The following is a 60,948-nucleotide window of genomic DNA, read 5'->3' as shown; positions in this document are numbered from 1 at the left end:
GTTAAGATATAATATCTGCATACCTCGATTCTAATTACCAAGCCGTGCTTACAAGGGACACTGGTTTTAAGTTATATATTATTTCTAAATGCTCTGACTTGGACTTCTGAATTTCTATTATTTATCGGTTTGTTTTTATGTTTTTCATATGAAAGAACTACGTTAATAAACCCCTTTTATCTGATTGTGTAGTTTCTAAACACATCACCCGCTTTGCCCGTCTTTGACAATGTCTTGTTTTGTAGATTATGTTGTACATAATAAATGCATGTGTTGGGAGAGCTCATACCTTCTCACAGTGGAATTGTAATGAGGATGTACCTCTCCTCCCTGTCGTGAGCAGCATGCATACCTGGGGAACTGTGGTGACAAGACAAGCTCATATTGTCAAATAATACCTTCCTTTGTCACAGCTCTATCTTATTACCCTACCAAATGGGCATGTTGACTTCAGGAGGTGGATACACTTATAGTGGGGGTGGTGGGGGATCTACTGTCTCATCTGTCTTCATTAAAGTCACAGCAGCAGTGGGAGAAATGGAAAATCAACATAGACAGTGCTGCTAATTTATGTATTCATCACTTTTGCTACATGGGATGCTTTGTTTGTCGATGTGAAGCCGTAGCTGAATAACTTCCAGGATTCACTGGAGCCTGCTTCTTTATTGGAAATGGTTTTATTTAAATATAAATATGTGTACAAAGGTACAAGCAACAATAGCTCATTTCTAGCAAATAAAATTCTTAATACATTAATATAAGAATGAACAAAGAAATGGCAATTAGTTGTGTTCAAATGAAAGAAAATGAGCATTTCAACTGCATTCGATGATTGAACAACTCCGACGTGAAATTCTGTGATAACCACAAAAAAAACAAAAAAAAAACAACAAAAGACAGATTACATATGTATATAAAGATACTTTACAATAGAGCAGCTCACAAGCTGTACTTTAAGGCTTATATAAAATATAAAAATAAAAGACAAGCGATGATGTTGGCCTCCTCTCTTTCAGCGACATTTTGTTCTCTCGTCAGGCTGCCCTGGCACTAGCTCGCATAGACAAATGGCAGTACGGAAAACATCCAGGTTGTGAGACGCAATGGGATTGGGTGCGGAGAATCCGATACGCTCAAACATGAAATGGAGATGAATATAAATGCTGAAAATTTGTCACAAGACACATCGTTTGCATGCAACAGAGAGAGAGAGCAAGAGCCGTTTGTACAGATGCGCAGTGTTTCAGGGTAGTACTGGTTCTTGTAAACATGTTGAGACAATTCGATTGAGTTGTAAAACTTTTAAACGGTCCACTTTAGGACCACCACTGATGCATCACTTATCCCGTCTGAGCCTCCAGAAGTTGACGTCACGTTCAAGTGTGTTTAATGTTCAAGATTGCCAACATTTCCCTCAACACCACTTTTGATTGTTCTTTTAAGATCTTACCATTTGTTTTACAATCAGAAAACAAAGTTGCTTTTTTCCCTCCCCCCTCAAGCGTTGGCCCATACTTTTCCCCATACAGTTCTTTCCATCTTTGGAATTTCATGGCCTAACCTTGTCCAACTTGTACAACATAGTTAATATATACTGTACACACATTCTCCTTGTATTTCTGTGTTATCCGCTGGCGAACAACACTTCGATGTCCAAAACCTGTTATTATCAGAAGACGCCTCAGGAACACAGCTAAGTTCAGATGTATTCCAGTGATTACGCCTCATACAGTACAGCGCCTGCAGCACTTGTTGGTCAGTACAGCTAGCCTGTTGTGCAGTATAGGATAAGCCCGTCTTTGTCAATAGCTGTCTTTTGTTAATGATAGAAACACGAATGTGCTTAGAATTGCTTTCGCATGCCAACAAGACACCAAATGACAGACAATAAAAGGCTGTTCATATTGTTTTTTTTTTCTTTTTCCTCGAACCTGTTTTAGCTTTGTGAGATCTTCTTTCCCAGTCTCCATGAGGTCATTTTTGACATTTAGTGTTGACTCAAAGTTAAGTACTGGAATGCAGGTTAAAGGATATGCCAGCTGGGATGTAGCATTGTTCCAGTTGGCCATTTTCATGTTCAGAAAATTAAAACCTGGTGAGGTATCACACACTGCTAGATTTTCCATCTTGGCATCCATCACAGGTTATCCCAAAGACTGTCCACGCAAATCCTTGCAGGACCGTGTGAGTAAACAAAGTCTCTTTTCATGTTAGTTCAACCACAAATGTGGTATCTACTCACTTCTATTTTGCTGTTGACATTTTTTTCTGTTCAATCAGACATGAGTCTGCATGCGTTGAGTCTGCCGGCCATAGTCAGACTGCTGGGAGGACACTTGAGAGGAGGCGTAGGAGAAACGAGATGAGCTCGATACCTTGCTGGCCTGATCTGATTGGTCGTATGCATCAACCTTCTCGTAGGAAGCCGGCTTGACATAACTAGTGAAGGCACGACCGTAGGTGGCAGGAAGGTAGGCTGAGCCACTGTAGAGGGGATCTGTGGGGTATATGGTAGCTGTTTGGGTGGGCGACTGTGGCTGCTGCTGCTGGGCTGGTGGCTGCTGTTCATACGAAGACCGACTCACAGTATTAGTGGCATATCGGTGGGAGAACTCGTAGATACGAGGCTGAGAGCCATGCTGGCCGTACATGGGGCTTGGAGAAGGCAGCTGTGATGGTGTGTAGACTGGCCGGGAGTTGGGCACGTACTCTGAGAAGCCACTGTTGCGGATGTGACGGTCATCGTGGCCCCTGACATTGTAATATCCGTTAGTAGGGTCCTATGATTAAGACAGAGGGGAATGCAAATCAATAATGTCAAATATGTACAAAATGTTTTGTTCATGTGCAAAGGCTGAAAAAACAAAAATGTACATGGTCCTTTACAAAAATATTCACATGAACTTTTCCACATTTTTTCATGTTATAACCACAAGCTCTTGTGTTCAATTTCACAGCCTGAAACAAGTCTTCCTCCAGGTTCACTTACTATTGATGCCCTTTTTCAACTAGAACCTACTCAGCACAACTCGACACTCTACTCTGTTTAATAGAGTAAAGACATATTATTTATTGTCCCACAAAATTGGGTGTAACAGCAACATGATTTTCCACTAAAGCTATGTGATAATATGCCGTTTTTATTTGCTGTTGGGCTGAAAATGCAACATTGTGGCAATGGTGGTGGGAATTTGTCCAGCAATTGGTGGTTTGCCAGTTTGATCACCACTCTGTCGGCCTCTGTCGTCGTGTCCCTGAGCAAGACAGCCCCAAGGGCAGCTGTGGCTATTATCCAGTCCATCAGATTGAACACCCCAAATTATTATTGACAGGATAATGAAATTATTGAAGTTTGTGGTCACATAATAATATGCGGAAAACGGGTATGAACACTTTTTCAAGACAGTTTTCTTGCTATACTGAAAGTGTCTTTTCGAGTCTTTTAAGTTTTACCTTGATGTCCGATCTTTCGTCATCCTCCTCCTCCAGGAGGTCACTGTGTTCTGTGCGAGATGTCCCTGGAGACTCGCTGCTGTTGGGAGCCTGAGGGAAGACCAAGCATTTCTAAAGAATTACAAGAACGAACAAGACCTTGCTTGAATAGGAACAAAAGAAAAGTTTGAAGTTTCCGCTTCAATGTTAATGTAACCCCTGTCTTTCTAGCTCCCATCACTGTCTGACACACAGAGAAGGTAAAAAAAGAAAAAAATCAAACTTACCATTGGTTCTTTGACATCCTCCTCATCATCGTTGCCACGAGTAGCGTTGTGATCGCTGTGAACAATCTGAACCCTGATATCACTCTTGGAAAGTCGAGTGCATCTCTTACCTGTGGGAATTGAAAAGGCTTTTTACTTGACACACCATGGCAAATTTCTAAATTTACATATCGTTTTAAGTGTTTTAATATAAAGCCACAAGAAAACCTTCACTGTTCAGAAGAGAAAAAAAAAACAATTGTTTGATTTGAAGAGTTTCCCATCTTGCCCATACTGACCGTTGAGCTCACCTTTGCCTGTGTGTCGGCAGCAGAGGGAGACGAGTGTGATTACACAGATGAGCAGGACACAACCTCCACCTACTGCTCCGCCGACAATTATCAACATAGGGAGGGCCTCTGTAAAAAAAAAAAAGAAGAGAAGAGGGCAGGGGTGGATGGAAGAAAAGAGCATATTTAGATGTTAAAAATGTGCAGAGCAAATGAGGAAAATAAAAATGGAAGAATTAGAGAGACTTCATTCATTTGCCTTGCTAATCCCGTAAACCCACTATGGCTATAAATCCATAAACATTACGCCTCAGTCCTCTCACAGCTTCTGTAGCATATGCTCATGTGGACAATTCGGCATCTTGCAGCATGGCTATTGTCTCTAATCTCTCTGACGGAAGGGTAACAAGGCCTGACATGCAATGAAGCAATAGACAGTAATCTAATTAGAGATTCCAGGAGATACTGCTGCCCCTTTCTCTGGAGACCCTTGCTCTGATACATTGATGTAAATGACTGTCGAGGACCTTATTTTTACCATTTGCTGCAGCGAAGGTTACCAGAGTCACTGTTCAAGTGGTACTTGTGGTTAATTTTAAGACCACTTCAGGGGATTTACTGCCTGATTTTTCTGAGCTATGATATGATGATGGAGACTATAACCACAAACGCATTTGGTCCATAATCGATCTACATATTATGGGGCAAACACAATCATTAACATACCCATCTACTGATTCAATTATATTGCCTGAGTTAAATTTAGCTAAGGCAAGTTGGCTAGATGTTGCAGTTAGATGTTATCTAATTGGGACGTCTTTAAAAATCACATGACAGAAACAGAATCTCAGAAATGTTTTTTTATAATGTACATAAATTTATACTGGAGACACTGGGCATGGCTGATTAATTTTGGTTATTATGTGCCACCTTGACAAAGCAGAAGCCATTTCACTTCATTGAGCCAGTTCTGCTCAAGTGATTTATGAGTCATAACTATAGTAATATCACTGTAACCTTTTGTGCAGAGCCGCTGTCAGTGTTTACCTTGCTCCTTCAGTGTGACCAGGGCAGTGCCGGTGCCAAAGCGGTTCCAAGCGGTGCAGTTGTACCGCATCTGAAAATCCTGCACCAAAGTCTCAGACAGGACAAGAGAGGAAAGGACCCCATGGTCAGTGGTCACAGTTTGCACCGAGTATCGACCAGAGGAACCAGAGGACAGACTCATGTCTCCAAAGGTCCAAACCTGTGGAGGGTAAACAATGGGTAGTAAATTGCTTCTTTTGTGTGTGTGATGAATCTCTCAGCAAATAACCAAAGCAAAGGCATGCACACTTGGTTATAGATCCCTGACAGAAAACCAGTTTTTCTGCTTTCCCTCTGCTGACCTCCAAGGTGCTCTGTGGCCGACATGGCTCATAGGCTCATGTTTAAGCTACCATCCACGTCTGCCCTGCAGGTGAGACCTAAAGAGGGTTAGGAGGCTGCACTACAAAATAAGGCTCTGCTCTGCTGTCTCCACAATCAGGCCAGCAGGGCACCTGTCTCTCATTCCTCCACACTCCCTAATTATTCTCTTCCAACCCAGCATACCTCCAGCAGTTCAACAGGGTCAGCTAAGTGATGCCCCTTGGGCTGCTAATTGAATGTAGTTTGGCAAATCCTGTAAAAACCTCGTTGTCTGCAACTCCCCCAACTCTGCAATCCTTTCAGCCTCTCGCTGCAATTACAACCATGAATATGTGTGCCCAAGTGTGTATCTTTTAACAAGTGAAGTAGAGGTGTGTTAAGGCTATAGTGCAATGCTGAGGTCAAGGCTAGCATTCCTCTGGCTGCTCTCTCTCATTTGGGTGTGGCAAAGAGGAACATTGTGTTATCCCTCCAAAAATAACCCTAACCACAACACAAGTAAAGAAGCTCGCTTACAATTTTATCAGGTGGAGGGCTGCTTTCCACCCGGCACTCCAGTTTACCCTTGGAGTGCTTGACAGCATGCTGCGTTGCGTCTGCTGTGATGATAGGCGGACCTGGTACGAAAAAGAATGATAGACAGAGAAGAAATGGACAAAGGAATGGTTATTTGGTTAATAGCAAAAGGAACTACAAAAAACTTCTATTTTTATCGTTGCTAAAAAAACGTTTTTTTGGCTTTAATATTACTATAGGGTACGTTAGAAATGAAAAATGACAGAGCTTAAATAAATCCCCTTCTGATGTTTGTTTATGTACGCTAACATTAGCAAAGTAGCATAACTGCTACAGGAATCTAGAAAAGTGACTGATGGACACTGCAATACAATTAATTTAGTTAACTTAGTCAACTACATCAGTGGGACTACTTCAGTGCAGAGTATTTTCTACATAGGTCTTGTAGATGTTGTGTCTTTAAATGGCTGTTGCCAGGTCCTCTTTAATGGGTTGTGTGCTCCAGAGTTCATCTTCTGTGTAGCTACTAAATTTGCTGAAGTGGCCTGTTCACTGGGCTCTCTAAAGAAGCTGTAACAAAGTTGCTGAACATTCAGAATGCTGCTGCAAGAGTTCTCACTAGAACCAGGAAATGTCACCATATTAGTCCAGTGCTCAGATCTCTACACTGGCTTCCTGTTGCACAGAGGATACTTTAAAACAGCAGGTATGCAAGTGCCTTTGTGGTCTAGTGCCAAACTACATCTCTGACGTGCCGGAGTCCTATGAACCAGCTTGGACTCTTGAGTACGTCAGGTAGTGGTCTCCTACTGGTGCCCAGAGTCGGAACTAAACGCCTCGAGGCTTAATGTCAGCATTATGCTCCTAAAGTCTGGAACCATCCTCCTGAAGAAGTGAGACAGGCCTCTGCTTTCAAACACTTTACATTTTCTGTAAAGCCCTTTGAATTTTCTTGTACACGAAATGTGCTATACAAATAAATTTGCCTTGCCTTGTACTCACTCCATCCACCTGCCCTAATAAATGATTGGTAATCAGAGTTTGACTGCATGGTACCTGTGATATTTTAATCTGCAAAATACAGCATCAACTTTTCACCTACCCCCTTTTTTCCTCTTATTTGCAGTGAACTTAATGGAAAAAGCACGAAGAAATAATCAAATTGTAATTTGGAGAAAAGTTACAGGAAAAAAAAAGTTTCAGAAAAAAAAGCTTAAGTATAATTTGCAAATGCCAAAGTATCCCAAAGTTTTACTATGGAACAATACATTGTGAATGTGCAGTCATTTTCTGAAGTCACTCACCATTTACTGTTAGAGTGACATCTCTTTCTGCTACTCCTATACGAGGAACAATGGCCTTGCAGGTGTATGTTCCAGCATCCTCCTGGGTAACAGCCTTCAGCTGCAAGGTGTTACCATTACTGAGCACCTGGTGAGAGATCCAAAGAGACAAGTGAGAAATGTGTTAGAAAGAGAAAAAGCGAAGAAAAAAAAAATGAGGCAGCGCAGGGAAGAGGCAGACAAAGGAAGTGCAAGCCTTCATCAGGGGCCCCCTCATTGCGGAGGCAGTGCAGAGGTGGGCTGACCATTGTAACAAATGCTGGTGGTTGGAGTTTAATTTCATTGTGAAGAGCTTTAATCACAGCATTAAGCACTCCAGCCACCGCTGAGTGACCGTGCTGCTGGGGAGATTGTTGTAATTAAACAGTGGGGACAGATCGTGGCATACTATGTGTGAGTGGGCCCTAGCCTTTGGAGCTCCTACACTCACTCACTCCTTAGCTCATTGATCCTGTCATTCCATCAAGCTGTGATTAATCCATTTATCCCCACTCTGTCCTCCTCCCTCCTCCTCTTCTTCACATCCTCCCTCTCACTCTCTCCTTTTTTTTTTTTTTGTATTTCAACACACAGAGTAACCCAATTAATCCATTACTCATGGCTGTGTGAGGGACAGTGGCAGTGGGTGGATTAGAAAAATGCCTGCACATTTTGCTCAGAGTGGTTGAAAGTGTTCGTTCTGAGAGATGACGGCACCGCTTATTTCATCCAACAGCGGCCTGCGCTGGGGCTGCTTTCTCCAGCACGGCTTTAGAAATTATATTAGTGGTCTGGAAAGAAGCTCCTAAGGGACGCCTCCTTTAATGGTGTGTGCAGCGAAAGACGTTTACCAGAGTGATGTAAAGTTAAGATGGAAACTTCCCGTTATTTCACCCAAGAAAGTGACTTTGAGGAGGCAGATTCAGATGTCGTGCATAGATGTGTTTTACACCCAAGCCTGTTTTTAGATAACATAACATTTCTAAAAAATTAGAACTCAATTTCACAAGCACTTTGACTATTACAAAAAAAACATTCGTGCTTCCTAATAAATGACAGACATATTTGACAACTATGAGAAGAGTATGGAAGCTATCCAGCAAAGACCAATCTATTATGGTCTTGCAAAGTGAAGTCAGAACAGTTTGCTTCTTATTGACCCACCCACATGCTGCTGCTTCTCTTTTTGGGGGGGCGCATAGGTGACCATTGACAGGACACACACATAGTGCCTAACATCTGAAATGCTTTTTCCTGAATATATCTAGCTGTGATCACAGGAAGATTAAAGATGTAACAGCATTTTTTTGTTAGGAGGAATGAGTGCATTACTTGCAGTAGATGATCCTCTTTGGGTCTTTAGTAAATATTAATCCAGGTTATTGGTCGCTGTAGATGCTAATTGCTAGTTTGAGTGAAACCATCTAAAACTCCAAAATAATTATTCCCTAAGTTACATCTGTGCTATCAAATTGCTCTGTGTGTAAGATTTTAAAGTTTGAGATTTATTTTCTTTATTTTCTTGTAAAGCAAGAAGAAATGTCGATGCTTTTTGGAGACGAGCATGAAAACCTTAGCAGATGGCCGTGTAAAACCTGGACTGGGTTGTTCTGCACATGATGAAGATTCACTAAAACAATTTTTAGCTTGTAGAGTTGTAGGTACGAGGTGGTGTGCCACAGATAACATTCCATTGTCAAACGTGCTTCGAACATAACTAAAAAGATTTTTTTGAGACTCGCAGACTCATATAAAAGGTTATTGACCTTTTCATAGAATAACTTTCTTGTTATGTTGTTACTTTGACTGGAAACATTTTCAGTGTTGTCAGTATGTGATTCACATAGGTTGGAGCTTTACTGCCTACAACCTCAACTTACTGCGTTAATAATCACCAGGCTCTATCAAACTAGCTACCCTCTTCAAACATGAAAACGGTTTATAGATTCACTAAATAGTATCTGCACAAACTTCCATGATGATGGAATTAAAATTTTGTCTTGCCCTGTCTCATGAGCAACATTTTAAATGTTTTTATCAATCTTATGCCATTTTTTTCTTGAAAGTGTTAAAAAATAAACAAGAAATTCCAAATAATTTGACCTGATCAAAAAATGTTAAAAAAATTATGTCCTCACATATGAAATCACTTGGTTTTTTTGACGCAAATGCAATGAATACATGCTATTGGATTGTGTAAAACATTGACAACCCAAATAGATTTTGGAAAATTGATTTTTTTATAAAAATTGCTGAAAATTTGAAGGTCTGCCATATGAGTAGCTATTGGCATCAGTTTCCGGGACCAATTATTCTCGATTTATACAAACTGACCAAAACTCCAACTCAAAAATCCTTAAGCAACCCTTTAAGCAATTTTCTATTAAGTTAAAACAACTAAAAACACTCACATTTGTCGGAAACGGAGGAAAAATATAGATGCATCTTTTATTCTGTGTCAGGGAAAATCTGATCTTTTTGTAAACTGTGGGGCGACACTTAGACAGTAATTCTTTTTGTTTGAACCGGTTGTCGGCTGATTGATTGACCAACTGATTGCCTTAGACTTATGACAGCATGCCATGTGCACATATTTGTCTGTATGAATCTGTCATTGGGCAGACAGTTTTTTGCCAGAGGCTCTAGCCCTAAGGGAGCTAGCTGTGAGAGGTGTTGAAGATTCAGCCAGGAAAAAAGTGTTGGGGAAAAAGTGTGTGGGATCCATGCCTCTAGGCCATGTGCGAATGTTCCTCTCTGGAGGAACGTCGGCGTTGAAGTTTTACTATTAGGATAAAGTGGCGACTTGTTTTCTGGGTTGACTTACCACGCTGGAGCCATGCTTTGTCCAAGCCAGGGTCAGAGGAGGGTTTCCAGTCCATGCACAGGTAAAGGCTGCATCCATCCCTATGTCCACAGTCATTGGCTTGGGCTCTGACAGCAGTCTTGGGCCAACTAAGGTAAAGTAGGCAGTTTTGAGCAATAAGAAACTACTTTTCAGCTAATATACCCTTAAAATGGTCAAACAATAGCCAGCTGTACCACATGATATGCTCCTCCAGCGAAACTTACATTGCACATCAACCAGAGTGCTGACGTTGGTGCTGCCCACAGAGTTTGACACCTCGCAGGAGACCGGGTCGGTGAAATAAGAATAATCCACAGTCACCTCAAGGCTGTCCCCATTGGCTTCCGAGATGGGCACTCCTCCTTTCGACCACCTTGGACATAGGAGCAATCGCATTAAACCGTTGCATTCACTCAGGAAAGGCAATTAGTCATGCTTATGAAAAAGGCCATTAGCAGATTTAGGGACTGTGCCAATCAAAGGCTGCCAATTAAAAGGCCCATTTAGCCAAAACAAGTGACTTCAGAAGCTTTGCTTTTTAAAAGTACCATTAATTGTATTGGATATTTTCAAGCAACTCGAGTGTTACAAATAATTGAGAAGTGTACCTGTAACCAGTGATCTCAGGGTTGGCAGATGCAGAGCAGATGAAGAGAACTTTGGCCCCCTCTGTCACGGTCTGAGGTTGGACTGACAGGGTCACCGCAGGTGGATCTATGAGGAGCAAACATGTTCATGTTAAATATTTAGGGCTTAAACCGGTAACCACACAGAAAACAATTCTTGCACTCTTCATTGATTTTTTTTTTTTTTCTTTATATTTTTTTTCATGTTTTAAAAACTTTATGGACAGGTGCACGCAGGACTCACGCTGGACACTGATAGTGACTGAAGTCTGTCGTCCAGCGGGAGCAGCTGGGTTGAGAACCCTGCAGGTGTAGGTGCGTCCGGAGTCGCTGTCTTCTGGAATGATTGGAAGCATACTGACAGCTGCCTCCCTCTTCCCATCCTCCATTAGGGCCTACCGAGTTAGGACAACAAAGGTGCAGGAACTTAGAAAGGAAAATCCGATCAATGTTGCACAAAACAAGTCAGTGCCTTATGACACTGCCGTCCAGCTCTTTGGAAAGTAAGTAATTTATTTTATGGTGCAGCACGGGAATATTGTGATGCTCCCATATTTCTGAGTTCCCTGTCAGCGCTCCTTGTTTGTCATTATCTTTAAAATCCATTTACTGCTTGGAAATCAATACTTCTAAGTAAGTAAAGGTGTAGATTCTTAAGATCTGGCTCAGTAGGAGCTCTCCCTCTTCTGCTTCTCATACATGCATAAAAAACTCCACTGGGCACAGAGATTAAGTGCTTTGCAAAATGTTTATCTCCCTTGAACTTTTTCATATTGTGACATGTTACAACCACAATCTATTAGCTTTAATTGTGTTTTTTATGTTGGACTAACACACAATACTGCCTTTATTGTAGGTCAAAGAAAACAGATTAATAGATTGGATTAATAGAGCGAATCTGTAAACATTAATATTCAAGTCTTGCTATAAATTCTAAATCGGACTTAGGTCTGGACTTTGACTAGGCCATTCTAACACATATATTTGGTTTGATCTGCCTGGCTGTTATGACTTTAGGGTCATTGTCTTGCTGGAAGGTGAACTTCCACTCCAGGTTTTCTTTCCCTCCATTTTGTTCCATTCATCTTCCCATCAACTGACCAGTTTCCCCATTGGAAGAAAAGGATTTCCCCAAAGCGTGATGCTGCCACCACCATATCTTTCTATGGCGATTGACATGTTCAAGGAATTGGATGCATTCATTTCTATCGTACCCATTTTTTCCCCCTAAATTTTTAATTTTGTTCTGATCTGCCCAGAGCTTCTTCTTCAACATGTTTGCTGTTTACCCTACATGACTTCCAATAAACTGCATTTAGGGCTTCATATGGCTTTGTTTCAACAATGGCTTTATTCAAGGCAATACTCTACCTTGAACTTCCCTCAAGGGGAATATAAAGGTCATATTTTTGAAACAGATGACTTAAAGTCATTCTGTCAAAAGATTTTCAGAGCCTAAGTTGTGAATGCAGCTCCTTCGGCGTTACAATTGGTCTCTTGCCTTATTCTCTTATTAATGCTCTCCATGCTCAGTTTAAATAGGTTTGCTACAATACGGCTTCCATTTTCAGATAATGGATTAAAAATTGCTCTGAGAGCTGTCAAAAAACTGGGAGTTTGTGTTGCTTCTCCACAACCGTATCCCTGACCTGCCTGGTGCATCATTTGGGCTTTATGCTGCTCTCTAATGTTCTTCAACAAACCTTTGAAATTCTTTACAGAACCACTGTATTTATACTGGGATTCAGTTACACAACAGTGGCTATGCTAGATTTTATTAAGGGTGAAGGTAAAGGGGACTGAGTACAAATAGATTGCAAACTTTTTTGTTATTGGTAGAAAATTCTGAAAACCATACATCATTTTCATTTAGCTTTCTTTCACGTGAAAAAGACCCCACACAAAAGTATGTAGTAATAATGTGCCAAAATGCAACAGTTTCTAACCATTGTGCCAAAATCCAATAGTTATAAAAAGGTTTTCAAGCAGTTCACAGAAGAGTTTGGAGGGGGGGATAACTGCAACGACCACAGAGAAAGGTATAGTGTGTTTTTACATTGGGGAATGGTCGCATGGAAGAAGTGTCACAAATCGAGTGCGAGCTAAACCTTTTCCCTTGACAGCCAAATCAATGGAGCAGGTCTTTCACTTCCTCGGCCCGACACACAAAAAGCATTTTTATGCTAGATCAAATCACATCACTCTCTGTCACCACCACTCACTCGGACAAAGGCTCGTCCAGCCCTCCACCCGGCCTCGGTTTGGCAAAATTGACGGATATTTGCTTCGTTTTGCACAAAGCCGCCTCGTGATTTAACTGAATATTGATGCCCCTCTCTGTGCCTCTTTCCCTCTTCAACTCCTTACATCTCATATCCTCTCACGCCCTCACCCCTCTGATCCTCCTCCCCCGTTCCACCTCTTTCTCTCTCTGCAGGCTTTTGCTTCCTTAAATGTGGTGTTTAGCGTCGTTTAGCGTGGTCAGGGAGCATGAAAAATGTGACACTTTCCCAGCCGCGGCCGCCTCACGCTCGGGCGCATCCCCATTGTGTCTCTACATTGTTGTGGGTGATTTCTCCTCTGCAGAAGCTCTACTGTATGAAACGCTCATGCCTGTCTGAGCTTTGGCATGCTCCAGTTATGCTGTAGTGTGGTTGCATTAGCAAGCAAAAAGAGGTGGGGGGTACGGGGTGGGGTGGAGGCATAGGAGGCGAAGGTGGGGGTCAGGAATGAGTGATAAAAATGGGAGGGGGACTGCAGAGAGCACAAGAAGAAATCCTCGTGACTGAAGGGAGGTAATGGATAAACAAAAGAACGGAAGAAATAAAAAGAGATTGAGAGTCATACCCCTGAGAGGAAATATCTTTGTTTTGAATACTTTTGCATGTGTTCCTCACCAACCATTATGTTCTACAAGATTGCGCGGGCGGTTAGCGACTAAGCCCGCTCTCGCTATACCTTGGAATAAATCGCTGTCTCCATGACCTCTCCATCTCTGTACCAGGTGATCTCAGCTGCAGGTTTGGCTCCCGAGGCTCTGCAGGTAAGGTTGTGCGGTGTGTGGGCCTTCAGACGAACAACGGGGCCGCCTTCCACCACGGGGTCAGAGGGTGGAACTGTGGAGCAGAGCAAAAAACATACCACTCAGAAACAAAACGGCAAGACCCAGGCGAGTACACAGCCAGGCTGATGCTGGCTGTAGCTTTTTAGCTCAGTTTCTGTGTATGACTGTATCTTCTTACTAGCGAGCGTCTGTTAACAAGGTGTAGCTTTATACAAGAGAAAAGACCAAGAACAGTTGTTAGTTGGCGGCGGGGAAAGAAAAAGAAACACTCAACCTTATTTATTTCCTTTCTGGGGACTAGCATTATTACTCTATTTGCTCCCACTGTTGCAGAGTGATGTTTCAGCCGAATTGCTTATTTGTTCATTTATTTGCATGGTTTCGCACGCACCACTGGCAAGCCGAGCGTGCCACCCCTGATGAAGGCGTCTATCTCCCCCGACCAATAAGAGAAGGCGTAAACATGGGGTTTGTGCTGGCCTTTCTCGCACCCTCCGCCGAACCAATTTCGCTGTGTGTATCTGAATTGTCAGAGGTCCTTCCGTTGCCGCGGCACGGACACTAATGGAATCCGAGCGCTAGGTGATTTTAATTTCCATGCCGATTCCCCTGACTGCACTCCCACCGTTGACTCCTTTGACTGTGCAGGATTGCTTTGGTCTCATCTGGCCACATTGATTTATACACACACATACACACAAACGCGGGCGGCTGCACACGCGACGCAGGAAAGCCCCACTTCCTTTTCGATAGTCGCATCCTCACAAACAGCTAGACGGTATTTTGATTTTATTTCTGTGTGTATTTTCATAGGCATGATGATCACGAACCACCAGCCAGAGTCTTTCGGGGCACTTTTCCAGGAGGGGTGACAGTTTTTCCGTGATTTAACATACTATGTATTTCTACATAGGGAGAGCTGCAGGCTGCTTTGCTCTGCACAGCTGAGCAAAGCAGCTGTGCAGACAGATGAGCACTCATGATTTCTTTGTCTATTTACAGTGCCTCTCAAAAGTATTCAGACCCATGTCATACTTTGTCATTGCAGTCAGAAATTAATTGAGATTTGATGTCCCACCATTATTAACCAATTTTGAAGTGAAAGGAGCAATATACATGGCTGTCAGAATACTACACAAATAAAAATCGAACACGTATTGTCTGCGTTTACACACACCTGTATGTCTGAAACTGAATTATTGTCCGTTTTGTTAAAGAATAGTTTTGCCAATTTCCTATGAAAGACATGATTGTAGTTACCTGAGGTGTAGCTCACTGCAGTTCCTCCAGAGCTACCAGAAACCTCTAGACTGCTTCTCTGATTTATGCCGTTCCCTTTAGGTAAGATGACGTCTGTGTCTTGGTAGGTTGTCGGTTTGTGCTGCACTTTTTCCAAATCTGAATCCTCCATTAAACACCTAAATAACTCTCTCTGTAAGCTGTCTGGGGAGTTCCTTGGTCCCCATCATACCGTGATGTTCTCTAACAAACCTGGAGAGAGCAGCTGTATAAGCTGATGGTTAATTGCACAAAGGTGGACACTTACTTACCAATTAGGTGACCTAAGAAGGCAACCACGTTGTTATATTTACTGTTTTCAGAGTAAAGGGGGTGGATACTAATTCAAGCCACTTTTTTGAAGTTCTTGTGAAAATTTTCAACTGACTGCATGATTTTTCTTTCACTTTGCCGCTTCGTGTAGGGTTATGACGTAAAACGCCTCTCAAAAATATACTGAAGCTGATTGAAATGTGGCAAGTTGCAAAAGCGTTGAGGGGGTTTGAGCACTTTTGTTCTATTTCAGTTCTGAGTGTGACTTCTCTACCTCGCCAACCCAATCGCCAGTATTTGACACTTTGCCTCCGTGGCAACAAATAAATAGCAGAACGGCAGTCTTTGTCGCACAATTTGCCGCAACTGCTCTGCATAAACTCTTCCTTTGAGTTTCTCCCTCCTTATAAGGATTATTTGCTTGTGTAGTAATTTATGGACTATTGACAGGACTAATTAATGGAGTGGTGTTCCTTTGCATGCCACCAGATGCCAGCAGCACCTAACCGACTCCCATAAGGTCTGTCACTTCTAATCCTCGCTACTCTGACCATACCCCCCCACCCCACCCCACCCCACCCCAACCCCTTCCTCCACGTCTGAATGTCTGTGTGAAGAAGTAGATCACTCACATCACGTTAATGTACAAAACCGCCCTGCACTTGATAGATGTTGTGGCTTGCTGCAAAATGTGCTAACTGTGCAGATCTGGACCTTCAAGCAACTGTGCGAGTCATTTGTGACTGCAGCAATCACATTATCTTGGACCTGTACAGTCTCGATTATTGCCACTGAGAGTAAAGGCGTTTCCCCTCTTTTTTTTTGCTGAGCTTTGCTTGGCACTTCAAGACGTGTTTTTGCAGTATATAAAACAAAATCTTATCCCAGTCTGTACAAAGGAAGGGAATAAAATATACAAACCATAAGTTTTAAACAACCTTATAATGCTGTGAAGTGAATTTGACCCTTTGTTTTTTTTTTTTTTTGTTGTGTTGCTTTTTTTGTCAAATGTAAATGTTTCAGTTTTAGTAAATTTTCATCTTTCGAAAATAACCTGGGTAAATACTAAATGCAATTAATTTATAATTTTATTCATTAAGGAAGGATGACAGTCCACATTAACCAGCCTTTATGTGAAAAAGAAGTAATTGCTCAGTAAACTGGTTGTGTCACCCATGGAGGCAACAGTTGCACTTAGATGTTTGTTTTTACATAGTTGTCATTTTTTCACACTCTTCTTTGCTTGCAGAATTGGACACACTCGGAAAAGACAAATGACCTGTTTAGGGTCACATGAGGACTTAAGGATTTAAGTCTGGACTTTGACTAGGCCTATGCAAACTCTTCACCTTTCTCAAATTTCCTTTTAGATCAGTGCATAATGTAATGCTTTTTGAGAACTTTTTGTCAACTTATTTTTTTAGTCAGGTTCTATTTAAGTGTTAAACTAGGGTTAGCTTAGATGGTTGTTTAACCATTGTAAAGGAAAACATCATTTAAAAACTGCATGTTTGATTTACTATTTTTGTTGTTGCTGATGTGTGAAATTGGTTGGATTATCTCAAATGACTATTTGTGACAAAAAAAGACAAAAAAATATAACAACAACATATAATCTGCCACCTAATGCAGGTTTAAAACCACATCCAAGAAAGTTGGAACGTAGGAAGTGTGACCATTTTCCTGCAGACAACTAAGACCCCTAGATAATGAATCGAATCCTGACACAGCAGACACATCATTGAGTTGAAGATCTGAATATCCTATAAAGTAATTTCTTTTTTTTTTCTTTTTTTTCCCCGGAGTCTTGGAAATTACACTTGTCTTTCTGCCTTGGTGTTTTGTGATAAAGACACTCCCCTGATTCCCCCCCCCCCCCCCCCCCTCTTCTCTTTCAAAGCTCTGCCAGCCTGCAGACCCTGGCACAAGAGCTGGCTGGGAGGATCATGAGTGAGCTGTGTATCTTACCTAGTACAGTGAGCTTGGCACGGTGGGAGCGGAGCGCTGCCTGTGTAGCCTGACACTCATACACCGCGTCATCCGCCAACTCCGCTGAATCGATCAGCAAGCTGTGCTCGCCTGATAGCGGGTCGCCCATTAAGGAATAGCGCGTCCAGCCTGCATGAAGCCAGCACAGAGAATAGAGTTAGAAGTAAACAATTCGAGCAACAATAAACACATATTTAAAAGGAGTAAAATATAACCAGGCTCCTGCTCTGAACAAAGGGGGGGTGGGGGGTAGAAAAGCTCTTTTATAAAGCACAAGTGAAAAGCATACAGCACCTTACAGGGGCCAGGCATTTAAACTGTTGTGTTAGCATAGTGGCATGAGGCTTGAAGCACAACACGTAAGAGGGCTGCTGCATGAGGAGGTTGTCCTTTAAACACAGACACAATAAAGATGGGGTTGCTAAGGTCAAGAGGAAGCCTCTCCGCTTTCTCACTACGCTGCTACACATTTAAATGTCAGTGCGTGACAAAAGCCAATTGATTATCCACCTTCCTACCAGACTCTTAAAATGCTAAGCAACAAATTAAAGTTTGGTGTGTGCAGCGGGAGCCGATCTGTCAGCGGTGCGTTCTCCCCTCGCCATTCATTTGTGTAAAAACCTCAACGGCTGACAGAGAGGGAGCTGATTTCTAATGAGACCGGGCATTGATCGCAACAAGACCTGATGAGACACAGAGGACAATAAATACAGAGAGCAGGAGGAAGGAGGGGCCAATAGAAACAAGGGTAGTGACCGTACCTGGCAGGTCTCTCTCTCCGCCCAACGCCAGGCCATCTTTGGTCCACTGGACCATTCCCCTGTAACCCACAATCACACAAGGCAGAGTCACGGACTGGCCCTGCACCACCACCTGGTCCTGGGGCTGCTGGGAGAAGTAGGCCGCTTTGGTGGCTGCTGGAAGACGAAAATAAAAAGGAAAACGTGAAAATCATTTCATAGCTAGTGAAATAGAAGAATACAGTTAGAATCAGCCATCATTTGTCTTATACTGAGGAAAGCCAGTAGTTTTTACACCAACGGTAACAACACAGCTGGGTGACAAAGTATAGATATCAACTGCATAGATTGAAAATAAAAAATAAAGCAAACTCTGTTCTGGTTGAGGATCAGTGACATCATAAGCGACACAATGGATGGATTTAACTTTTCAGCAAACAGAGTTGCTGTTGACGCATTTGACATGGGAGTCTGACAGCTTTCAAGTTGTATTAAAGTTGAAAACTGTCCTACCTTTTGTGCTGAAGTCAGATTGTGACTCTTGTCATAGGAAACACAGTGATATCATCTGACATCAGTAAACATGAGTAAAAGACTGATTTATTTTTTTATTTTTTTTGTGCAGATTTTGATATAGGTTTCCTGACTGGAGTGGCCATTATTCAACGGCAAGTTGACGGAAAATTGGGTTGTGAGAGCTGGTCAGTGGGCCGGGACTCTAACCTGCAACGGCCACACAGAAAACTGAGGCAACCGTTGGGCTGTGCTCTTTGCCCCTGTGCCACATTATTCTCCTGATACAGATTTTAAATAATCTGAGAAGCATTTGAGTTCTAAGGGTTTCAAAGTTGTCTTAAGACCTAAAGTTTGACTGATGACATCCGCAATGTGGAAGAGCAACTTATATTAGCCTTCAAGAGAGATTCTGAAGTTGCACTTAAGCAGCAAAAGGATTCAACCTAATTTGATTCCACTGTCACACAAGCCACGATGCTGTAGATGCTGAAGCAGAAGTCAACGATCACAATGATCATTCTGTGATCATCTGAACCTTGCAGTGTTTTCACAACACCCACAAGAGAATGAACATACCCATCTTGTGTACGTTTTTTTTTTTTTTCTCCTTTATAAAACTTCTAAGAAAAAGAGTCAGCAGTAGCCCATTACTTATTCAACTGTTTCAAAAGACCATATGGTTATATGCTTACTGACATGAAGAGAAAACACACTTCTGGGGAGAAAAATCTGCCACTCTTTAAATGTGCTTTTCTGTAAAAATGGATGTTAAACAATCAAAACTCCATTAAAGTTCCCGGGGGAACCATCCGTTTGAGCCTGCTGAAAGTCAGTGGAGACACCTGCTGCCGTCTCGCTGCTGTGTTTAAGCAAAAGGCGCACGCGCTCCCTCCGGATTGGCTGGCTTGCCTTCACACACATGCCGAAGCGCAGCGTGAATACGGATACTCGGCTCCGACTGTTTGTGCCACTATGCTAAAGATTGAGTATTACAAATCCTACTGGCAGGGGAAAGATGGCAACACTCCAGAGGTAACTAATCCATAGGGGGAAGGTAGGTGGTGAGACGGAGAGGAGAGGCAGTTGGTTGGTTATCTTCGCAGGGTGTCTGTGTGAGTTGGGAAAGGGACTTATAAAAAGAAAAAAAAAAAGAAAAACCTTCCCTCTTTCAGCGTCTCCACTTCTTTGTTGCATAGTGCAGAAAAGAAGGAAAGGGGGATGAAGGAAGATAAAGACGGGTCCTATTCAGCCAGTGCTAAGCCCCCCCTTTTTAACTGCTTCTCTTGGTGGGAGCGCTTAAACAGACAGCCCCCCACCCCCCCCCTCCGCCTCCAATAGCAAAGAAAGCCACTGAAAGGAGGGCAACATACGGCGGCCAGAGACGCGCTATTGTCCCCTTGTCCCTCTCTTTTAATAGGCCTCTTCATTTCCAATCAATCCTGCTAAATGCAAGTTTAATAGCTTTTCAATAGCAGCTTTTCCCCCCAGAGGGTGGATGGGATTTTCTCTCAGTCTCACTCTTTTCCCTTTCTTCATCTCTTCTCACTCCATTCTCTGTATGTTTTTTTTTTTTTTTTTTTACTCCAGTTTGAAATGGGAGGGGGGGGGAAGAGTTCCCAGATTGTTGGCACTGTTTATTCCCCACTCAATTACCCACTTCATCTCCGGGTGCACCCTGGACTGAACCTCACCCCTCTCCTCCTTCACCCTTTCAGCCCACCTCCCGCCAGTGTCACGCAACATCACAATTAAAGATGCCAAACAGTGAGCTCATCAAGAACGAGAGTTCATCCCCAACACATTGTGGTTCTCAGCATCCCTCTTAAAACCCATTTTCACTTCCACCCATTGTCTCTCACTCCCCCATCTGGCCCCAAGGAGGTGTTAATAGTTTATTAGGGGGAAGAAGAAAATAAAAAAGCGTTCTAATTTTCTCTCCCTGTGCATCGCTTTATCAAAATGCGAGTGAGCAGTGGGTGCAAACAGGTAGGCAGTATGTGTATCACGCACTCTGGATCAAAAGAGGCCAATTTTAGAGCGTCAATGAGAAGTGCAGCGTCTTCGAGCTCAGTCTATTAGGCATTTACCGAAGGCTGGAATATTCCCGTCGTACCCTTAAAAAAATATTTCTTTTTTTTCTTTGCGTGTCCCGAACATGCTGCCTTTATGAGCTTCTGTGTGTTTCCTTTCTCTCTCCTTGCAGAGTGAGCTGAGGATTTTCCTCCCCATGCTTGCAGCAGTGCAAACATTGATTGCAATTAAGTTTCTCGCCCAGAATATCTAAATGTTTACAATGGGTAATAATTCACTGCATTGGTTGATTGTTAAGATGGATTACATGCACTGAATTGTTTCTCTTTACCTCGCCCACATGCCATTTTTCATGCTCGCAAATGGCAATTAACGCCACGCGCACACATATATGTGCAGCTATACAGACATAAAGCGCAGAGCATGTGCTGTAGAGAGCGTTCTTTTTCACCCTATAAGTGATTCATGGCTCTCCAGATCCCTTATTGAAAACGCTGAACAGAACATCTCGACTGGCTAATGACTCATGCCAGATTCCTTTAATTCCTCCTTGCTGAATTAGACAATTCTTTGACGGTGTATTAGCAGCTTAATTACATGAATACATTTCTGACGTGGGGGAAAAAAAGGAACAGAACCAGACGAAGAATCGGTGGTGGAGGAGCAAGTAGGAAAAAGTAAGAAGATGTGGGTGTGAAGAGGCTCGTTTGTCTGTGGGCTGCTGTGTCACGCACTTGTGCTCAAGTACACAAACACAAACTGCATGGCTGAGTTTTTTTCCCCCAAAAACTAAACATGGGGAGCTTGAATACTGGAAAAAAAAAGAAATTTTCTTAACACTTCTGCTGTGCATCCTTTTTTGAGAGACTAGAGAATGGGGTAACAGTTCACTGTACCCATAGGGTAGGCTACACAGGTTCAAGGGTTGCAGGTTTGATTCCCGCCTAGTCTGCCTCGGGTCATTATTTACTTGGGCAAGACACTTTACCTGTCTTACCTGCTGGTGGTGGTCAGAGGAGCCCTGATGCATGGCAGCCTCGCTTCTGTCAGACTGACCCAGGGCAGCTGTGGCTACTATCCAGTAGCATGCCATCATCAGCGTGTGAACATGTTTGCGATTTAATGAATCACTGAATGTAGTGTAAAGCTCTCTGGCGTCTAATGACTTGAAAAGGTACTAGATAAGGGCCATTGTAGTGTGAAGCAGCCTTCGTATTTGATAAAGCTCTATACAACACCGAACTGTCGAAGTCTAGTTATGAAGCTACTGCTCTATCGTACTACTGTTGATGAAAAGGACAGCATGATGTACCATTAACAACACTTCCAGGGTCTCATTATTTCACGGTCACAATCTATTTCACGATCTATTTCTTGTGGCCATAGATAAAGGTTGAAGCACTGATGGATCAATAAGCAAAAGCTTTTCTCTGGTGGTCAACCTGGAGCATTTTGCAGAATACAGCAGGTGAGGCCCCAACCTAAACTGCTTCATCCTGCAATGAAGAAGATACCTGTCCTGACCGTCAAGCTGAAAGGAGCAATCCACTGTTCTCTAGTTAAGATCTATGGCCTCATATTCAGAAAGCCTGACTCTCATCCTGGCCACTTCAAATTCTGCTACCAACCAAACTATTGCTTCCCGAAGACTACAGTTGTAAAATGCAAATAGCACTACATCATCCGTAAGATTAAGAACATTTAGTTCCCGAAGCAGACATCCTGTTCCTTATGTATGTACCTATCCATCCAAACAGGGTAGGAGAAAAGCAGCATCCCTAGTGAAACCAAAGTACACTGAGATCAAGATCGACTTTGTGCTGAGAATCTGTTTTCCATATTCCTGCATCACCCTTTCAAATAAACGCCCTGAGGGACACATTGGTGAACTTTCTTGAGAACTATAAAACACATAAGGACTCGACAACCAAACTTCCATGATCCCCATCAGCAACATAATGAAGGTGAAGGACTGGTTCCTAAATTTGCCGCACAAGATATTGAAACGATTCATCGAGTGATTTGAGTACCTCAATTATTAAAATTCCTCGAGGAAAATTGACCTGCCTCGAAGCTTCGTTAATTTATGTTTTATCATTTAGCGCACCGTGTTTCAGCCGGAACATTATTTGTGTTGCGCGGAGCTCTGACTTCCGCCTCTGAGTTGTTGACGGAAGCTACGTGTTAGCGGCATAACGTCCAATCTTCAAGTTCGGCCCGCGGGGATTTTACTGATTGGTGATAATTCCGGGTTTTCATCGTTTTTGTGGGACCAATAAACATCCTTAAAATGACCGGTGCAATGCCGGGAGTTCGGCAGCCTTTCTGCTCCGGAGCTTCTGGTTGAACGGCGGGAAGAAGCTGAGGAGGATTTATACAGGTGAGCGGAGAGACTGAACACGGCGGGCGGCTGAGGGTTGATGCTTGCAGGGTAAGAGCAGCTTTACGGACGAACCGCACAATAAACTTATATCATCCCGGTCTGAACAAACGGGAGGCGGAACATGGCTGGTAGACGAGTTTCTGAACGGAGGAGCCGTAAATATCCCGTTTTGCTCCCCCGGTCTAAAAAAGTAACTGGTAGGGAAGCTCAAATGTGGAAAAAATAGACTGATGTTGATATCCGATAGTAACACTGGTGTTATGGAAGATTTACCAATATTTTATTTCATAATTGTTTTTATCCGATTACTCGATTAATCGTAAGAAAAATCTATAGATTACTCGATTACTAAAATAATCGTTTACAACAGCCCTACAAGATATTAATATTAGATATTAATATCTTAATATCTAATATTAAGATATTAGCTTAATATTAGCTATTAAGCTAATATCTGTAGCAGATATTAGCTTAATAGGCTACCTTATGAAGGTAAAAATGTGTAAGGGTGAATATAGTTACTCATGGTCACTTCAACATTTCATCCTGTAAGATCTCAAAGTAACAAAATGTATTGCATTCATTATGTTTCTGTCCTTGTTTCATGTCTAGTGTGTGTTTTTCCATCTCCCGCTAACAAGGTCAATGCACGTTTGGTCTGTTAAATTTTAATCCGGATTTCTTAAAATGGAATATCATTTCACACTGCCAGATACACGAGACCAAGTTCATGTGGGTTTCTGGCTGATGGTAAGAGCCAGCTATGTTTTTTTTTTTTTTGTTTTTTTTTCCTGTTGAGAAATGTGCTGTGTTTATATCCGTTTATGCGAGCGTGCATCTGAATATGCGAATGAGCATGTAGGACAGGGAATGCGTTAATATGGACATCAACTTGTCAGGCACCAGCGGGCACATTTAGCGGATGCTTTGACACACTGACTTTTGCTGTCACATGGTTGGAGCTAAGTGCAGCAGAGCTTCCTCCCAGACTTGACCATCACCTACTAAAGAGCTTTACGTTGACCCCGGCGCTTGAATGCGCTCCCTCTTTCAAACCATCTGATACGTTCACATTAAGAGGGATCAGGACAAGATGGACAGATGTCAGCAATGATCTGCTCAACGCTGGACACGTGCCCTGATCAAATTAGACTTTCTTTCTGTGTGTAAGCACAAGCGGCGATGCTAAAAACAGGAAGAAGAGTTAATGGCACTGGAGATGACCTTTTAGAGAAAATATAAATCCAACACACATAGCACATTTACTGGCAAGTCACCACAGTAACCGCTGGATGTAAAAATGCACCCAAGGCTGTTAGTTAATTTAACAGGAGGCCATGTCCTTCAAATAAACCATAAAGTAATACAAGACTTCACTCCCTGTTCATATTTCCCTTGTTTTGCATCAACACTCGGCTGAATACATTTCCGAGAGAGATGCTCCGTCTCGCACAGCCATTTTACTCTATGACCTCAATCAAATGCAGTTCAAGGAGGCCAATTGCCATAATCCAGGGTCTGTAAATACAAGTGCTACCCAGTTTTACTGGTTGATTTAAACTGCTTTGGTAAGTCGAAAAAAAATTATTATTTTTTTTAAATGTCAGGCAAGCGCCGGGAAACCAGAGTACAATCTACCCTAGCTCGATTTTTTTTTTTTTCTATAAAAAAGGCAATCAAAAATATGAGAAGGATAAGGAGGACTCTAGAATACAGCAATTGGTGGAAAAAAGAATCTTTTAACTTGGAATAAACAACCTTTTTCCCTAAATGGTATCCATTGTGCCTTGTCTAGATAAGGCTTCTAAATCGAGCTGGAAAAGGGGAACTCTGCGTGGAATTATTATCCCTTTGTTTTGAGCTGAGCTCTTTTGTCTTTCTTTCCCTGTGTGAATGCACTTGTGCGTATATGCGTGTACAAAGCAGACAGTCGTACTGAGCGGCTGCACCAAAGAGTCCCAAAGGGGATACTGCACCCATCTCATATTTGATCTGGCTACTAAGCTCATTAGCGTGACTCCTACAGAACTTCTGAGAGCTGGAAGGGGACTAACAACAGATACCACCCACTGGCTTGCAGCAATGTGGCACCAAAAAACACATGAGCTCAATGTGTAAGAACCTCTGTTCTTTCCTTCAGCTTCGGATGGCCGCAGACAGCTTCAGCTTGCGTCTTTGCAGATGGCGTCGTCTCTAATGGTGCCCATGCAGACTCTGTTCCATCCCTTTCTCTCCCACGCTGCATTCCAACTAGCCCTACCACCCACCCATCCGCTCTCACTATCTTTTCTCCCATTCTGCGTTTTTGTGCCCAAATTGCACTCTAACAGCTTTTTAAGAGCTGTTTTGCCAGAGTTTAATCCGCCTAGCCTCCCCTTTCAGCCTTTATTCCATTGTGAAAATCTTGGCTCAGGCCCGGGTGCTTTTTAGAGAGTGGACCAGTTTATCCACCCGCCAGAAAACCCCCTCACCCCCCTGCTGCTCCACTGATACCCCCACCCAGGGCAATTTCCTCCAGTCAGACATCCATCTACAATCCATTGCCATCCGCTCACTGCTCTGCTTACCGCGCATATGTCTGCAGCCAGTGAGGCATGATCCCTGAAATCAATGGCCAGCAGGCACTCCTTGAACATTATATAAGGTGTTACTAATTGTTGATGTGTTTCTCTTGGGCTCTTCTGCCATCGCGCTGCATTTCTATACTGTCAGCTGTCATCTTCTGCCAGACACCCCTAAAACATTCTCTTCCTCTTTGGCGTCTTGGATCCCCCTGTCCCTTTTTCTTTTGCTCTTTGAATTCGTGGTGTGAAAATCACAGGGGTTTGTGTCAGCTTGTCAACATAACACTCAAGAAAGCAGGTTAGAAGGGGAGCAGCAGGGGGAAAAAAAAGGAGCCATATGTTGGAAAGATATAAAAAAAAAGGCAAGGTAAAAATGGAACAAAAAAAAAGTGGGTTTCTGTCAACTTGTAGTTGCAAAGGAGCAAGTCAGAGGCAGGTGGTGGTGGTGGTGCAGCAGGGGGGCGATTGATGGAATGCTGTAATCAGCCTGTCTCCAAGGCCGTCACCGCGAGGCTTTTCCCCGCTGCGACGGGGCGCTGCACACATCAGGGCAGCAGTGAGGCTGATCGCACGGGCGAGCAGCCGCAGACTCGCGCACTAAGTAGCTGCTCCAACTATTTGCAGTGGATAGTGAAATAGAGTGGTATATGCATGCAAGAAGAAAAAGTGAAAAAGGAGGGTGGGGTGGTCAAAGAGTGCTGATGTGACACAGTCAGCATGTGAGCGCATGTGAATGATTCGCGCAGTCACCGTGCTGCAGTGTCTTGACAACCTGCCACGCGTATATGCACGATCACCCTTGTGGTCCCGTATCTTCAGGGTTTTGAGTAGGCAGAAGCGTCTCCTTCTGCATAATTCTAGTATGGCTTTTAAACATCCCCCCCCCCACACACACACCCTTTCTTCCCTCCAAATACACACACACACTAAAGCCCCGAGCCAGAGAGCTGAGAGCTGACTCCGTGCAGACAGATAGCAAGTGACTGGCTGGCTGGCTGGCTGGCAGCAGGACAGGAAACAAAAAGCCATGTGAAAAAAAAAATGGGAAGAAAAAGGAGAGGAGGGGGTCTGCGGTGGTGGTATGAAATTGTCTGTACACATCAGCTTGCTGTGTTGACAAGATGTTGATTGAGCTAGTCTTGTCATTTCGCTCCTGCTCACCCCCTGGTGTTTTTCTCAGCAAGACAGCTGCTGGCTGGATGTGTGTCACAGTTCCAGCCCTTTTCCACCCTCCACCCCCTTCCCTGCATCTTCTCTCTACTCCATTCCAGTCTCTCCTCCTCCCTCTCCCCCCCTTTTTTTTTTACCAGTGCTTAGATGGAGGGACTTTCACTACAATTTACTGTGCTTTTAATCATTATCTTCTTGTGCTGTTTTCTCGTGTTTTTACTGAAAGTCCTGCTTTAGTGTATGTGCAATAGCTAGCATGGTGGATAAAACAGTGCACAACATGTGGTCGCGAGATGACTCAGAGATGGAACAGGAATCGGGACTGTCCCCAGGCATCAAGTGAAAAAAGCTACTGCAATTTACTTCCAGGCCAGGTGGGGGCCACCAAGAGCATTTTACTCAAGTAGAATATGAAAAATATCTAAGCGATTCAAATATGTAGCTGAAGAATCAGCCAAAATTTAGGCGTTTTAGGAGCACATTTTAAGAAATGTAACATTCGTAAAATTTTTCGCACCACTAAAAAAATAATCTGAAATGTTGCTCATAAAATAAGTCATATTTCACACCAATGCAAAAGGAAAAATAAAAACAAAAGCATTATAAAAAGCATAATTGAGTTCTATTTTCCAACTCTAGAACAGAAGTGAACTAATCTATCCCTTATTATTGTAGCTATTTATTTAGTAAATAAAAACTGGAATTTGTGACCCAAAGCAAATTCTGCTTAGAGCCCCAATTCATTCTTGGGTTGGTTGTGATGACGAGCAAAACAAGTTGGCATACGATGACGAGCAATACAAGTTGGCAAAAAAAAAACAAATACAGATGAAAAATGTATAAAACAAACATGGAAGAGATTTTTATTTTCTTTTAAAGTAAATTACACTTGTCTTTATGTCTCATACTTTGCAATTGCTTTAGAAATGAAAACAAGAATTCTCTCAACATAGATTTTGTAGAGAGACTCTGAGCTTAATGCTCTGGGGTATCAATTAATTTAGTCATGGGATTTGTGGCCTGCTCTTCCTAATTGAGCCCAGTGGAGACCCCCTTGGCTCCCCGCGATAGGAAGTAGTGTGTTTCATAATTAATACTCCCTCCTTTATTATTATTATTATTTTTTTAATGAGGGTGGTATTGCTGTAAATGTATGCATCTCATTAGCATGAAAGGACCATCTATTGCATTGTTCGCTCCTGCAGTGTTTGCTTCAAGTGAGATGAATAAGAGACAACCTCATTCATAAGCAGCGGTGGCGCACCAAAGTCAGAGCTGCCCTTTTGTGTGTGTTTGAATATAATACACAGCGAGCTCAATGAGAGTCTCATTAGTGTTGTTTAATATGTGTGCTTTTTAAAGCTTAGAGGTTAATGCCCGACTTGCCTCTATTTCATTGGAGTTCTCTTTAATTTGATGCATAATTCTCTTTTTTTTATTTTATTTTTTCTGAAGAGTCTCTTCACACAAAGCAGCTGCTCTGTGTTGTGAACCCGGCATCCGACAGAAACACAAAGGCAAACAAACACTTCTAATTAAACGTGTTGAAAATGGTTCTTGTCACTCTCCCTGTCGTGTTCGCTCCACATTGCCGAACATATTTCAGAACTATCCTATCGCCCCCATCTCTCCATCCAGGGACTATAACTCCTGGCGATTAAACAAATTACCTCCTCACCCAGGAGAGTTGTGGCTTCAGTGGAAACAATGAGAGTGTGATTCACAGAGCTGCCACCTCTCTGTTCTTACAGACACTCTTCAAACTTGCTTGCTTAGGCTTTTGTGTGTGTGTGTGTGTGTGTGTGTGTGTGTGTGTGTGTGTGTGTGTGTGTGTGTGTGTGTGTGTGTGTGTGTGTGTGTGTGTGTGTGTGTGTGTGTGTGTGTGTGTGTGTGTGTGTGTGTGGGGCTCGGGGGGTTCTCTCATGTGGATGTAGTTGTGGCAAGTTCAAAATATTTTCAGCGAGTATCATGTTAAAGTGACGGCTCCGAATTTCTGAAAGGAGGTTCTGGTAAATTGTGAAATGAGACAAAATTGAAATTATTTCTCATCAAAAGTATGTCTGGTGCTGTGGTATAGATAGGTTTTTGTCTGCTGTAGTAAGTGCATGCAATTGTCCCATGAGTGTTTTAAGTTTGACACCCTGTTTTAGCTGCGCTTGAAGAAAGAAAGGAAGTCATTCCTGCATTGTTTGGGATAGTCTGGACATAGTGGATGAAAAACGGTAGTTGACAGATGACGTAGAGTGTAGCAGGTGGTGTATTTACAGAAAATCATGACCAAAACATTACTTATAAAAATCCCAAACTAATAACTCAACAGTTGACCTCATGAAAGCAAACAAAACCAAACTAAAGCCAACCAAATTAAACATCAAGTGCACCCAGTTATACTGACTTGGCTCTCTCTGGACTGGTAAAAACCAACCCCCTGTTGTAGGTAATTTGCTTTGTACAGAGGATCTGGGCTCTCGACTAAAAGGAAAGCACTGCTTCCTGGAGGCGTGAACTGTGTTGAATTTTAAATTTTAGTTGCAAATGTTTGCCTGTGACTTAAGTAATGCGCCAATTCGATGTTGGGGTTTTCTAACCAACAACTGGAAATTGCCAGCACTGTAAACAACCCTCCCCCACTGCGTATTGAGAAGTGCTAAGTCGAATGAGGCGGATGCTAATGTCAATTCAATATTTGGAAGCGCAGCTAACATGGACTGAATGGCTTTGTTTATTTCCTCTGTTGCCATTGCTAAAGCTATAAACAGACTACAATTTTAAAACCGAGCAGAAAATTGACGTCATTGTTCACAACTTCTCCTTCCATTCGCTGATTGGCCTGATTTAAATTCTACCAGAGAAATCCATGTCAATGGGAGAAAACCCAGATGGAGCAGTGAAGTGAGAGGCCCAGCTAGCTTCGCTCCTCAACAACTGCATTCTACTGTTTAAATACTCAAAGCTACTTTAACAAAAATATCTCCAAGGGAATATACATTTCAGTCATCAGTTTAGTGATGCTGTTACACCAACAACAAAAAACAACTTGTATAGCAAAGGCATTACATTTTACAATAACTTATACAAAACCTAAGGCAGACTAAATCCTAAAAAGGACTTGTTCAAGTTACAACACTTCTCTTCCCCCTTGTTGTTAGCTGAAAAGTTCACAAAGTAAAATGCACAAGTAAAAATGCAGATGTAAAATGTCAACAAAACTTGTCTTTGTTGACGTAAACCAAGATGTTCTAAAAAGCAGTCTGTAAAAATGCAAAACAAGAACAAACGGCAAATGTTTTCAGAATCCAGAACAAAAATTTCATAAGCAAACGAGAATATTAACAGAAACTAATAAGAGTAAACTCTAAGGTTTTGTGGATTAATGCAGACTTCAAATTAAAAATTTGAATGGTTTGTTTGACACTGTTGCAGATAAAGATGGTAGATGTTTGCTTTGGTATTTGACACTCACTGACTAGCAGTTAATTTCCATGTCCGTGTCCAATTATGTGAATTTATACTAAAGGAAGGTGCCAGAAGGATTATCTACTGCACGCAAGTTATTAACCTTTGCTAACTTTTAACAGAAACTCACTTCATAAATCCTCAACCATCCCTAAAAATTACTCCTGACTCAGAGCTTTGAGAACACAAAAAAGGGAGGGAAAACGTAACATGCCAACCTCACTACATCCTGCTTTGTGCTGAGAAAAGGAGGGGAAAGGAAAGGGAAAACTAATTTCCTGAAACTCCATTTCTTAAGCGTTGATTAGTAAAAGAGCATAATTAGAGTGAAATGTGAAGTCAGGGTTTTTCAGATTGCGCTGCTTCCTCCAGAAAAAATCAGGCCATGATTAATGAGTAAATGATTAATGAGGGAACTAATTAATCAATTAATTATTAAGCAAGCACTCTGAAAAAGAAATGGGTAGGATGACAGCGAACAGAGAGTAGAATAGATGCTTAGGTTGTGTCTCGGAGAGGAAGAAAAGGAGCAATCAGGATAAACATCCTGTTTGTTCTGTCAGTTTGTTTCATCTGTAGTTACAGAATAATGAGTACAAAGGATCATAGGAGGGTTAAAGTCATATGTGCTGCTTTTAATTTGTCTTTTTCTTTTTTTTAGATGAGTCTGGAAATTTCATGTTCGCAAATTTCCTAAACATACTCGAGTTAAATCCTTGGGCTTCGCATAACATATGCACTTAAACCTCGCACAAAAGTGCTTCTGCAAAAGCTGCGAACGACAGAGAGCTTCTCTGTCTTTAACTAGGACACCCCATCAATCTTTGATAATCTGCACAGAGGGTCTTTCCTGTGTGACCAGGCTGATGGGACTGATGGGACATCATAGCCAGAGCTGATGTATGAAACGCAGACTCCAAATGTAACTGTGATATACTGGACCGTTTCAAGTCAAGTTTGACCTTTTTTTCCAAGTTATTAATCACTGCGGTGAAAGAATATATGTGATCTATCCCTCCCACAGGAACCCTGCACACCTTCTTCTTTGGCATGACTTTCTTCTATACCTTTTGCTTAGAGGGGGTGGAATTTTTTTTTTTCGTTTTGTTGTCTGTCAGAAATCCCCAGAGCTACAACACAACAGGATATGGGAGAAAATATTATCTTAAAGCAGACGGGTTTATTGTCTCTATTAAAATGCAGAATTACTCCATAAAGATGCACCCCCCCCTCCCCCTTCTGCCTCCTACTCCCCCTCCCCTGACAACCTGAAACGCTTCCTCAAAGCGAGAACATAAGAGAAGAAGCTTTCATCCCCACATATTTTTCCCCGCCGTTTACTGCTGGCCTTATTAAGAGTTGTGAGTGACGGAGGCAGAAAGTGTGCTGGGAGAGTCTCGGGGGGGCTTTGATGGAGGCGAGCGATGGAGCCATAGCGAGGCTGAGGGTGAGATCATGCCTGCGTTTATCCCCTTAAAGTGTTTTATAAAGTTCTTTGTTTCGTGTACCATATTCCCTAACACGCCTTTTCTTCCTCTGTTCATTCTAGTTTATTGTTGCTCCCAAATGGCCACTGGCTGGACTAGTGCTGTATTCTGTCCTGATCACACCGTGGCAATTGCAGATTCCCTCAGAGTCAACCGAGTGTGAATAGATCTTTGTCATCCGGGGTGGGCTGGCTCATTAACTGTGAAACCGTGGACATATGGTGGCTGTGTGTTGAGTTGTATCTAAGTGGAGAATGCCATGGGTTGGGCTTTTGACCCTTGCCTCCACCAAAGTCTGTGGTTTGATGAACTTAAACACTTCTTTGTTCGCTTTGTGTCGGGGTGTGTCTTCAAGTGAAGAATGTTAAGTTTGCAAGTAGGGGCAGATGTGTGCAGTGTGACTGGTTTACTAAACACAAAGCACACGGCATCTACGCGGCTTCAGATAAACATGCAAATGCCGCTTTGCCATTAAATGCCCTCCTTTGCGTGGCGTTAAGTACAGCAATACAGGAATGCAACAACGTTGCATCTCTAGCGGCCAGACTCCTGTGGGGTAATCTGTTTTTGTCATGGTGCGATAAGACTTTTAAGAAGTTAATGAGGATGTCCCAGGCGTCCACTGTTGTGACAATGCCACTCAAAAACAGCCACGTTTAAGAATAAGTGAAGAGTCTAACTTGTGATTATTTGACGGCTATCATCTGGATATTTAAGCTTATCTTTAAAGCTCTCATAAAGTAGGAGTTGTTTGGACGAAATCGAATAATAAAGATTCCTCGCCAGGCCAGCCAGCAAGATTCAGTTATAGTATTTTCATTTATTATTTTTTTTATTGGACTAGTCTGTTTTCATCAACTCAAAATATGAAATACTTAAGACTTATCCAGCCTGAGTAGTTTAAAACACTAAACAAAAACAAAAAGTCAGCCTTTTTAATGCTTCTTTAGGATCGGCACCACCTTAGAATGAGACAAAACATAAAAACCGCCATATATATGGACTCAACTGAATTGTTCTACGCTACGTGCACATTTTGAAACATAAAGTTTTAGATTTTCGGAACCGTTATGGGCAACGCACAGCGGGAGAGCTGGCGCGCCTCTGGTTAAATGCTCACATTTAGCACACATTCTGCTGAAATGCATCGAGACAGGACATGCTGGAAGCACAGCTTCTGAATAGAACGAGTTCAAAAAGGATCGCTGCATCCGTGTTTCGAAGCGCTGGCTGCTGTCTGGATGCAGCCTGTGTGAGACGTTAGAAAATAATGGGGGAATATTTTTTGACGCACATCTGATGCTGCCGATTTACATTTACCTTACTTTTTTCTTTTTACTCATTTTGTTCTTGTAAACCCTAAATTGCTAGGCTTAGATATTTTGTTTTTAAATACATACAATTTAGAGGTGGCTAGCTTAAAAATTGATTATTAATTTATCTTCTGCTTATGTCACTACCTTCTCCTGGTGTCCCACCTCCTCCCATTATGACAACAATATAATAAAACTACTATAATTCGTTTGATTTCCCACTAGGAGATTGCAGGTGCCCCCCATCTGGAAACCCCTTTCAGAACTTACTGGATGGGCCCCTGATCACAACACATTTACTCTTAAGTACTGTATGCTTGCAAAAATAACACTTACTTTGCGGGTCACATCTACAGATAGGCCTATGGTTTGCAGCTCTGATAAACAAGTGAAGTGTTACGGGGCTCTTAAGCCCATCTGGTGAGATGATCGATCATTAGACAGAGAGTGGAGATAACTCGCTCAGCTTGCCTGCTGGCTACCACTGATCCCATATCACTCTCGCAGGATACGGTATGAATCACAGGAAGTTGAGATCAATCTATATAGATTGTGCTGTGTGATTACAAATGAAGAAAAAAAAAAATCCCATTTGGCTTAGCCCCCTTTAGATGCCTCAGTGTCTGGCTGTGCTTGTGTACTCGTCACTCCCATCTACGTGCGTTAAATAATAGCTTTTTAACTTTCCCTCCGTACCGATTTTCTGATATTTGCTGTGTCCAATCTGCAATCTGTCCCATCTTTACTCGTTTACTCCACTCTGTCCATCTCTTCTTAAATCTCCCTGCTTGAGGGAGTCGTCTTTTAAATCTTAATTAAAACAGACTCGGAGTCCCCCCCCCCACCTCCACCCTCCTGGGGGCTGGCTGAAAGCAGCTTAGAACAATCAAGAGGATGGATTAGAAGTGAGAAGAAAAGACAAGAAGGGGAGAAGCAAGAGGTGGAGGCTGGGTGCGGATGAATAGAACGGCAAAGACCAATATTGAGGGGAAAGGAGAAAAATGACCCCTTTCCTTCAGCTGAATGATCCTCTCTCCTTCCTCCCTGTGTGTCGACTCAGGGTCTCTCCCTCTCTCTCTCAGGGCTCTGGAGTCTTGGCCTGACCTATTGACATTCAGCTTCTCGCCAGATTAAGCAGCGAATGGAGCCTCTAGAAAGGGTAAACACACTGGAGGAACAATGACCAACAGGCAGCAACCTTATTGGATTCTAATTAACTGCCAGGAGAGATGGCTAGGGGGATGTTAAGTGCTGTGGGACACAAGTTAAACCCCCAGACCTCAAGCACCACAACTCGCATCACCAATTGTCTTCCTTTATGAGGACTGTTAATGTCTTTTCTGTATATTTATTTGTATCATTCTGTTTCTCATTTTCTGGACTCCTACGTAGGGGGTTGAGAAAAGCGCAAGAAGGGTGAAAAAATTATGTAACTTTTTGAGAGCTGAAAAAGCAATAAAAATAAATATCCAGCCATCCACTTTCGCAGATTCCACATTTTAAAGCTTTGCCAATATCCCTAAAGCATACCAGCATTTTCTATTTAGTATTTAAAAATATGAGTCTGGAAAAGTTCTGCATTTTGACTTTAAAAATGTGTACTAACTTTAATGTCCTTTAGTTTGAATCACGTTGCCCTCTGTTTTACATGTGAAACATAAGAAAAAACAGACACTTTTCAAAGCACAAAGCTTCCCTGGGCTGACTCACCCACAATTTTTTATTTTTTTTTTGACAAGGTGGAACGCGGCTTGTCCCCCTGAGGCAGCTGTTTGACTGATCAGGTTAAAATGGGCTGAAAAATCGGGAGAGATTATTTTATATTAAACAGATTGAATTATCTGCGGTGAAGAATAAGGAAGAAGAGGAGGAAAATCATTTTTCTGCATCGCCCTCGGGAGGAGAACTATGGGAGGAAGTGAGGGAGATAAATGGGAAGGAGTGAGCAGCCGATCCTCAGTGGTCACAAATCTGAAAAATGCAACCTTTTCTTCCTTTGCTCCCTCTCCGCGCCCAAAAGATGTGGGGCGCTAATTTAAGGGAGTCCAAACTGGCCGGGCATACATGTGAACGTCCCCGCTTGAGCGCTGGGCACTCTTGTCTTTTTTAGTGGTCCCCTGATTAGGCTAACTCACAATGGTGATGTGGTTTCAGGGGTCTCTGGTATGAAGCCACAAGCACTAATTAGACTGGGCTCATTAATGCGTTGGTGTGCGGGAAAGAGAGGACCCGGACCACCAAGGGTTGAGACTGACACGGGAGGGGGGATGCAATGCCTGACTGGAGACAGGCCATCGTCACCTCAGCCGGCATATAAAGCCTTTCATTAATTAGTGTGAAAACACACATGCACACACACAAAGCGGCATATGTACACAAAACCACATGCAGACTCTCACTTCCTTGAAAATACACATGTTAAGGCTATGTGTATTCCATATACCCACTGCTTGTTAGCACATTACCTCGAATCAAAGAGCCAACGTTTGCCAGAAGAGACGACTACAAGTGTTATTTGTTGAAGACAATTCCAGCCTAGTGTTATGTGTTTGTCCTTTGGCAACCCTGGCGAGATAAAGTTTTTTTTGTTTTTTTTTCCCCCACAGAACGAACAAACCTCTTCCCTTGTCCCCATCATGTGAGAGCCTCTGAAACCCTCAGAATACTTTTTTTAATCAAAGCACGAAGGAAATGAATAAGAGCCTCAGTTGTGATCCAAGCCTGGAGGTGTAAACGGGGGGGATCCACATGACCACTGTCCATTTCCACACCATTACTGCAGCAGTCATGGCTGTAATGGCTTGAATTGGGTCATTGATTTCTCTCATCCACCCTGTCTTTCACTCACAAAAAATAAAAATTAAATAAAAACAGTCTGTGCAGGTTCCGCTATATGAGCCCAGACCTTTTTAAACAGAATGTTGAATGTGCCAAGACAGCTTTGCACAAAATGTAAACCCTAAGCCTACAGCACTGGTGCTACCTGGACTGCCTTGGTGGTGCTCTAGAGGGCTTTTGATATCACTTGTTTGCAAAGTAACTGATGTAGATATTTGTTTCATCAGAACCTTCTATATATATATATATATATATATATATATATATATATATATCTGTGACTATACTTTTGTTGTTTTGAAGACAAAATCTAACTAAGATGTACTCTCGTTTAGTTAGTAGTACATTTGCTACAAGATATGCTCAGTGATCAGGCTAATTATCAATACAAGGTGATAGCAATACTCTCTCCATTTTGTGCTTTTAGTCAACATATGAAAGGTTTTAGAGGACAAAAATTAGATGTACAGCTAAGCTGGTTTTATTGTAGCTAAATTCTATGAAAAAGAAAAACAACAATGTTGGACAACTGAGGTTGGGTTGGGTGAGAAAATCTTAATTTTCCAATTTTAATTCCAAATTCAAGGTGATAATTCTGGAAATTTTCCAAATTCAAAACATGGAAATTTTCCCTTTGACTTAAAATGGAACACATGATTGAGCCGCATCATTCAACCATTCAGTAGCACAAATGAGAACTTTTTCTTCTTTTTTCATGAATAAAGTAACTTAGAAATCTTACAAAGTCCAAATTCTACTTTACTAGTGTTGTAAATTTCACATCAGTGTGGTGCTACTTGTAAATCTGGTGCATAAAAAGCTGGAGAACTAACGCCGTGAGTCAGAAAAAAAGAACCTACATGCACACTTTCGCGCACAACCAATGCAATGAGTCCAGGTTTGAGTTCCTAGAGGGGCTAAACAAAGGACTGAGTTTAAATTGGCTTTTTAAAAACTCCCTTGACTGTTCACGGAGTTAAACATGAGCCACTACATTCTGTCAGATGTCTGTTTAGAGAAAGAGGAATGGCTAAGTGGAGGTTTATAGTGTGGTTAATGGCTAATCTAAAGTGTGACGACTCGAGAGCGTCTTCTCTTGACCAGCCTCAATGGGCCTCCAATCAAGCCTGACAAGCCCTTCAATCCTTGGTCAGCTGTTTTAACTGACCTGTGATTGAGTGGCTTCATTAAGGGTCTATTTATCTTTCCCTCTACCAGAGTCCTAAAAAAGGCTTGTGACATGTCCAACACACCCAGGTACCGCCCCACAGGAGCCAGAGCAGATGCATCCCTGTATTAGCACATGAAGAGAAAGCTACGAGTGTGGCATAGACATCTAATGAACCACCCTTCATCCCCTGATCAGACTTATGTGGTACCGCCACCTCACGATTTCTTACCAGAGAATGTTTTGCAGGGCATGTAGCTTATGAAGGGCTTGGCATGTGTTGTTAAGAGTAATCCTGCCTGAACAAAATAGCAGACCAGATGAACTCATGACCTCTAAAAAGGCAGGGACCCTCCCAAACAAGCCACAACAAACAGCTTTCTGTAGCCACTCTGTGCCTTTGATCTGAAGGAGCTGAGATGAGATCAATCTCCTCTTCCCTCTCTTCTCTTTTGCCCTTTTCTCTTTTCCTGTACAACATCTCCTTATACGTCTCTTTCCCCTCCTGCTGAGCAGGTGTATAAAATGAGGCGCCTTATTCCTGTGGCACTGGGCCGCGCCTAAAAGTGCAGTCTGTGAAGAGAGCTTTTCTCTGCCTGCCTCTCATCTTTTATCCTGTGCATCGCCTCATCTCCTTTACTCACCCTTTTTCCTCTCCCTTTATCCTTCTCCATCCCCTTTACTCCTTTTAACGCGTTCCCTCGCACTCTTGAATATGAAACAGAGGGCCCAAGCCTCTCATCTATCTGAATTCATCAACACCTCCCCGTCTATCTTCTTCTGCGCGTCTCTCTTTCAGCCTATTGTCTGTTTAGCTATACGTCTAATTATGCTGTCTCACTTATGTAATTAGTGCAAAAATAAATGGCTGCCATAGCTTGGTGTGTCCCCCCCCCTCTTCGCCCCTCCCAGTGCAAGCTCTGAGAAAACAAATTATGGAGTACAATAGGTACAAATGGCTTCTGCACCAAACCACATGATGGATGCATTCTGGGTTCCCTGCATCTCATCCGTTCTCTTTTTTCCCTCACTCTCTTTACTCTTCCTTCTTTCTCCATTATCTCCAGCTCTATACGTCTCTGTTCGGAAACTAGAGAGGACTTGAGCGCTTTCTCACCCACCTACCCCATCATTGGATGGCTATATCATTTGTCTTCTCTTCTTGGCAATGACACTATATTCACCCTGACAAGATATTAAGCAAACTACTTTTTTTTCCCTCCCCATCTTTTCTTTTTCCCTCCCCATCTTTTCTTTTTCTCTGTGCTCTGAGCCCTTCCCTTCTCTTTCCCCGTTCTCTCCAGTGGTTCCCTTTTCTCCACTATCCCCCAGAGCATTCCGTAAACCATGACTGCAAAGCAAACGCCTGGGACTTTCAAAAGCAAACAGCGAGCGTCCCCGTGCCATAGCCCCATCTGTGGATAGTCTGAGCGGGGGAACAATCGGTCCCTGTACTCCGCTTCGTTCTATTTCCGGCCCCCAGGGATCTGCACAACGCAAAGGATATCTCAGTCAGATGGGTGCAATGTGCTGGAACAATGGTTGGACTGCTTCCTCTTTAGAAGATGAGTGTTTGGTTTACCTTAGCCAGCTTGGGAAGCACTTGGCCATGTTTTTTGTTTTTTTTTGCCCTCCCCATAGCATCTTTACAAAAATGTAGCAAGCGTCTGCCGCACCACCCTTATCTGCACTCTCAAGCTGACACATGGGCGCTCATGAGAGGACGCAATGCTTAGCCCAGGGTGTTGCATTATCAACTTTCTGTTAATCCGCCTCAGACTTTCAGTCAGTTACCCCTTTGTTGCTTTTCACCTCTGTTGTCTGAGAAGAAGAACAGCAGGTTTTCTTTACACTAACACAAGTATATCCATTACCTGGAATGCTAGGTTCCTGGCAGTAAATCCTTTTGACCCCCCTGTGCCTTTCTTTCTTTTCTCTCTCCCTCTCCGCCTCTCATGCTGAGCCCTTTGTTATCTTTGCATCAGCTTTCTTTCCCCAAACAGACAGGAGGAGAGAGACACACCTTACCCTTCCACTACCCACCATCAACACCTCGGCCACCTACACACTTTGCTCTTCGCTCGCTTCTCAAAACCACTCGATGGCATTAACGTGTTTTGCCACTCAGGGAACTGCAGTTAAATTTTCAATCAGTAACCTTTGACTGACATCCCTTCAGGTTTTGGATCTCCTCTTTACCTCGTAGGTTGAGATTCCTAAGTTTTTTCAGCAAAAAAAAAAAAAGAAAAAAAAAAGGGAAACACAATACAGGCTATGTTTACTCTAAAGCCACAGAGAACCTCCTGAAACAATACAGAGCAGCCCAAGCAAGAACAGACCAACTATTTTGGTTATTACTTTTATCAATAACAAAATATTTGTCCTGGAATCACTAGAAGTGTGAACTGATGGAGTTAAAGAAAGTGATGAAAAGGGAGTTTGGAGAGGAATGCTAGATTAGATCAAAGTAACTGTGATCTTTATTCTTCAGTGAATCCCAGGCACATTCATATCAAAGATATTGGCATGACAAGTAGTAAAGAGATTCCTTTTTAATTGTTTGATACAAAGAATAGTTGATACATAGTCTTTATGCAGCCTAAAGTGTAAAGTTATTGCCCTGACCATATGCTGTTTACTAGTGCGGGTGTGTTTAAATACTGGCAAAAGATTGGACATAGGAACTTCCAACTGGACATTTACTGGTCTGAACTAAGCAAAGTGAAAATTTGTCATTTTGTGGTCGACGGTCTATTTCTTGGTGCAACTCCTCTATAACATTCATGTAGTTGATTGTGGAGATGAGGTGTTAATTGAGTTGCAGTGTCGATAGGACAATCTGACTGCACCGTCTAGCTGTAGGAATAAAAGCACACGTCCCTGAAGATGTCGGAAACTCATCCCAGCCCATCAGTTACTCTTTCAGTGTCTGCCCTTGACCTCTCTGAGTATGCCTATGTGTTGGGGATGTTTCCTCAGCAAGCTTCTTTTGATCCATTACTATCTGAGCTCTTAGCCCCAGTGCACAGCGCTGAATATTTCAGCTCCTCTGCTCAGTAAGTGCCACCAACAATCAAATTTCATAAATAGGGAGTGAGAAGTGAAGTAAAATGGATCAGCATCTGGTGTCAAATTAATGCTGTCTGGTGGCACTGCAAATAGGACTTTTCGTTTTTTTTCCCTACGAGACTCCCCCTGGCTGCCAAAATCCATACAGCTATCTCTAATACAAGGTTAAAGAACACGGCTGGTGAAGATAACACAGGAACAGATATTGCTGCGACGCAGAAGATAAATTTCAATTTGCTGTTGGTTTTTGTCTCTCGGCAGGAGATATGAAATCCTTGTCTTCCCAGGCAGCAATTGATTGGAAAATAAAAATGAATGTGTGGTCCTATATGTCTCGTGTTGTTTTTTTTTTTTTTCTGTCTTGGTTTCTGGGTTTAGAGTCTTCTGGAGTGGTGATACATCTCTCTAGAAGGAGGTGACACTTGCGTTTTTAGTGGATATAAATGCATTTCAAGCCTTTCTTGAAATAGCTGCTAGTGTATGAACGCGACTCTTCCCCTTGGGGGGATGTTTTAATGAAAGGCACCAAATTAATCCCACTTTCCCCCTCTTTCCATTACTGTGTTTGCATAGAAGAATAAAAGGGTAAATAACTTTCTGCTTTTTCCTCTCTTTTCTATGCTGATGATACAAGGAAGGGGTGTGTGTGTGGGTGGGGTGGTGGGGGGGTCTCAAGGCAGGATGCTGACATGGCCCTCCTTTGCCCTGGTCCCTTTCATTTCCTCTCCAGATCTTCCGACTGACCCAAAGGAAGACAAGGTGAGGATGTGCGGAGACGCACACGAGGACAGAGCGAAGACAAAAGGAGGATGGGCGGATAGAGATAAAAATAAAACTGGATGAGGCCAAGTGCCATCAACAGTTTGGTACCTGGCTACTTTTGTGCTTTCCTGTGTTTTGCCTGAACCAGCAGCGCACATCCAGTTAAGTTGCTCAGAGCTGATAACGACGCCTCAGGACACGCTGCCAAGTTCTTTATCTGTGTTTACCCAAATGGCAAGACTGATTAGAGACAAGCAATGTTATGAAGCTCCATTGTTCTCTGTTTTAGTTCAGGCTTCTTCTTCCGTAAGAGTGGGGGAAGGGGAAGCGTGAGGATATGAAGAGAGCTCGAAAGACAATGGTCTTCAAGACTGTCACAGAAAACATAGCGTTATTAAAAATCTTGGTCGTGTTGTGCAAATGTTTAGCATTTCCCCATCGAATTTTAAGATTTTAACACAAAAAATGTACAGCTCTTGTTCAGATAATATATTAAGATGCCACATTCTCTTCAAAATGAACTCCTGTCTTGAAAAACACTATCCAGTTGACTGAACTTTGACTGAAGAAGTGTAAAGTGGTATTGTGAGCACAAATTGTGAAGGCTTTATTCAGTTTGATACACTGCATCTAATTTTGTCAATCTTATTGTGAAATACAAAATGAAGCAGTTCCTAGTTGTGTTGACAGTCAACATATACAGTCGTTTCACCGACACTCTGTTACAAAAGTGCCGAAGCATCAACAATTGGTTTATAAAATGTATGTTATCTAAACTGGTTAAAAGCTAAAACACTTTGAATTGATGTGGATAATTTAAAGAGAGATTTTTGAAATACAGTTTGAGATTTAAAAAACCTATATATTGTTTTTGAAAACAACAATTCATTTTATGTCTTTAAAACACATTTAATGATTTGTATGATTTTAATGCCTTTTCCTCTCATGAATCCAACCTCAGGCATCATCTCATCTCAAGAGCCGGATGTATTGTCAAAACTAACATATTTGGGTAATACTACTGATTAATAGGTATTTCAAGAATCTAGAAAAGCCTAGAAATTTTAAATATGATTTCAAGATGCTGAAATGCTCCATCCATCATAGTTTGTCTTGTTGAAGTTTTAAGAAAAAAAGTGATGGAGAAACAGAGTTTTCTCCAACAGTATGGATGATAGTTCAACAGAATGATGTCCACCTGTTGCTGTGCAGTGCTAGCCAGCTAATCAAACCTACTACACTTTTTCATACATAAATAAATATTTGGTTGCTTGGAAGTATTTGCAGTCTGCAAAAATTTCAGAAGCTGAAGGTACTTTTCACATTACTTTTATTCTAATGTTGGGAAGCTACAGGCTGTTTACTCCAGATTTAAAAAAAACAAAGCATTTAGTTAGTTTATTCCACAGATCCGTTTGCATTTGTATTGCCGTGAAACCATGGCGTATTTACTTAGCGTGATCTTACAGTGAGAAATCTCATCCTGACCCATGTCTAATTCAGATTCCACTTCCAGTACAAAATCCTTCAAGAAACCCATTACTCAGAGCTCATACAGGATACCCAGCAGAGAGGAAAATATCCATATCTTTGCCATGACTTTGTCTTCTAAATAATGCAATACATTGGTGTTCGGGACTCAGACGTGTTCGAATTCTGCTGTGTTTGCACTATCTCGCACCTCATCTCTCACACACCTCACTGGCTTGCTGGGGTTTTCTGCCTCTCCAAACTTTCTACCATGGAATCCTTTTATCATTAGGGTGTTTTGAAGAAGAACAAAGCGATTATAACCATGATTCTGGGTTTGTTTGACAAGAGCAACAAGAGAGAGAGAGAGAAAAAAAAAAAACTTTTGGAAACCTCAGTGGAATTTGTTTCTGTTTACGAGACACTTTTCTGCTTAATCACCAAGATGCCGGTGACACATCTAAGTCTCATCCCCGCTAAGCCTTCCTTCCCACCATATTCCTCTACCCCCAGCTTCTTCTTTAACTGTCCCCATCCAGACTCCATCCAAGAGAATTCAAAGAGCCCGGAGTGTCAGTTCATAAAACATGCACGGCTGCTTAAAGCAAACCTCTTGGGCTCTGTTGTCTCTGAATCCACATACAAAGTTGTGCTCAGTGTAGAGAAGACCCATCTTTAGTAATGAGGAAAAGAGGGATGACAAGGGAAGGGTGGAGAGTATTCCTCGCTTCCCCTGCTACATTACAGTTCTGCATCTGAACTCCATTGCACGAAGTACATGATGGTGAATGGGGCTTTTCAAAACCTTTGGTGGAAGTCTGCTTTCTGCCTCCGGCCCATTAGGCAGGCTTGCTCTCATGTCCTCCCGATTCGCAGTCACACATTCAGGCAACCGGGTAAAAAGAGCTGTGAGAAGAAGAAGAAGCAAGGTGGAAAATTTCCCCCGCATTACACTATAGTGAGACGTGAGTGGCGACACGACTTAAGAGGAAGGGAGAGAAACTTGTAATCTCAGCTCGCAGCCTTTGAACTTGGCCCGATGAGACGCAGGCGACCCAAAGCAAAAGGTTCCAAAGAAGAGCTCACTGAAGATTACTCGGAATACTGATGCAGTGTGGAATCCAATTCCTCTGGGAGCCCTCTGAGAAAGTAAATTATCTGTGTTGAGCAAGCCGACGTACATTGAAATGTAAGCAATGTGCCATGCAAAAAATAATAGAAAAAGGGAAACCACAAGTTGAAGTTGGATACATTTACGAGCACAACCAGTTGTGAGCATATGTGCCTTAAAGAGTGACCCAGTAAATGAGGTCTAGGGTCTCTTAGGTTTTAATTAGGGCAGCTGTCACCGTTTTTATTATTTCTGTTGTGTTTGTGTGGTGAGGGAGCAGAAGAGAGAAATGTGAGTGTTTCCAATGTGCAGTGGGGTTGAGGTCAAGGGATATATGCCACTGTCTGGCTTTGGCTTCTTCTCATCCAGCTGCTACTGCTCTGTCAGGGACCGGAGGTTTACTGGTGTCATGTACCCTCCCTCGGGCTTCTTGAATAATGACAAAACCATGCGGAACCGGGGGGCTGGAGGTGAAGATGTACACGTGCAGCAAATGGCTATTTGGGCAAGCTTTGCCATTTGCTGAGAGCTGCAAGGGGGGAAACTGATTCATGCAAGAAACTACAAATGCAGCCCAAAGGGTTTAGATTTTTTTTTTTTTTTTTTTTTTTACAACTTCTGTGCCTCCAAGAAAAGATCTGCACCAGAACGGCATTGGTTTGTGTTCTCAGTGACATGAAATGAATCTGTTCATTTTAAAGTGTGAACTCTACGCAACCACAGGCCGCAAAGAGATTTTCACAATATGTTAACCCAAGTAAAACATGATGGTTTAATTTTTTTTTCTTTTGATGAGTTTAAGCAAAAAAATAAAAAATAAATAAAAAATAAAATAAAATAGAACAAACAGTTGCTAAGTAATCTTTTAAAGACACTCAGAATTCCACTTTAATGTTCAATTTTTCTCTCTCCATAGAGAGAAAACACACTGACAGTATAACAATTTAACTTGTGCTGTATAATTACTTGAACTATTGATTCATGTATGTATTCTACTGTTAACAGCTTTACAGACATGAATCTTACAGCATGCTCACAGCAGTTTTATGACAGTGTTAAATAAGAGCTCCTTTAGTTTCCATAACGTAAGCGTCACTGTTGTTGGCGTCTCAAATATTCCCAAGCAGCTAAATGTATCTCTGTCTAGCACAAGCAGCAAAAATGATTATGATTCCAATTACATTTGTCAGTTCTTTTAAAATCCTAAATAAATCAAATTGTGAAAGTTGTTTTTTTGGGGGGAAATACCGATTTAATTTTTAGATGCAAGTACAAATGTACATATTTTTTTATGAGAGGCCTCCTAGGAGCCTTCCACTGCTGGCCTGGGGGGTCCCTAAGCAGCAGCTTAGTTTGTTTATCCCTTGGGCCGGCTCTGAGCAGCTGCTCAAAAATGCAGCTTGTTGATCCCGATGTTTATACTTCTGTAAACTCTCATAAGCCTAGCAGAACAACAGTCACACGTTTCATTTAAATATGCATTGAAACATCTACTAAGATTTCCAAATGCAGAAATATGTAATATTTAGTTTTCTTTTAAAAAATGCATAAGATAACTTTTTTTTTTTTCAAAGCGCAGTCAGCGCGTTTTGCCCTGCTGGCACATAAACAAAGCGTTAAGTAAATCCTACAAACATGCAAAAGAAAAAGCAGAAGAGGATGGTGATGTGTGTGGGGGACGCGAGCGGGGGAGACAGGTGCTTTGTGTCTGCTCGCTTGAAGAAAAACAAACGCGCTCACCCAATTTATCTATCTCACTCACTTTTCCGATCCACTCTCTCTCTCTCTCTCTCTCTCTCTCTCTCTCTCTCTCTCTCTCTCCACTCTCCCCGTGTCCCTCCACATCACTCTCTATGCACCCCGCTGCATCCCCACCTATGCGCCTTTCCTCTGTTTTCACTCAAAATCTACAGCCACATGCCGGACCAGTTCATCTCTTCTTAAAGGAAAACCGCCGCTGAGTAACTTTGCAGGGTTGGATGGACGAGGAGCCGTGCGTGGAGCACCATCGGCGCTCGCAGGACTCGCTTTGTTTGTTTGTCCCATTCATTCTCGTGGATCGGTCCACGCTTTTGTGCTCCGGACTGACTCCCACACATGCTCTGTGCGGTCCAAATCCACAGTTTTCTACTTGCTCAAAGAAAAGCATCCAGAGATGCACTTTATGTAGGTGCGCCCCGAAGCCGTAATTCTGCGCGAAGTCCCCCCCCCCACTTAAAACAGAGATCCCGTATTTGCACAAGAGCAGAGACCATTTGGGATAAACCCAAATTACGCATTCACATTATCCACTCGGGCATACATGGGGTGAAATCCTTTGATGCAGCTGGCAGCTGCCTTTTCTTTCTTTTCTTTTTCTTTTTTAAATAAGTGATTAAACATTTACTGGTCATTAACAGCTGTGAAATGTAGCATTGCAGCAGACCAGCGCACTGAGGCGACTTGACGCAGCGCCATATGGAGCAGCAATCCATCCCCTTCCATCAATACAGACCTGCAGGCTTAATAATAAAACACAAGTGAATAGAAACATCTTACCTGTCACCATAAGGCAAAAGACGAGATATAGAGAAGTCATTTCAGACATCCTGCCCACTGACTGTGTTGGGTGAAAAGATCTACGCCGACCGAGATGGCTGGGTCCACCGCGGCACCAGAACCAGAAGAAAAAGCGCACCGAGATCTGTCTATAACCGCATCCAGCGTGGAGAAATGACTCTGAACGCTCCGATCAGTGCTTAAACTCTCACTTGGCTGTAAATCTCCATAGTTGGTAACTTTCCCGCAGCATCAGCTCCTTTCTCCAGTGTCTGTTCCTTTGCCTCGCTGGCACGGCTCTTGCCTCCTGCTCCGCTCTCCGGCAGACCGTCGGAGCTTCTCACGCTTCAATCGAGCTTCATCCACGGTCCGCCTCTTAAGTCTTCTCCAGCATGCTGCTGATGCTGACCCGGAGTCGCTCGGAAGCGATCTGTACTCTCCGCTACAGCGCGCAGCGAAACAATTCCGATGAAGTTGCCTGTCTGCGGTCCGCTGGAGTCTCTGCTCTCACTCTGCTCTGACTCTGCTCTCACTGTACCTCACACTCTCTGCCTCCGCGTCCCTCACACAGGCTTCTTCCTCCCAGGCGGGTCTCCTTGCTTTTACTTCTCTCCCCTTCTTCCCAATAGGAAATGCGCTCTGACAGTCATCTGGTGGTGGGGCTCAAATCTGGCAAGAGCTGACTCGCAGGAGCACCGTGTGCCTCAGATGCTTCATCCGGAGGGTGCCCACCCCCGGGGCCCCACGCCCCCAGGGGGCTACCATTGGCTGAGCAGGCGTCAGGAGGAGCGTTTTAAAAAACAGTTCATCTCTGTTAAATGACTGCACGATGAAAGAAGACTCTAATCGTAAAAATGTGAAGTTTATACAATGATGGATTCAAGTCCTAGAATGCTGTCTACGTCATTGCGGGCAAGATAACTTCAGTTTCCTGGTGGTACAACATGATTCTAAGTATTCAATAAGCAGGGTTTTCAAATTTCCAGATTATCAGTAAACTGCGTTCATTAAAATTTCTTCCACTTGATTTTTTTTTTTTACCAAAACCCTATCTAGATGTTGTTAGCACTATTCCCTGGCAGCATGAACATATCATTCTTACTGAACAGAGTGGTGTGAAAAACTTCCTGGTCATCTTTTTTTTTTTTTGCTTGTTTGTTGCACTTTAGTGTTTCAGAAACAATAAAATGCAGTTAATCCAAAACCTGCATGTGCGAATAAGTGATTGCCCCACTTAGATTCCAACTTGGAGTCTAATAACTTGTAGGCCGTCCTTAGCAGCAACAACTACAATCAAGTGTTTGTGATAACTTGCATATAACACAGCGAGTCTTTCAGGTCCTGAAGCAGTAAAGCAGCCTCAGACCATCACATGTACCACCGCCATGTTTTACTATGATATTCTTTTTCTGAAATCTGGTGTTCCCTTTATGTCAGACATACTGGGGCAAACATCTTACAAAACTTCAGTCTTTGTCTCATCAGTCCACAATGTTTTCCTGAAGGTTTTTTGGGGATCATTAAGATGTGTTCTGGAAAAACTTAGTTGAGCCTTACTGTCCTGTTTGCTCTGCATTGGTTTCCAACTTGGAACTCTTGTCTGCAGCCCACTTTTGCCTCGTCTCTTTCTTATGGTGGAGACATGAACTCTGACCCTAACTGAGGCAACTGAGTCATGCGGTTCTTTGGATATTGTCGAGGGGTCTTGGATGAGTCATCTGATCACTCTTGGGGTAATTTGTTTTCTAGCTGGCCAGTCCTGGGAAGCTTCACCACTCCTCCATGTTTGCACCATTTCTGGATAATGTCACCCAAAGCTTTGTGACACTTTCTAGACTCATTGCTTTATTTTTAATCTGTTCCTGAATTTCTTTAGACATGATGCAGCTAGCATTTGAGGATCATGGTGTACTTAATTTTTTTCAGGCAGATTATGTCTACACTGAAAACAGGTGTGGCAGCACTCAAGCCTAGATGTGGCCAGAGAAGGTGAATTCAGATGTGAAAATACCACAGTTATGTTTTAACAGGAGTGAATGTAGATTTCGATTTTTTTTTTCCCCCCCTCAGTTCTTGTCCATTTTATGCCATAGACTAAGCTTTTAAGCACATTTTGTAAGTTTGAATAGCATTGAACCAGGGGTACTGACAGGACAAAGATCCAATAAAGTGGTAAATGGCTTGTACTTGCATAGCACTTCGTCAAGCCCAGAGGATGCCAAAGCGCTTCACATTACAGTCGTTCACCCATCTATGCACACACTCGCACTAATCAGAACTATTTTTGGAATGGGTAAAAGAGGTTGACATTAAGCTTCTGGAATAGCCTCGTTTTTGACACCTCCTCCAAAGAAGTCTTCAAGTCTCAAAGGTTCTGGCGTTTTCTTCTATGCACTCTGATCTTCTGTTTTTTTTTTTGTTTTTTTCCCCCATTGCTTTCCAGTTGGATCTAGCTCCAGGTGGCTGACTTGGCCATTGTAGCAGTTTTTCTTTTTCTGTGTCCGTTTGAGAGTTTCTGATGATTCCTTTGGCACCTCTGTCAGAAATCTTCCAGTGAGTAGCTGGTCGGGACTGATTTATAGTGAAATGATGTTCTCTCTACTTCCAGATCCCCATCCCAATGGCACTTCACTGGAACAGAGAATTTTAGACTAACGTCTGAAATCAATAATATAAAAATGTTTTGTATCTATAAGGTTGCGAGTGTGTTTTGATCTTTGCCCCGCCTCAGATGCTTATGTGTGACAAGCTGGCTCATTAGAGGCCTTCAAATTGGGACTAAACACACTGGTATTACTTTGCATTGACAGATATTTTCATGGGTATTATTACCTTTTGTGAGTAGTCATTTGATTGTAAAAAAAAAAAGACAACTATTGTCAGTTTTCAAATTAGTATTAACCTGTAAGTTTATAATTCACCTTCTTTCAGCTATTGTTTGCCATCGTGCTGTAGATGCTAAGATGAACACAAATGAATGGCAGCAAAATTACCATATTCCAACAAAAGCCTCAGCTTTTATAAGAGATGAGAACAGTGCTGCCTGTGGCTGTTTGTAGTCTTCTTCTTTGATGTTGTTCATTACTTATTTAAGGATCCATTGATTAGTCAAAATAATAGGCCTTTCAGTCATCTGGTTAATCAGTCTTTCATTTGTATATTGTGCCAAGCAAAGCCTGAGGCTCATTTATTGTCGACACAACCTTCCTTATAAGTGCACACACACACACACACGCACACACGCACACACACGCACAGGCACACACACAAAAAAAAATATAAAGGTACACATGCATAAAATGTGCCTGTTAACTCATCCAGGTGGTTCAAGCTCTGTAAGACTGTGAAAAATTCATCAAAGAGCCTCGACTTGGACGCTGAGGACTTCAGCACATGTGGATCTCTGAAAACATCAACCGTACACACACGCACACACACAAATAGAAACTGCTTCTCTCTTTTTTAAAAAAAAAATTAGTTAAACACTGAACCATACTGATTAGGGTTTGCTCCTCAAGAGGCTCCCCCCCCTTCCAAACAGTAGTTTTAAAACCCCGGGGTTGGCCTTCCTGTTTATTGCCTCCCTGTAATGCAAACATAAGGGTCCCCTGCCAGTAAACACATGTTGATGGAAGAAACAGCTTGCACAGCTGGGAAGCCAACCCAGGTTAGTGTGTGTGCGTGAGCACGTCAGTATGTGAGCGTGTAGGGGTGTATGCGTGTGTGTTTATGTGTGAAAATAGATGCTTACTTGATGTTTTTTACTTACGTCAGTTCAGATGCGATGTACACTTCTAAATGCTTTAGATGTGGATCAAAAGACGAAAGTCGTCAATCACACGCACGCACGCACGCATGCACGCACACGTGTAAATGCACACAAAGCGTCGGGGTGAGTGTCAGCCAAAGGGTGTAAATGTGAAACCGTCAATCAGTCACCAAAAGCGCGCTTTAGGTGAGCAGTAAAACAGCAGGGAGCCTTCACCAGTTGTGCTCTGCTAATAAAATCAACATCCATTGTGTGAAGTCTGTCACTATGCATGACGCTGTGATTGAAATGCGTGGTCTCCTATGGCTCACACAGATGGACAGGAAGATGAGGCAAAACAGATGACACATGCCGCAGCATCACTTTGAGCCAATAGTCTTAATTATACTGGCCTCGGTGGCATCAAATGGAGGGCGCCCAAACTCCCCGAGCTTTTGAGAGTGTGAATAATTTATAGGTGAAAAAGGGGGTTTTCAGCTGTGGGTTTATTAATAATAAATATGGTTTGATATTTACTAAACTGTTCAGAGAGAGAAAGGGGGTGACAGTTAAAACATTGTTTGCATGGTAATTGTAAGGAGGTAATAAATAAGGCATGAAGTGGAAACATATGGAAATGTGATTCATGGGGAAATGAGAATAATTTAACAAAAATATTATCCCACTCCGCGTATGACCCGAGGTCAATTAAGAAAAGAGACGTCAGTCACTGTGAGCGGCATTCTGGGTTGGAGAATTACAATCTTTTGCTTTTCCCTTTGTCTCAAGTAAAAGCGGTAAACATTCGATGTAGGAATTTATTCATGCCGACACAAACCAGATTAAGCTGAATATCAAGCTCATTTCAACCAAAAAGGAAAGAGATTTCCTGGAAAAAAAGTGAACTCGGCAAAGCATGAGAAAGAAGTTTAGGAATGTGAGTTTTGTTTTGGTCCAACGTTCTCTAATGTTGTTGGAAAGCCTCACATAGTTATAAATGGAAGAAAAATGTTTTTGCATTCCATGGGTGGTTCATCCATTTAAACAGATGAAGCAGCACTTAATGTAAATTTTGCAAAAGAGTGGTCTCAGAAATATGCAAAATGAGCGCTACTTGGTAACATAGCATTTTATGTGAAATGCACTTAATGTGTCGAAATGATGCGATTTTACCACAGTGTAAAAAAAAAAAAACAAGAAAAAAAATAAGTTTATTCTGATTCAACATTAAGGGTGATGAATCCCACACAGTACATTGCAGATTCCATTGTCTTAGATTATACATTGGTTCTAAAAGCTAAAACTATTTTAATGAAGTTCTTGAATTAGGTTTGGTGTTGTTGGCAGTGTTAATTCACACATATTTTCAGACCTGGCATATGCATTTTAATAACTGTACAGTGCGATTTTTTTTTTAAGTTTTAAAGTTACCCGTACTGTACAGTTTATTTGTATTATATCTTTACTTTGTCTAAACCTGCATTATAATATTTGCCCGTCACTGGTTGGCTAGTTGAAACCAAACACTCGATTCAAGACTTTTGTCATCCAGTTATAAAGAGAAAAGAGAAAAACCAGGGAAACATTTTTGAGCTTGTTTTAATTTATCACATGATTAACTGATTTACTGCTTGTTGCAGCAGGCGTATTATTATGTAATATAAGGCCATGCCCACAAATAGTTGCTTACCAAATGCAAATAAAGTCAAGACAAAGAACACTTCACATCCAACTGTTTTATATGCGACACCGAGCTGATATAGTGACAGTAACAGCAGGGTTGCTCCCCATGGCGCAACAGGACATGTAATTGATTCACAAGCTTTTCTGAATTGATATTGAAATGAATTGCAATGCACTGATAAATCAATATTTTGACCCATTTTGAAAACGAAGCTCCCGGGACGTCGCCATCTTACAGCGTTCTATAGATTCCACATGTTGCATTCTGTTTGTACTTTGTTTGTCTGAGCAATCGAGTACTTAGCGCGCTCCTGAATGTTAATGAGCAAATGTGACGTAGTTTGCGATTACTCCCATGTTTGGTACTGGTTCAGTTGCTTTCATCTTTTCCATTTAAAAAAGCACTTGTATTATAAATTATTGATTCATCTAATTATCAAGCCAATGTGCATTTTTGGGGCCCATAAAGACTTCTTCTCATGGGCCGATACTATTTGGGCCCATCGCTCAGAAATGGGCTTTTCGTATGAGACCTATGTGGATTGATAAATTGTAATGCATATCATCAAACCTTCTTTTCGCACCCTTTGTAGATCTCAGTCAGGTCTCACATGGTCGTTGAAATATCAGTTTAAATTTTTCAACACATCCAGAGCTTGCATAGGTCAGACTTTTTTTTTCTCAGTGTTGTTCTACATCAAAGCTGAACGAACAAATAACACTGAACCGTTATGCAACAACCAAATGTCCCATCTGGGGCACATTCCTCAGCCCATTTTCTGCACATATGGGTCCCATATGCAAATGCTGACTGGATAGAAATGCCGCCAGATGAATAGTGGAATAAAAGGTTCTCTGCTTGTTAGTGTCATGATTGGGAACAATTAACAATGTTTAAATATTTACATATTTAAATAGTAGTTGTGTGGTTGAGAAAAAAATGAAGTATTCTTATTCCATTACTGAGAAAAAAAAAATCATCATGGTTTGTGTTCAGACAACACAAAATCAATGCTCTTTATTACTAGAGTAAGCATTTAGAGTTTTAAAAGTGCTTGATTAACATTTTGCTTTTACTGCAGTATTTTGGTTAGTGGTAGGGTTTGAGGTCTGCCATCCGTGTGAGGAACATTACACCAGCTTTTACTGTAATTGTGATATTGAATGTAGAGTTGATCTGTGTCAACCATAACTCTAACTGCTGCTACAGCCTCATAACTCATGAGAACATACAGTATTCCTTTGCAAGGCGGTGGCATCCATCTGCCCAGCTTGTGAGCAATTCAAAACCCGTCTCCGACAATATGACGTCAGCCCTCCGCACTGGCTTGAAATTTGCAAATTTAGCAGTTTCTTTATGTGTGATTGAAGAGCAGGAGGAGAGCCATTAAAGCCCAACACAGACCTGGGGCTTGCTCTGCAGTCTATAGGACTATTCCCTGGCTCATATCAAATCCACGTCCTCTGCCCCGATATCAGAATATGACTCTGGCCCCCCATGGATTCTGTTTTTGTCTGTAATGAAAGTCTCTCAGGGGATCAGGTTGAGGGATTCTTTTTCTCAGGGGTCAAGGAGAGGTTGAGGCTTTTGGTTCAAACTGTGCTCGGAAAAATGGTGTGGATTACAGGAATGTGGCCATTGCCCCGGAGTGTTCTAGCCAGCTCTATAATCTGACATTACTGCAGATAAAGACGCCAGTGTTGAGGGAAATGTAAAAAAAAAAAAAAAATCATTATGGTTAATGTTTTCGGTCTTCTTCCCAAGTTCGTCACTTCACAAAATATTAACAGCGTCCCTTTAAATTTAAAGTCAGACAAACTGGGTCCATGGCCACCCTGAGTGTTTCTTCAGTGATAAGTACAGCAGTAAGCTGTCTAAAATATTCATGCTCTGATGCAGAGTTGTTGTCCCTTGATGGGCCTCGCCATGTGCAACATCTGTTCCCGATGTCATGGCGCACTCCTGTGTGCCAGAAAAGCCCTGCTGGCGTTTGTGGTATCTCTACTGTACTATGACTTATCCAGACACACACACTCGCACCCACGCACGCACACACACTGCTCCAACCCGGCTCTGATAAAATCTGAGACGACGACAGTAATCCAGTCCACTGGACAGAACTATTTAACTTCTCTGCTAATCCATAAACATAGATTAAGGCGCTTTAGTTTCATACTCAGATAAGCAATTCTGTTATTCCCTGATGAACGTTTCACTTGATTTCTTGCTCTATCTACATTTCATGAATATTTGGAGACGGTTCTAGGATGACTCCTTAGTGGGACAGACCACTGGTGTTTTGAAACAATGTACTTTGTAAGCTGCCAGCAAATTAAACTGCTATTGTGTTGATGCTGATGGCTTATAACAAGCTGGTGAAGTTCACTTCACTGACATCCCCCCAAAAAACTAAATAAAATGTCCTCCATGTTGCAGTCCTTCGCTTATAGTGCCATTAACCCTTAAACAACCAATGTGCACCAGAAGATACCTACTCTTTAACGTCCTGTAGGGAGTTTGTTGGAAGGTTTTCACTTAACAAATTAGCATTTCACATGATTTGGTTCAGGCTGTCTTTCATTGTTTTGTCAGTCTGATCAGAAAAACATCAAAACTGCCGGTGGTGGAGAACCTGCTTCCTTTGTTGTGTGTAATCGTATATTAGCCATACTTATTTGAATAAAACAAACATAGAAATTCATAAAATTAATTTATACATTTCTCTCAAAACATCCAACTGTGCTTGTGGTGTTCCTTAAAAGATTTTGAAATGCATGTATCCCTTGAGATAAGGACAATGTGTATTGTTCTAAATTTTTCTATAAACTGAAAAGCATGTAAATAATGATGGCAGCACCAGATATGATCAAGCACAGGTGTTATTATTATGACAGTATGACTGTATTTTGCTCTCGGCTGGGTCGAGAAAATAAAGAAAAGCATCGGTACAAGTTTGATAGAGGACATCCCTTTAATTTATGACTGAGTCAAACAGTGACGATAATCAGGAAGTGTTTTTGTAATTGGCAGGTCCAAATCTTCTTCGGCAAGCTTTAAACAATCTTTAATGTGCTTTTTCTTCGACCTTGGAGACTTGTCCCATTACAGATACATCCGCAGATTAAAATCATTGATCAGTAATTATCTTCCCAGCTGTATCTTAATATTAGAAACTAGCTCAAGTGTAATTCGTTCAGGCAATCTGCGGTTTACGCTGATTTTTATACACGTATGAAACAAACGGGAGACAATAACAGGAGCATAAGCAGAGTCAGCAATAGTCGAGGTGAATTCTGTCTGAGTCGCAGTGTCTACAACGGGCCACAAATACAGTCACAGCTTCCTCCAGCACAAGGGTTGCCTTGCTGTCTACTGACAATCACATGAATAGGCCTCGACTGGCTGCTTGTTTTGTGCCATGATCCCTTGCTACTCATGCTGCTGAAAAAATAAATAACTGAGCTCTGCACTGCTATAAATAATGGATGACTCGTCCACTGTCACTTTTCATAGCATGTCAAGCCACGGCCTGGCCATTATTAGGGTCTGTCTTCTCCTCTCTGGCTCTGACTCCAGTTTTGTTATTGTTCTGGTCGACTTGCCTGCACACCTCCTCAGCGGGTCGGCTGTCAGTCTTCTTCCTGGTCGGTGCAGTTGATGGGTGCTACGGAGAAGAAAGAGGTGCTTTGGGGAGGTCTAAAATGAGCGGTACAGCGCACCTATGCAAGGAGAGCTAGCTGCTCGCGGTCTATCTTGATCTGGAACAGGCACTTTTAGAAACAATTTAAGGATGTAAAGGGATCTTGTGCCACATGATATTTGAATGCCGCTAAGGTATATTTCTTCTCAAAATTAAGTCCTTCTTGCAAAGTGCTTTGTCAGCATTCCTTTGCTTTGTAAAGTGTATGCTAATGTGTCATTACCACTTCATTATCTGTATCTGTCTTTGTTATTTTCATATTTAAATAAGATGGAACGTAGCTCTTATGTCTCCGCATTGTAAGACAGAGTCTACTACTCTTGATTGCATAGGTATTGAAGACATAGTCACCACTTTAAAATAATTTCTCTTATAGTAAAAAGAAAAATAAACAGTGGCAGACCGCCAGACAAGATGCATATGATTTGCAATACTTAGTGACGTGTTACTCGAATCTGACCCCTTTTTTCGACACATTACACATCACTACTTCCAGTCCAGTAATCAGATTAAAGTTACTCATCTGAATTACTATTATTATGATTTTACTTTGTAAAAAAAATATATATATTGTTACTTTTCTTTTGCGTTTCAGGGAGTGAAGTCTGATGTGTAATGCCAGGCAACAACACAGGTTTTTCTGCTAGAAGTACAAGCACTATTTTGAGTTTGTGTCAGCTACAGATGACAACATCAAGATTTGTTTTACCAGCAGAGCACTGCTGGTGACAAAGTGCTACTAGCACATCCTTGAAAACAGGGAGAATAATGAGTGGTTTTCTGTACTACATCTGCCATGCAGCAGCTTAATGCAAAGAAGAGAGGGCCTCCTAGTGGACAATCAGCCAGGGGAGTGTCTTAGTGCTGTCAATCAATCTGGTGTGCACACTGCTCACACTCTGCCCATTGCGCTCTACTTTGCTACAGCTCCTTCACCACTACAAAGCATGCCGTGAATGTGCAGGCTAGTTAGCATGGCCACTGATGACAGCAGGTAAACAGTTCTGCTGTAACAGTAAGATGTTTGTCCACCATTAGTAAAACTATGGCGTGTACAGGAGTGTGATTGACAACGCTAGGACACTCCTCCTGGCTTTGATCGGTTGTTTTAGACCTGGAGTGATGTATTTCTGCAGATCGCAGTAGGACTACAGGAAGGAGAAGAGATCAATTTTTTTGTTCTCCAGAGATCATCTGTTTCATACTGTGATGACATAGGAACAGTTTTAATAAATATGTAAAAAAAAACAACAACCAGATTTTCATAAAAGTTACATAGTGCAGCTTTACTAAAGCAAGAATGTCACAACAGTCCTACTACTACTGATAATACTGAAGTTGCCATCTTCCTCAGAGGTTCCTGTTAGCATCTCACACCAATACATAATTTGTATTGTAGAATACAAATTATGTCATGGGCAAACAGACAACAATATTGTAACATTATAACTGAATAATTGTTAAAATCAGTTTTAGAGTTTGCTAAAATTGTTTATAAAATGTACATTTTTAAATTAGTTTTTAATATATAATACAACCTGAGCAGGATCATTCTATTCTAAACAGATTCTTTAAAGTAGCATTTGAGATTCATACAAAATGTGTTCTACTTAGGATAATGCAAAAGATGATGTTTACCTACTTTTTCTGCATCATGATTACCTTAGATTTAGATGAGCAATACAGAGACAACTCAAACCTTAACTGTTATTTTAAACTGAAAACACCCTTTAAAAGATGAAAAAAAACAATGCAGAAAGGGAAAAAAAAGGTATCTATGGTTTTTCGATGGCATTGCTAAAACCTAGTGTCGTCTATTCTCGTGAGCCCAATATCATTGCCTCATCTCCATCTAGATGGCCTCCGCCCAGTTTTGCCACTGGCATAGTTAGGTACTACATTTTATCGTTTTTGGAACTGAGCCTCACAGTTAATGAAGAAAAAAAAAAAAAAGCACACTAGACCAGAGTTCAAAGTAGGTCTTTACTTTTGGGCTACTGACCCACAAAGACCCTCATTTCAACTCTCTAGCCTGAAAAATCATGGATTATTTACAAATACATCTGCACATAAGAAAAATGAATGAGGAACATCTGGCATCTAGAGAATAAAAAAAAAAAAAAACACAGAAGAACTCATACATTCAACTAGTATCAGACAAAGCGCGGTCTGTGTTGAGAAATCAAAGGCAGACGCTGATACAGCCGGAGACGCGGAGAAAGCTGAAACTCTTATTAATGTCTAATCAGGATGAGCCCAATATTTGCTCAAGATGTGCTTCTGTCGCCACCAGAAAAAGCCTTAGGCAAGTATTGTCCACCAGCAGCTTTCAGTTCCACAGACTGAAAGACAGTCTCTCCATCTGCAGAGTAACAGCATCAAATCAGGGCCTGCAGCAAACAAACCCTGACAGATCCTCTCATTTGAGATTCACTTTGGGACAGCTGTGGTGCCATCCGAAAGGGGGAACCGAGTGAGGGAAGCCAGTACTCGGTAATGTATGCAGAGTGTCTCCACGTCCCGGATGACAGCAACACGAGCGCTTGTCACAAGAGACATCAGTTCTACTTAGTCACAGCGCTGTGGGGCAATCCATATGACTGCAGTGCGGTGCGAACTCTATTAATAGTTATCTACCTTTCAGGAGTTATTATGCTGAGTGGGGGGATGACAGAAAAAATATAATGGTAGAAGTCTCAAATGAGGGACAGAAACGGCGTCTGCTGAGTATCTTTTGTGTTTCTCGGGCTGTTACAACTTAAGAAGCCTCCTCCAATCTCCTCTCTCACCCATTTCCTGCCAGGCGGTGTGTCTTGGAGCCCGGTGCCAGAGACACAGTTTATGTGAGAAGCATAATAAGGATTATTTATTGGGCAGGAAGGGCAGAGAGAGAAAATGATGATTCGGGGGAAAAGCCCAGCAATTGTAGGGTAAGGGAGAATGAGTCAGAGTTGGAATAAAGATAACATTTTTTTTTATCTTTTCACCTTAACTTACACCAGGGTATAGGAACCTTAACAGATATTCAGTTTCCACCTCAGAGACCTGGATCTAAAATAAATCACTTCAACTGCCATAAGGTATTCTATTAGGGGCTGCACTTTCTGAAACTTTAGGAACTTTGGGGATAGGAGAGGCAGCTTAGGTTAAAAATTACGTCTTATGGAATATATCTACTTTTTGCTACATGGACTCTTGCTAGTCATGAAGTGGCACATTTATTTCTAGGTACAGAGCAGGTGAATGCTACTTTTTAAAAATTCATCGGAAGAGGTGAGACCTATCTTTAGATTGTGTTCAATTGCGAAGTCACTTTTGAGAGCAGCAAGGATAGACAGAGGACTCAGTTTTCAACAGCCAGTAAAAGATTCAAATTCAATATTGGGAAATTTGAACATGCCATTCCCCCATCAAACATAGTGGTGGCAGCATCAGGCTGTGGGGATGCTTTTCTTCAGGTGAAGAAGTGAAGCTGACAGGGAACATGGCAAATTAGTAACACATTGGTACAAAATTTGGCTGCAAATTTTGTACCAATCAATTTACTCACACTGCAGGAGTGAATTGATCCATAGGTGATTAGAGTTTGAGAGCAAATTTAGAGTCTGGCTGGAAAAACATGCATACAGCATATCTGATAATTTAGTACCATCTAAAATGTGTCATTATTATCAGAAGAACCACCAGGATGTGCAGGACTAAGTCTTGTTATTGTCGAAACAGTCAATATGTTTTGACTGACAGATTTGATAGTCTGTAGTATTTTGGAATACTTGATTTATTTATTTGTTTGAGCTTATCATACGAAATATTTTTCAGTCTAAAGCCCCTGAGAATGGCTGTACACAGTATAATGGAGAAGCTTTGTTTGGTGACGTGCTGAAACTGGAGTATCAGAAAGAGCAGGAGCTTCTTAAAGAGACGGAGGACAATTTCAAGTCCTCAAATTGCAAAGCAAAATTTCTTTGAAGTTATGTTGGGATATATATATATATATATATATATATATATAACAACTGAAGGTATCTTCAATACACACTGCTGCCCCTTTAATTTTTCCTTTTAATTTTTAATAAGATAATACATTTTAATTTCAATTAGTTCATTCATTTGGGACCAGGATTTTTAGATCTTTAGCGACAATCTTTAGAGAGGAAAAAAAAAAATCTGGTTGGGAAACATAAGTGAACCTGTTTAAAAAGTCAAGGTCTTATGTTGGCCCTGGTAAATTTTTTATCAAACTCGTAAATTAAAAATGTGGACAGTCATTGCTTATTTGTCAAATTGTCCTGGCTCAAAAGGTGGACGTCACATTGGGTTTGCTAAAGAAGAGAGGGGCAACAGTCAGGGAGGGAAAGAGTGGATCAAAGACTGCTGATCCCTCCAAATGCTCTGCAAAACTACCTTGTTTAAGGGGCTTTTACTCCAAATGGACTTCCTGGGCTGTCACACTAAGTGGAGATGACAGGATTTAAAATGCAACATCTGGAAGGGTTTGGGCATACTTATTCAAATACCTTCATAGTCCTGCCTGATTATAGCAAGATCTAAACAAAATGAATCGCAGCCCGCACACTGTATATCCCCTACTTAAGTCCTAAAAGCCTTCTAGTTAATTCCCACATGCTCTAAATCAATACCACATTCCTTTCACTATAACTCTGTATGTATCTTACTTTCCACAGCCACTCACATTTTGCAGTCATCTCATTAGAGGTAACGTGAATCCATTAGACCTTTCTGCATATGTTTTGATTACCTCCTACTGTCCAGTGCTTCCTCATTGCCGGCCTGCTTCCTGTATTGGCGCTTCTTTGTCCAGAAAAAATGCCACATGTCTGAAATAAACATGAAGTCAGCATAATCAGCCTCCTGCGGGCTATGCTTATCATGCCTCTTTTCCATGATTTCCAAGATTAGAATGCAGAGGAAGGGGAGAGAAATGATAGACGTGTGTTGCTTCGAAATGGCAAATGTGTAGATCTATGGACGAGTGCTTAGCCCACAGCTGCCAGCCAAAGGAGAGAGAGAGACACAAAGGGTCCTTGTGTTCAGGCTGAAAGATGGGCCAGAAAAAGGCAGCTAAAGATCTACTAGTGTATCTCAGCTGTCTTATGGGTCAATAGACCCTTTCCTCCTACTGAAGGAGCCTATAACCTCCAGTGTTCTTCCACAGACAGTTCAGCAGTGTTGAATCGATGATAAGGAATAACAAAGGAGTAAAAAAAAATAAATAAAAAAATGCTGGATTTTACCTTCTTTTCTTGAAATATTCAATGGAAGATCAGATTTTGTTGTTTCAAGACAGCAACACGGGGAGAGGCGAAGACCCCTGCCATTAAAAACGCGATGTGTGTTTTGTTTCTACACATCTGGAGAGCTGCTTGGTTTCTCTTCTCTCTCTCTCATGTCCTCTCAATAGGCTCAGGATAAACATCTGTTACCGAGGAAATCTTGAGAGAAGAGGCAGCCTGACAAATTGTTTTTGAGGAAGAGGTTATTTTATTTTATTTTTTTAATAATTGTTTTTATTTGAAAGAGGTTTGATTTAAGATGCCCTGTCCGACTATTGTTCTTTGGGTGAGGACAGAGATGAACATTTTTTATTTTTCAGTGAAAGGATTTTGAATGGGTTGGAAAACTGATTTTGGGACACTGAGACAAGCATTTAATGCGTGTCTGACAAGCTTCATGATATTAAAGAGAATTAGCTTTTATGTGAATCTTCATTTTTTTTTCTCCCCCCCCCAAGACTACATGTATTTTAGGAAATAGGAATCCAAAATTTAATAAAACCAGTAATATTTCATTCCATATGCATATCCAGCTCCTGGGGATTGTTAAAGTTGTGCAAGTGATTAACTCATTTTCCTGCAAGAGCAGATTTAA

The 60,948-nt window shown here is 41.9% G+C and overlaps 1 protein-coding gene across 2 annotated transcripts; it reads right to left on the bottom strand.

Annotated features, from left to right (window-relative positions):
* Positions 1–643: 643 nt before the first annotated feature.
* kirrel3l (kirre like nephrin family adhesion molecule 3, like) lies at positions 644–46,702 on the bottom strand. Of its 2 annotated transcripts, none has more exons than XM_008432423.3 (15): positions 45,928–46,702; positions 18,073–18,228; positions 17,291–17,440; positions 13,666–13,823; positions 10,952–11,102; positions 10,690–10,795; positions 10,306–10,454; positions 10,061–10,188; positions 7,219–7,345; positions 5,915–6,015; positions 5,036–5,234; positions 3,998–4,117; positions 3,720–3,829; positions 3,454–3,543; positions 644–2,780 (listed from the first exon to the last, which is right to left on the bottom strand). In XM_008432423.3, exons 1-15 carry the CDS (start codon positions 45,974–45,976, stop codon positions 2,277–2,279), a joined length of 2,298 nt encoding a protein of 765 aa, XP_008430645.1. In that variant the 5' UTR covers positions 45,977–46,702; the 3' UTR covers positions 644–2,276. The 2 variants fall into 2 exon arrangements, with proteins under 2 accessions (XP_008430645.1, XP_008430646.1); XM_008432424.3 differs by having other exon boundaries at positions 4,010–4,117; positions 45,928–46,700.
* Between the last annotated feature and the right edge of the window lie 14,246 nt (positions 46,703–60,948).

This window comes from Poecilia reticulata, chromosome 16 (genome assembly GCF_904066995.2).
Source record: "Poecilia reticulata chromosome 16, P_reticulata-male-v2, whole genome shotgun sequence".
Lineage (NCBI taxonomy): Eukaryota > Metazoa > Chordata > Actinopteri > Cyprinodontiformes > Poeciliidae > Poecilia > Poecilia reticulata.
This window is presented reverse-complemented; position numbering and strand designations above follow the sequence as displayed.

What these genes read in the sequence shown, in the direction of transcription:
- kirrel3l (XM_008432423.3), bottom strand. Translation starts at nt 45,976, where the DNA reads ATGTCTGAAATGACTTCTCTATATCTCGTCTTTTGCCTTATGGTGACA. An exon ending in AGGATGTCAAAGAACCAATG is followed by an intron (nt 3,544 to 3,719) that starts GTAAGTTTGATT and finishes GTCTTCCCTCAG; the next exon opens with GCTCCCAACAGCAGCGAGTC. An exon ending in ACGAAAGATCGGACATCAAG is followed by an intron (nt 2,781 to 3,453) that starts GTAAAACTTAAA and finishes TCTTAATCATAG; the next exon opens with GACCCTACTAACGGATATTA.